This window comes from Lemur catta, chromosome 8, assembly GCF_020740605.2.
Source record: "Lemur catta isolate mLemCat1 chromosome 8, mLemCat1.pri, whole genome shotgun sequence".
NCBI classification, from domain to species: Eukaryota; Metazoa; Chordata; class Mammalia; order Primates; family Lemuridae; genus Lemur; species Lemur catta.
Window position 1 is genome coordinate 74803926 of NC_059135.1, and position 72089 is coordinate 74876014.

The following is a 72089-nucleotide window of genomic DNA, read 5'->3' on the forward strand; positions in this document are numbered from 1 at the left end:
TGCTTAGAATTTTAACCTCCCATTTCCAAGAAGCCTGACACTCCACATAGTTAAAAGTGAAGGATTCCAAAAAGTCTATTTTCCTGTCAGAACTCTAGAATAGTCTTGGTATCAGGGGCAGCAGGTACAGAAGTGGAAGTGAGCAGTGGGAAAGACAGAGGGTGAATTGAAAGGGGACAGGAGAGCTATGCCAGTTTCCCATCTCTGTGACAGCTATGACCAATACCAGGAGTTCAGCTCACTTAATAAGGGGAATGAGCTTCTGTGGAAATTGCCATCAATGCATTGAAGCTGGAGAAAAGGAGCAGACACTGCTACAAGAAATATCTGCTGCTCCTCAGAACTAAGAGCTCTTCACCCACCCACTCAAACTTTTACAATCAAATTTGTTTCTAAGGTCTGGACAACAAGGATTTCAATTTGGATTAAAAAAAATCCAGGCCAGCTGTCAGTACTAGTCAGCCTAGACCAGTGGTTCTCGGCTCTCTATGCATATTTGAATCACTTGGAAAGAATTTAAAAATACGGATGCCTGGACCTCACTTGTAGATATTCTGATTTAATTGGTTTGGAGTGAGGCCCAAGCATTGGTATTTTTAAAAAGCTTTCCAAATAACAGAGAGAAGACTGGTTGTTGTCATGGCAGAGTAACAGACTAAACCTCCTGCCAATGACAGTTATTAAAGCTGGACAAACTATAAAAGAGAAGTATGTGAAGGCAACTAAAGTAGGGAGGCATAAATTAAATAGGATATGATCCTTAAAAGAAGGGAAACATACTAGGCGAGTTCAATACATATCCAGCTTTTACCCTGAGGTCAGCCCTTAGATCCTCTGAGTACAGGTAAATTTTTCAATAAGCAGCAGTCTTTCTGGACTGAGAAAACACAGGTCAGAGTGGGAGTTTGCAAGCTGAAAATTGAGGAGAAAAATGTCCGAGGAAGCCACCGAGAGTGTAGTCCCAACGTCTGCATAAAATTTCTTGTCAATAGTTAATTGGGTCCCAAACTGCACATACGCAGGGTTTATACTCTACAGAACTCAGCAGAAAGCAATAGCTTGGAGGATGAAAGAGCTGTGCAAAGACTAGTAGCTGCCAGGGGCAGAGAGACTGAGTTTGGAGTTTATGTCATGACAAATCAGAGGGGCTGGGTAAAAGTGTTGCTCTTTCCTTTGAAACTTCAGAAGTCCTATGTCTTGAGACAACGGGAAAAAATAAAGCGGACCAACCCCAATATAGCTGAAGCCCCAAACACTACCGTGTGAAAGTAATATGCTGCTGCTCTCTCTTCCTGCTAAAGGAGAGTTCATATCTGGGGAATATAACTTCATCTAGAGGCTCTTCATGGTTTCATCTACAATATCCAGGATGCAATCAAAAAGGAAAGAGGAATTTGGGTTCTGGTCAAGTTGAAGTAAATGGGATGGGATGGGATTTACCTTATCAACGAGAACAACAGAAACATTCAAAACATTGTACATCAGTCAGAGGAGGACATTACCTGAGAAAGAGGAAACCAAGGAGATAGACCCTCTGACTGAGTCAGTTCACCGCCTGGTGCAAGTTTCCAAGCCAAGGCACAGAGAAGACAGACCTAAGCAAAGTGAAGTGGCCTTCTGAAGCTGAGAAAACTCTGCTGTGATTCCAGGGCAGCGAAGGCGGCAAGACTTCCCTGAGAAAAATACCAGATGGACGAGAGCTGCAGCGAGAACTCCGGAGATTTTCAGATGGTCTCTCAGCATATGTAGTCGAGTACTGATCAGTGCATGTGTCTAGGAATACTACTTGTGGTCAGGAAAAGAAATACCCTAAAGGATTGGAAGGGACAGTGGATAAAAACAGTGGGGCAGGAAGAGTGATTGTTCCCAGCAGACACAGTGGGAAGCTTCATAATGCACGAAGAATTGGTGACAATACTATAAATGATATTACCTCAGTGCTGGGGAAAATTAATCCACCACTAAATGCTACCCTGGTCTTGCCTAAGTAAGCTTAAAACCAAGACAAATATATCAAACTGTTTCCAAGTAACTTCATTCCTTCCCAGAATAAACTCCAGGAATATTTACAGGATTAAAAAAAAAAAAAACACCTAAAATGTGAAACAATTTCTAGCATTGAATCAAAATCATCGGCATACAAAGGAATAGAAAAATATAACCCATAATGAGCATAAAAATAATCCACTGAAACTGACCCAGGAATGATACAGATGACTGAATTAATAGATAAGGACATTAAAAGAGTTACTATAACTGTTCCACGTGTCCAAGAAGATAGAGGAAAGATTTAATTTGGAGACTGCAGAATAGTTAAGAAAAGACTCAGTATGAACTTCTACAGATGAAAATGGCAATGTCTGAAATGAGAATTATAATTGATGGGATTTAGAGCAGACTTCACATTATAGAAGAAAAGATTAGTGAATCTGGACACATAGTTATGGAAATTATACAAAATAAAAAAGAGAGAAAGAGACTGAAATAAACAAACAGCATTAGGGAACTTTGTGGAAACTTTGGTAGCTAAATACATGTCATCAGAGTTTCCAAAGGAGAATGAGAGAATAAATATATTAGAGGAAATAATGGTTGAAATTTTTCCAAATTTGATTAAAAACATAAACTTATGCTATTAGTTCTCTAAGGTTGCCATAAAAAATTACCACAAATGTAATAACTCCATACAATAGAAACGTATTTTCTCACATTTCTGGAAGCCAGAAGTCCTCAATCAAAGCATTAGCAAAGCTGTACTTCCTCTGAAAGCTGTAAGGGTGGATCTTTCTGTGCTTCTTCCCGGTTCTGGTGGCTCCAGGAATTCTGTGGCTGCAGAATCCAATCTCCACCATGGTCTTCTTATGTCCTTCTCCTCTGTGTCTCAAACCTCCCTCTGCCTTTCTCTCATAAGGACACTTGTCATTGGATTTAGGGTCCAGTGAAATAATCCAGCATAATAGCCATTTTGAGATCCTTATCTTAATTGAATATGCAAAGATCCTTTATCCAGATAAAGTCTCCTTCACGATTTCGGGCCGTGGATCTAAGGTTTGAGGAGCCACCATTCAACTCACTACACCCACAGATTCAAAAAGCTCAACCAGTCCCCAGCACAAAACACAGGAAGAAAACTACACCAAGGCACATCATAGTCAGATTGCTTAAAATCAGTGCTAAAGAGAAAATATTTTAAGTATTCAAATAAAAATACATGACGTACACAGAAACAAAGATAAAGTTGACAGCAGAATTCTTGTCAAAAAAAAAAAAAATACAAGCCAGGAAATAGTGGAGCAACGTTTTTAAAATATGGAGGGGAAAAAAATGTGTACCTATAATTATTAACCCAGCAAAAACATTTTTCAAAAATGAAGATAAAAAAATAAAAGAATTAATCACCAGCAAGCTTGAACTATAAGAATTGGTAAAGAAAATCTTTCAAGAGAAGGAGTATGATACCCAGTGGAAACCTACACAAAGGAATAAGGAATACTGGGTATGGTAACTGCATGGGTAAATATAAAGACATGTATGCATATTATATATATGTATATATAAATATAATTTTATATAACATTTTTATTTTAGAATAGTTTTAGATTTACGGAAATGTTGCAAAGGTAATAGAGTTCCTATATACCTTTCCTCTGTTGTTAACATCTTACATTACTATGGTATATTTGTCACAATTAAGGAACCAGCATTAGCGTATTCCTATTAACTAAATTCAACACTGTGGGTATATTTTGCTGGCTTTTCCCTAATGTCTTTTTTCTGTTCCAGGATCCCATGTAGGAATTGGATATTCAGTTGTCATGTCTCATTAGGTTCCCCTAAACCGTGGCAATTTCTCTAAATTCCCTGTTTTTGAGGAGTATGTGAGTTTTGAGGAGTATTGGTCAGGCATTTTTTAGAATTCCCCTCAAATGAAATTTGTCATATGTTTTTCTCACAATTAGACTGGAGTTATGGCTTTTTGGTAGGAAAACCACAGAGGTAAAGTGATTCTCTCATCACATTACATTGAGGGTACGTGGTATCAACGTAATTTCTTACTGATGCCATGAAACTTGATCACGTGGCTGACTAAGTGTTTGCTAGATTTCTCCACTGTGAAGTTTCATTCCCCACCCCCACCCACACTCCCCTTTCCATACTCTACTCTTTGGAAGCAAATCACCAAGTGCAGCCCACATTCAAGAGGGCAAGGGGTGGGGGTGATTTAAGTTCTCCTCCTGGAAGAGGAAGTATCTACATAAATTATTTAGAATTCTTCTATAACATTATATATTTTTAATAAAAAAAAGTTGCATAACAACTTGTTGTGTGAGTCATCCCAGTGTGAACTCCAGGAGTGCAGGGGTACTCTTTCTCTGTTCACCACTGAATAGCCAGTCTCTAAAACAGTGTCCAACATAAAATATTCTCTCAATAACTATATATTAATGGCATCTTTGTAAAAAAAGAAAAAAAAACCACAAAAAATATTCTATATCCTCCTAATGTTTTCTACCCTCTCTTATATTTGAAAAAGTGTAGAGTTCATTGGCTATAATTTCTAAACTAGATTCTTTAGTAAGATGTCCCAACAGTTCAGCTAAAGACTGGCATCATGGATGCAAATGTGGAAAAATGCCTTCAGAAAACATACTTGTGCTTTTCTCTACTCAACATACACAGGCTTTACAGAAAATCCTGTTTCTCATCTTTAGGAAAAGGCCAAACACTTCTGTGACAGGACCTACCGTTACTCATGGATTATGCAAGAATCACAACTCCGCAATCTCGCTGGTTGCTGTGTTTGCTGGTTGAGTATTTTAAAAAAAATACTTGAAGCTGGACTGTGTGATGTAGTTAGTTAGCATTTGAAATAAACTGATTAAGAATCCACGTTCTAGAAGTAGCTAAAGCAAAAGCTGCAAATATCAGAGTCTGCACTGGAGATATCCATAGTTAACAACAGGAATGTTAGAAATAATTTTTCAATTGTAAAATGAGTGTTGCTCAAAATAAAGAGTTAGCTAGACATGGTGTACCAGGGTTGAAGATGTCTTTGTAAATAGGTTCTACAAATCTGATCGAGTTGGGACCTTCTGAGAAAGGCCCAAGGTCAAAACTCTGTCCCATCCTGTTCTGCCCACTTAATAGAAGATTCTGTCTCCTAATCCAATTCAAAGGTTAGCTTATCCTGTCTCTAGTATATTTTTACATCTGCTTTTGAGCAATTTTTTATAGGCATTGCTTATCAGAAACCCTAAAGATCTAGGAGGTGAGACCTACATTAAACTTATATGTAAGTTGCATATTTTTTAAGCCAGTAGAGTAGTTATGTTTACATGTGTGCAAAAATTGGACCTGAGACTTGCTTTTATTCTAACACTCTAGCTGATAGTAAGATTGTGGGAAGGTGCACCCTTGCTTTCAATTACCTACAACCAGTGGGGGCTACCTGCTCCCTCTACAGAGAGCCTAACCATCTGAAAAAAGCTAAACTGGCACAGGTTAAGTTCCTAACAGCAGATCTGTGAGCTCCAAACCCTGGAGAGAAGCTGTGACACATTGGTTTGGCCTTAACAGTTAAGGAAATAGAGGAAAAAACTCTAACTACCTCTAAGCTTAGAAAAACATGTAAAAACAATAGCCCAAACTTTGGTTTTTCATGGGGGATGAGGGAAAAAAGAAGCAGGTTAGGTTTCACTTTAGACACTCATACATTTTTTATACAGCAGATATACTTTTTTCAGAATATGTGTGTGGGGGGGGCAAGTGACAGAGAAAGAGATAGAGTTGGGTGCAAGTATGTGTTTTTATATGCATGCAAATCTATGGATAATTTCATAGCATATTAATTTTATTAATAGTTTAGTGTGATTTTTTTCCTTTTAGCTGGGATTAGAGTGAGTAACTTATTTACTTGATTTATTACTTGTCTTCAGGTGTGAATTATTGTTAAAAAAGAAAGAAATCAGCTTTCCTTTGTCAACTACTGTGCCAATGAATTCTTTTTCAAGTTTAAATCTAAATCAAGCAATTCTTTTACAGAAAAGGTGTCACAAAGCCATGCTTTGCATTGTACAATATCTGCCTCCTTATTTGACACTGAATACCTAGGCAATATTTTAATTTCTATTTTTCCTCTTATTAAGACTTGAGTAAAGACAATTTGCATTAACAATTCAAAAGTTCTCTGTAGTTAATAGAGAAAGTAACATTAAAATTCTGTTTCATAAATCAGGAAATACTTTCTGAGTGTCTACTGTATGCCACATATTGCATATTAAGAAACAACTTGATGTTTTGCAGTAAAAGCTTAAGAGCCCTTCCCCATGACATCTGAGGATAGGGGCAAAATTGATTTTTCCCTCCCAAATCAAAGGCTTTATCTTGGTCTTGATCTTCCCATGAGTACTTTCCTTTTGAGTAGGAGGCCTCAGAGTTTTCTCTTCTGGTGCTTCAGGTTATCTTGTATTTATCTTACATCCATGACCGGGGATTGTCCCATTGCAATAAAGGTTATGCCACTTCCCTAATTAGTGACCTTGGGCAAATTACCTAAGTTCTCTAAGACCCGGTGGTCTCCTCTGTTGGAAATAGAGAATATGTACTTCTTACTTTTATTGAAAATATTTAAGGAAAATATGCATACAAACCTCTTAGTATAAGAATATGCTAGCTCAATAAATGTGAGATGCTTTTCCGGTGGAGATATGTATATTCATTATCACTACCAACATCATCATCATTATCATACTTCTTAACTATAAGGAGAGATTTAATTTTAAAGTAATTTTTGTTACTTGGATATCACATTGAAATAATACTAAATAATACAAAATGATGTTTGTTTACCTATAATTGCTTTAGTTTTAAAATAGGGCTGCTACGTACGCACAATAAAGAACTTTTTCAAATCAATAAGAAAATGACAAATATTCCAGAGAAAAAATAGTTAGGATTTGAACAAGCACTTCACAAGACAGATTATCCAAATGGTTGATAAAACTTATATGAAAATGGACCCAAACTCATTAATAATTAGGAAAATACAAAATGAAATCACAATTAGATTTCAAGTTACATCTTCTATAGGACTGATATTAAATTTACTGACAATTCTGAGTGTTGTTAAGAATGTGGGAAAACTGAAATGTTCATACACAGCCTTGGGAGTGTAAATTGATAATCCCACACTAGAAAACTTTCAGGGATTTTCTATTCAACCTGAACGTTTACCCATCTTAGGACTCTTAGTTATATACTCAAAAGAAATACATACTCATGTGCACTAAAAATGTATATGTAAGAATGTTCATAGGAGCACTATTTATAATAGTCAAAACCTGGAAACTACCCAAATGCTTATCAACAGGTAGAATGGATAAATAATTTATGATGTATTCATACAATTGAATACTATACAGCAATGAAAATGAGCAAAGTTTGGTACAAATAACATTGTGGATTAATCTCACAATGATAATCAAAATAACATAATGAGTAAAAGAAGCCAGATATAAAAAGAGTATATAGAATGTGAATTTATCATACAAATTCCAAATCCAACAAAACTAACCTATGGTGATGGGAATCAGAATAGTACTTCTTTTTGGGAAGAGGACAAGGAAATAACAGGGAGCTGAATGGGCACTTACAGGTTAATAATATTCTATATTTTGTTTTGAGTAGAAATTATACGCATATATTCACATTCAGAAAATTTGTAGAGCTGTCCACTTATTTTTGTTGCAAATTAAATATAATTCTTTATTATTTAGATACTTTTCTGTATTTGTTATATTTCAGTTTAAAAAGTACAAAAACAATAAAATAAATGGAGCTACTTCATAGGCAGTGATGCAATTCATTTAAGCTGTAGAAAGAAAGATGTCTGCTTATCATTTTGGGGGGCTTTTTTGTATTTTTTATTTATTTTTTTTTGGAGAGCTGGGGTCTCATTCTGTCACCCAGTCTGAAGTGATAGCAATGATATGCAATATTTTTCCAGTTTCTATACTCAATTTGCATATGTTTTCTGGTATTAATAATAATTTTTCAGATGAAGCCTTATGCTTGTTGGTATAATCTGAGAATGAGCTGCAGAATTTTAGAAGATCAGAAGAGATCAACTCTGCTCTAACCCTTATTTTTACATGCTAGCTTTTGATTTCTGAGGAGGCAAGCTCCTATAGGCTGAGCTGTCTTTTGAGTGCTGTGTGAATAAGGAGCTATTACCTGGGATAGATTCCTAACCAGGGATCTCTGGCCTACAACACTCAGGGGCTCTTCAACTCCAGTATCGTCTGGATCAGACATTCCTGTGTAAAGGAGGTTGGAAGGAAGCTAGCTGTTAGCTTCTCCAAATAAAATATGTGATTAATAATTATTCCTAATATTTATTCTGCTCTTACCACGTCAGGTATTAAAAAGATCCTGTTTCTCTTATTTCATTTACTGTATTCTTCTACTGTTTCAGGTCTTTAGCAATTGTGTGGAGTCTATCTCCAAAACATGGCCTGAGCCATTGACCTCATCACGGCTGCTACCACCCTGGCCCAAAGCATCTTTGTCTCTTATCTGACCTACTACACTAACTTTGTCGCTGGTTTCTCTGTCTCTACTCAGTTCCTTATAGAGTTCAGAATCCCACGGCTCACCTGGTGGTACACATGGCCCAGGGTGGGAAGCTCCTGACTCCTGCATGGAGTTCCCCTTGTGGACTACAGAGTTCAAGTGTGACCCATTGCTGAGTCTTCGGGTGCCCTCTTTATTTCTAGCATTTTCAGATTTCTTTTAATTAGCTTATCTCTCTGTGTGTGTGTATTTAAGTCATATTTTTTTCCTCATTTCTAAATTTAAAACAGTAAAGGAAATACTTCCATTCCTCAGTGTGACATCGTGACTAAAAGTCTCTACATGTGTTATATAGACAAAGGCATAAGACTACCAGTTCATGGATAACATTCTAGTCACACTGCATTTTCTAATACATTCTCATGTCTCATATATTTGCATTTAGTACTCATTATATACCATGTTTTAGGAGAAGAGCATAATTCATTTTTTTCTGTAGAAAAAAACATTTTAAATAAAAGATAAAAAGATGAGTGTGAACAGTTTGACTCACTTAAGATTAAAGGGGTTTTTTTAAATAGTGATTTTATTTATGTTTACATGCCCTTCATAAGAAAACCACAGCAATGTATGAAGTAAAATGAGATAGTAAAGAAAATCACCCGAAATTCCAACTCTTAGAAATAAATATTACCAATTTTAGGTGGACATTATTTCAGGCTTCATTCATAGATTCATAGACTTTCACTCACGTACTTCACACTTAAATAAGAGAAGGAGTCTGAGATTTTGACATTTTACTCTGCATGTTATTTTAATAAAATAGTAGTAAACTTAATTTAACTTATAAAAAGAATTAGATGTGAAAATGTAAGAATTCCTGAACTTAATGTAAAATATCTAAATTTTCTGTAGATTAAAAATATTATCAGGGCCAGGCGCAGTGGCTCACGCCTGTAATCCTAGCACTCTGGGAGGCCGAGGCAGGCGGATCATTTGAGCTCAGGAGTTTGAGACCAGCCTGAGCAAGAGCGAGACCCTGTCTCTACTAAAAATAGAAAGAAATTATATGGGCAGCTAAAAATATATATCAAAAAATTAGTCGGGCATGGTGGCGCATGCCTGTAGTCCAGCTACTTGGGAGGCTGAGGCAGAAGGATTGCTTGAGCCCAGGAGTTTGAGGTTGCTGTGAGCTAGGCTGACGCCACGGCACTCACTCTAGCCCGGGCAACAGAGTGACACACTGTCTCAAAAAAAAAAAAAAAAATGCAGTTCACTTTGTGGTATAGTTTAACTTCCACTGTTGATAAAATGTAGAAATTTTGTTATACATATTTCTGTTTCTACTCTGCTATTTATTAATTTTTAGTTATTTTTAACTTGTCAAGAGTTATATTAATATTATAAATTACTATATCTATATTTAAAGCCCTTATTTTTTTACAACACCTTCTCCAATTTTTAATTTATTTTGATTTTTCTTTAAGTTCTTTGGTTTCATTTTAAAGAGGTTTTGATTTAAAATATTCAGTGATGAATAAACATTATGACAAGGTTTTTGTTGAATTTGTGACAATGTCTGTTATTTTATATTTAAAGGAATAGTTTTACTGGTGTATTAATTCTTATAGGTTAGGCTTTACCACAGTAACACAATGTTTTCTATTTGTTTCATCTGCTCTTTGTCCCTTTTCCTTATTTTTCTTCATTGAGTATTTTTTATAATTCCATTTTATTGTCACTGTTGGCTTTGTAGTTAATTCTTTATTGTGTTATTTTGGAGTTTATAGTACAGTAGTCCCCCTGCCTTGTCCCCAGGGGATATGTTCTAACACCTTCAGCAAATGCCTGAAACTGCAGATAGTACTAAACCGTGTGTTTGTGTGTGTGTGTGTGTGTGTGTGTGTGTGTGTGTGTGTGTGTGTATAAATACTATGTTTTATCAAACTGATTACTGAGACAGCTACTATGTGACTAATGGGCAGGTGGCATATACAGCATGGATATCCTAGACAAGGGGATGATTCACATTTAGAGAGGGTAGCAATGGAGCATAATGGAACGAGATTTTATCACACTACTCAGAATAGCATGCATTATAAAACTTATGACTTGCTTATTTCTGGAATTTTCCATTTAATATTTTTGGTTGACCATTGGTAACTGAAGCCACTGAAAGCAAAAACTTGAATAAGGGAGGACAACTGTATACATATTTATATGATCGCAGTCTACTCCAAGTGACAATATAGTATTAGATTTCTGGTATAATATTAGATATTAATAGCAGCATATTTTGATTTCTTCCTCCTAGCTTCTTTAGTGCCATTTTTTACACATTTTAGTTTGAAATGTGTAAAAACACATCTGAAATAAGTCTCATTAAGCAAAAATCATGGCATCAGCAGGATTGTGTTTCCTCTGGAGGCACTAGGAATGAATCTGATTCCTTGCCTTGTCCAGCTTCTAGAGGTGACTGATCCGCATTCCTTGGTTTATGGTGGCCGTCCATCCTCTAAGCTAACAATGGCTGATTAACACTTTTTTTATACTGTCTCACTCTGACATCCCTTTTTTCTGCTTTTTTCTTTCACTTATAAAAACCCTAATAATCCATAGTGTCTAACTGAATAATCAATGATAATCACCCCATCTCAAGGTCAATTGATTAACAACCTTAATTCCATTGGCAACCTTAGTTCTCCTTCCCAGTATAACCTAACATATCCACAGTTTCTGGGGATTAGAATGCAATACCTCTGATAAAAGGCTGATAATTAGAATCTATGAAGAACTCAAGCAAATCAGCAAGAAAAAAATCAAACAACCCCATTAAAAAGTGGGCAAAGGATATGCAAGAAACTTTTCAAAAGAAGATGGACTGGTGGAGGATAAAAAGATAAAAAAATGCTCAGGATCTCTAATCATCAGGAAATGCAAATCAAAACCACAGTGAGATATCACTGAAGTCCAGTGAAAATGGCTTTTATCAAAAACTCCCAAAACAACAAATGTTGGCATTGATGCAGAGAGATAGGAACACTCATACACTGCTGGTGCGACTGCAAATTAGTACAACCTCTATGGAAAATATTAATAGTATGGAGATACCTGAAGGATCTCAAAGTAGAACTACTGTTTGATCCAGCAATCCCACTAGAAGGTGCACATCTTTGTGATGAGGGTACTTTATTCTCCCTACAACATGATTTTTGTGTTAGATAGTCAATTATCATTTAAAGATATTTAAATGATAAGAAAAAATGTATTCTATAATATAATTACTCACATAATTTTTTCTTCATTCCTTTGTTTAGATCCAGATTTGCATCTGGTATCATTTTCCTTCTGCCTGATTGATTTCCTTTACTTTTTCTTGTACTGCAGTCTGCTGGTAATGAATTCTTTCAGCTTTTGCATTTCTAATAGTACATATATTCCACTTTTGTTTTTGAAAGATAATAATTCTAAGTTGACAGTTACTTACTTCAGTACATTAAAAGTGGTTCTCCACCATCTTCTGGATTAGATGGGTTTTGATAAGAAGTCAGCTGTCATTCTTATTTTTATTTCTCTCTACATATGTGTTTTTGTTTTGTCCTCTCCTTAATTGTCTCCTATTAGTGTATAGTAGACACTTAATGTTGTCAAACAGAAATTATGTTCTTTTCAGCCTTTTCTGTGTTTTTTCTGTGTTTTGTTTTGTGTATATTCTATTAATAAATGTTTTCAAGTTCACTAGTCTTTCTTCTGCAATGTCTAATTGTCTCTCAATCTTATCTAGTCTCTTTTTTCCATCTCAGAAATCATAGTTTTCTGTTCGAAAATTTTGATGTGGTTCATTTTCTATTTTTCATGTTTGTATTTAACATGATAAATCCTTCCTCTAGCTTCCTGAACATATCAAATATCATAATAATGACTTTTAATCTCTTTGTGTACTAATTATATACTCTGTCTCATTTCATTATTTTAATGGATAGTTTTTTCTCATGATAAATCATAGGTAAATTTTTGTCTATTAAATAATTTTATTAGATGATAGACAACATCAATTTATATTACTGAGTTCTATTTTTGCACTCCTAGAAATATTCTCAAGCTTTGTTTTGGGACACAGTTAAACTACTTGGAATCAGCTTGAGTCTTCAGGCATTGTTTTTCAGCCTTGTTAGGTGGTAGCAGAATAGCACTTAAGGATAAGGCAAAAGTCTTCTGTGCATTCTAGAAATGCCCTGTGAATTTTGAAGTTTTCTGTTGAGACTGGTTAGCATCTGAAAGTTTGACCGAACCTGGAGGATTTACTTCCAGACCCACTTATGTGACTGTTGGTAGGAGACTTCAATTTCCTACTAACTGCTGGCCAGGGCCTCAGTTTCTCACTACCTGGGCACCTCCACAGGGTTGACAGAGTACCTCACTTCATGACAGGTAACTTTTCTCCAAGTGAGAATCTGAGAGAGAGCAATATGAAAGCCACAAACCTTCTTTGTTCTACACTGGGAGGGAAGACATATTCTATCATTTCTGTCAAAGTTTGTTTATTAAAAGCGAGTCATTAAGTATAGTCCATACTCAAGGGGCAGGGAATTAGGCTTTAACAGAGAGAGACAATTTATATACATGTTTAGAACTACCATAGTCAGCCTGCTGGCCATCAATTATATATATTTTTATCACATAAATTTTAAATGGACTTACCTCCTCTAAGACACTCAAGTTTTCATCCCTTTACACCCTTACCTCAAACTCTAGTATGCTGACATGTAAATTAGGTCTCAGTATGGAAGAGATCCCTTAGCTGTAATTGCTTAAGTAGGCTTCTCAAGTGTACCTCCTTTTGATCTGAAGTTCTATGAATTAACAGGAACAATTATGTACCCCCCAAACACATAACAGTTACTGATGGGATAGACATAGGATAACTATTCAAGGAGAAAGGAATTAAGCTCCACCAAAGAAAGAAATAACCAAGAATTTATGGAAATACCTTAAAACTACCATACCCTTGAAAATAATTACCTTTGACATTTATGATCATTTTTTATTCACTGTTTTATTTTTCTTGCAATTCATAAAGATAAAAATGGCAAGCCCTTTGGATATTCCCTCATCTAATGAAATGTTGTGTTCATAAGGTAGATACTCTTGAGACTGTTCCTCAGGCTCCAGAGGTTATTTCCCGAGATTCCTTTCTTCCTTCTGTTGTGTCTCAAAATCAGAGTCAATAAGAATAGTCAGGATTTTAGTAATTCATCTCCTTTTCCCCACTACGATTACTGTAAGGGTGAACCTAGTTAACTCTGCCTAACTAAACTAGTGTCTGTTTTTTTCCTTTTGGCCATCATCAAAGAATATGCCAAAGAATATGTCATGGGGTTGTGCTTTCTTCTTTCAACAGTGCTGTCAGCGAGTTTTCTTTGGATCTAACTTGATTTTTCTATTTTGTTTCATTTTGGGATATGAAATGATAAGTTTTATCTTTACTAAGGAAGGATCTCATAGATTTTAAGTGAGAGGACTTGGACCTGGATCAGAACTTGTACTTCTTTTGCGACCCTATTTTAGTACTCTCTCCTACTGACAGCATGTTCCCTGAAGAATGAAATACTTTTATTCAAGAAAGTATTTATACAATAGAAAATTTATGGTTTCAAAAGCTGTAAAGGGCGATATAAAAAGTATGTTGTAACTCTGTCTGAAAACTTCACTAATTTATATACTGATTTCAGTATACAGTATCCCAAACTTTCTGATTTAATGTTTATTTTAGTTATAGTTGAATGCAAATGAATTGCAGTTGTTACACATACCATTTACTTCAAAATACTTCTAACTTTATCTTGCTTAGGAAGCATAGATATGTTTGGGCATGAGTCAAAGACACACCTGAATTTTTCTCATATTTTTATCACTCAAAGCCATTAATGAGGTGCTGCCTTCAGGTTCTATTTTGTAAAGCTTGACAGCATTCAAGCTCTATTTTTCTGAAATGTAATGTATTTTAACTTCTTTGTTTCTAGTTATTATATAATATTTATTTTATTCTCAGATTCATGATATGAATAGGATATAGTGGATAAAAATTAGAACCATAATTTAAATTTCAAATTATATTTAACAATATTAAGAGTCTATGCTGACCTTATGTTTTTTCTTTAAAATGTCTATAGTGGTCTTTTAAAATCCAATCTCTTATTTGATCACAAAACAGACTTTTTTTATATAGATAGAGTCACTAAGGTTTCTTAAGATTTTAATGTATGCAGTGTCAAACAGTCTAAGTAGTATTAGGTCAGGAACTTATCTGACTCTACATATAGCTTCTTCTCCCCCAAACTCACCATATCCTTGATTCACGCATTTTAGTCTATATAGCTATAGCTGTAGCTATAGATGTAGATTAAAATTAGTCATGTCAATATTTACATTTTTTTCTAAGAGACCAAGATGAACTTATAAATTTTCTTAATTATGCTGACCTTTAGCTTTGAGAACTGGTGACCTCAACTGAGAACAGGGAGGTTTGTACTTATTGCTAGTTGTTGACTTTAAAAACCTTTTGATGAGGGTCTGCTTTCACTGATATAAAATAGAAACAGAATTAAAGACTGAAGAGGAAATATTTTTCATTCAGGGCCATATTCATGACATGAATGATGGAATAATAACTTTTCCCTGATTTAAGTCAATTACTCAGAAACAATGGAAAAGCTTGTATTTTTAGATAGCTTTTACCTACACTGATGCCTGAAATGCAGAGAGGGTAAGATGACATGGAACCTGAATATGAATACTAGATTTAAGTGCATACAAAATACAAATGGAAATTACGTACTATCTTTTTGCATCAGGCCACCACCTGATAATATCATGAAGTCATTTGTATACTAAAGAATGAAAGAATTATATAATGACAGATAGAACGATGACACTTTCTATGAAGGTTTGAAAACAAATTGTTTTTAAAGGATTTTCTTAAACCAATTTAAAATTGTGGATGTGGAAGATAGATAAAACAGAGGAAATCTTCTTTTTAATAGGAGACAGTATATGAAGAGAGTATATGATACTTCTGGTTTATCTTAAGATGGGATAACAAAGATTGGAATTATAATGAGTTTCAGATATTGAACGTTACACAGCACAGAACTGTGAATCCCAAGGGAAGGCGCGTAAGATTGCCTAAGTTAAGACTAGAAGTGGTTTCCCTGTCTCACTGAAGGAGGGCAGGGTTCAAACAGAAACCAGCAGTCTCAAGGAATTGAGGATAAAGTTATGGTCACTGTGGAAACAAAAGTCCCTAGAGAACTTTAACAACAAAATTTAATTCAGAATTTAAAACCAAGAAAACGTTATTCCCAGATGCAAAAAAAAAAATTAAAACTGTCTTTATTTGTAGATTACACCATCTTCTAAAATTCTAAGGATAATCTGATTAAATAATAAATGAGTTTAAAGTCAATATATAAGAATCAGTTGTACTTCTATAAACTATCAATAAATAAATGAAAATTGAAATTTAAAAAGCAATACTATTACATACACTATATAAAAATATCAAACATTTAAGAATTAAAATACACAATATTTGTAAGACCTGTACACTGAACCCTATAATATTTATTGGGATAAATTATAGAAGATCAAAATAAATGAGGTGAGATACCACATTCATAGACTAAAGCAGTCAATATTGTTAATACAGCAGTTCTCCACCAATTGATCTATAGATTCTGTTCAATCTCAATTGAAATCTTAGCTAGTCTTTTTATAATTGATCTAAAATGCATATGGAAATAAAAAGGAACAAGCATAACTTAAAAAAAATTCAAAATAAAATCAAAGTTGGAAGACTTACTTACCTGATTCTGAGACTTTCTCTTGAGCTACAATAATCAAGCTAATACAGTACTTGCTAAAAACTAGATATACAGATTAATGAAACACAGTGAGAAGTCCAGAAATGGTCAAACATGTAAAAACAACTGATTTCCAAAAAATGTGCAAAGGTGAAAGAATAGTCTTTTCAACAAATGTGCTGAGAAAATTGAATTAGGCAAATATACATTACATGTTTCACCAAAAGCACAATCCATAAAAGAAGAAATTGATAAATGGACATTATCAAAAAACTGATGATATAATGAAAAAGCCACGTGACAGACTGGGAGAAAATATTTAAAAAACACAGTTTCAAATTACTTATATTTATAATGTATATAGAACTCTCAAAATTTAATAATAAGACAACAAACAACTCAATAAAAAAATGGTAGAAACTCAAACAAAAGTGTCCCCTAAAAAGCTATACATTTGACAAACACACACATGAAAATTTGTCAAACATTATTAATCATTAGGGAAATACAAATGAACACTACAATGAACTACCATGATCCACTTATTACAACGGCAAAAATTTAAAAGACTGACCACATCAAACTTTGGCAAAGATGAGGAGAAATTAGACATATCATACACCACTGGTAGTAATTTAAAGTGTGACAATCACTTTGGAAAATAGCTTGGAAATTTCTTAAATGTTTTAAATGTCAAACATACACCTACTATATGATCCAGACATTATGCACTTAGGTATTTACCGAAGAGAAAAGAAACATATTACAAAGACTTGCATGTAAATATTCATACACTTTAATTTCTAATAGCCCAAACTAGAAGAAACCCACATGTCTATCAGCAGGTGGTAGATAAACAGACTGGTATGGTATACAATGGAACACTACTCAGCGGAAAGGAATAGGCTGTTGGTGCATGCTATAACATTAATGAATCTCAAAATAATTATGCTAAGGGAAAATAGCAAGACACCACCCAAAAAGATTTTTTTATATTAATACAATATTATTCCATTAATATAAATTTCTAGGAAATGCAAGCTAACATATTGTCATAGAAAGCCTATCAGTAGTTGCCTAGGAATAGGGGCATGAAAAAGACAAGAAGGGGAAATAGTAAGGAATTATGAAAAGGCACAAAAAATGTTTGGTGGTGATAGTTAAGTTTATTATCTTTATAGTAATACAGATTTCACAGATGATAACATCAAATTATACACTTTTAATATGTGCAGTTTGTTGTATACCACTTTTTCCTAAATAAAACTGTTTAAAAACATTTGATTAAACTCAAAGAAGGCTAGAATGGAAGGACAAAGTAATATAAATGGGTCAAATAGAAAAGTAATAGTGAGATGGCAGATAAAATTCCATGTCAGAAACCATAGTAAAGATAGACTAAATAGACAGATTTTAACATTAGGTGAAAAAAATAACAATATATTATTTATGAGATTCAAACATTTATATAAGGACACAAAAAAAAGGTAAAGTAAGGGTAAGAAAAAGGTTAAGCCATTCATATACTAACACAGAAAAGGCAAGTTTAGCTACATTAGCAGACCAACAAAGTAGAGATTAAAGAAAGAATTATTAGTAGAGAAAAAGGGGCACTTCATAATGATTAAGACATCATTCATAAAGTATATATATCCAATAACACAGATTTACAATATATAGGGCAAACTTAATAAAATTAAAAGGAAAAACACACAGATGCACAATCACAATGGGAAACTCAACTTTTTCAAAAGCTGATATAACAAGCAGACAAAACCCAATCAGGATGTAGAATATTTGAAGACCACATAAGGAAAACATATTATATGCCATTGACAATGATAGAACATTGCCCCTAACAATAGAAGAATTTACATTCTCTTCAAATATCCATTTAGCAAAACCGACCAATACTGCACCAAAGAGGAAGCTTCAGCACATTTCCATAGATATATATTAATATTATTTAATGAATAGTCTCTGATCTGATGGAATGAAACCAGAAATCAATACCAAACCGATAAACAAAGAAAATCTAAGTAACTGGAAATCAAATAATATACTTCAAAAAAATTCAAAAAAGTCAAAATAGAACTTATAAATATTTAAAACTCAATAACTTGTGGAATGCATCAAAAGCAGTGCTTAATCAAAATATATAGACTAAAATGCATATATGAAAGAAGAAGAAAAGCTGAAAAATCAATGATATAAGCTTCTGTCTTAGAAACCAAAAAGAAACAAATGAATAAGAACAACAAACAATAAAGCAAACGTAGGGAAAGTAGAAGAAAATAAATAATACAAAGATAAGTGTGCAATTCAATGAAGTGGAAAACAAATATTCAAGAGTTTGTTATATAAAAAATTGATAAAAAAGAAAAAGTAGGTTTCAACAAGAATGATCAAGAGAAAACAGGGAAATCTCAAATTACCATTATCAAGGAGTACCGAGGGAGGAAGAGCACAGAGATATGAAACTGAATAAACATCGGCAAGGATGATGTAACTCACAAAGGGGACCAATCTGCCCCAGTGACAATGAAGGCCCAGTGGGTGTCCAGTGGGTTGAGTAAATATTCACCACTGAGATTTTATAAAATTGGTAACTTATTGCATAGTTTCTTTAAACTCTTAGAGTATGTCCTGATAAACATCCCTAAATTAGCTTATCTTTGAAGCTTTTTGAGCCACATAAAAATTATGATTCCAAAGAGTGCTTATAAATAAGAATCTGCACATCATCAACCAACACAATTCTAAAATCCTCATGTGTAGCTTCATACATTGTCTCTTCTGAATGAAATGGAGCAATCTGTCACTTGACTTTTCTATGACATTCAAGATAGTGAAGTTTATAAGAAAAGATTGATTTAGAAACAAGTTTAATGGAATTAAAAATGTGTGATTAATGACATCTGTTTTTTAGACATGATACTGAAGTAAAATTAATTAATACCATATATAAAGTATACATTACACTGTACTTTGACTAGAAAGAAAGACATTTTTAAATCTTTCTCACCATTTCTTGATTTTAGTAGCTCGTGGATGCTAGATCATATAATTGCATTGACTTTTATTTTTATTTCAGTATTCCCTCCTGAATTTCAGCAGAATTTAAATACTGTGATTCCATTTTTCAGCACTGTGAATTATCTCAGAAGCCAGATAATACCCAATTTCATTGGTTAGCTTATGAAAAAAGAAGCCTAATATGAGCTTTAGATGTTTTAGCCTCTAAGGCATCATGCTGTGCAATGAACTAGGGTAAATGTTTTTCCTTTTTATCTTCTTGATGTGTAGGAAAAGATAAAAAAAGAGAAAGGGAGGGATGTATTTCCCTGGTAAATATCGTTATACCATGTACACATAGGTATACATATCCACATACAAATCCCCCAAAGCATTCATAATCTTTTTAAACAAGTTTTATTTCAAATCTACATGAAAACTAAACCTAAGTACATAGGTATATAATCTGAATCAATAGAAACCTACAGCCTCATTTTATGACTACAGTAATAACTTTCCAATTCGGATGTATAATATATACACAGTTTTTTATTGTTAAGTACATTAAAATTCAGACGTATTGAGAACACCTAGAAGGTTATAGAATTACAGCTGTCTTGAATTCAGATTGAATAGTTTGAATGTTAATATTCATAGTCCTTTATATTGAGGACTGTTATTTTGGTTTTATCCCTGTAGCAACCCGTAAGAAATGTCAACAAATCCTATTGGTGCTGTTTACTGCTCAAAATACTATGTTTAGTGAGCCTGGGGCTATCCACGGTAGTTTATACATATAATCTGGCATGACCATTCAGAAAGGATATCTCAATCATGGGCACATACTTTCAGTAAGATTAAAAACAGTATCAGGTCTTTTTTTATCTCAAGGCACTACAATTACATGTAGTATGCCTAGGCAGGACTTCTGTTTTTGTTTTTGTTTGTAATAGCAGCCACTGAACTATACACACTTTGGAATTTCTCCATGGTAGCAAATTTAATTGAACAAATTGCTTTTGTGTGAAATGAGTTAGAAATTAAAGAGAGTGAGTCAAACTGTTGATTAACAATGTGCTGTGGATATTACTTCAGGCAGGAATTCTTCATCTTTATGCCATATTCTTGCTCTTTATGCTATGGTTTATTATTTATGAATCACATGGAACAAAGTTATCACCTATGAGTTTTCTAATAACTTAAGCAGATAGTTTGAATTCAATGTATCCTGAGAATTGTGGTCCACAGTGAAAAATGAAGTGAAGGGAAATATTACTTATTTGTTTGTTTCTAGATACAGAATCAAAGAAATAGAGAGTAAGGACATGGCAAAGAATATATGAAAATCTCACAACAGGAAAATCTTGAAAGGTATTTCTCCTTTTATTTCTCCTTTTCCTCAATGCTGGACCCAAGCTCCTGTGGTCTGTGATGAATGAAGGCTTCACAGATAAATGAAAAGGTTTTGTTTTGATTAAATTTAAAGACAGTCTTTTAATGGCTTTCCATGACTGTGAAGCTCGTGTAATCATCATTCAGGATATTATGTCAATTAAAAAGGCTTTCCTATATGCTATGATTTAATGCCATTCCCTTCTTAGTGAAACCAGACATCACTAATTCATCCCTCCCACCCTCACCTGTGGAAATATAAAGGCAATACCACCATGCTAGAACTATGTATGACCTTTTTCTTTTCCAGAATGTCAATTATTTGTGAGGGAGGGAGACTTCTCTGCTCAAAAATATCTGCAGACTTCTCACTATTAAAAGATAAATTTGAAGTCTTTAAATTGGCATTTGCCAACTTCTATCCTTTCATCTCCATCTGATTTTCCTGTCTTTTCTCCCACTACTCCTCCATGCAATCTCCAAACGCCACTCAAATTTGCCTCTCTTTCAGGATCCTGTTGAGGAGTATTATAATAAGGGCTTCAGTGAATCACACTTCCCTGTACCCCAATACCACTTTGCAGTGTGACCTTGCCTCTCCTTCCTCCAAAAGACGGAGTCTATTTTTCATCTCTGAAACTAAGGCTGGCCCATGAATTGCCAAAACCAGCCAAACGTGGCAGAAGTGATCTTTTGTGAATTCTGAAGCCTGTGCCTAAAGAAACCTTGTAGTTTCCACCCTTGCCCTCTTGGGATCCTATGAACAGCATGCTGAGATGTCAGGTTATCCTATTAGAATATGAGAGTCATGTGGAGGGGAACCAGCGTGTCCTAGGAAACAACCAACACCAATTTCTTGGTCCTTCCTGGTCAAGCGGTCCTGCGTTAGAAATCAGCCTCATCTGTGAGCACAGGTAAAACCAGCAAAGGAACTGCCAGTCAAACCACAGAATAATAAGAACGAATAAATAATTGTTCTAAGCCCTAGATTTTGGGTGGTTTATTACTCAACAATAAATAACAATAATATAAAACAATAGATGGTTGATACATGACCCACTCTGTAATAATTTCCTTGAGCATTACGTCCATCGGCATTATATTTCCTCCTTAGAACAGTGATAGCACTTGTATGTCAGCTAATGCTATCTTGTACTTTTTATATTTTAAGAAACTCCTCCTCTGTTCTAACTATACTGTAAGCTTTTTTATTATACAATGTCATATTTTAAAGGGAGAGGTCCCCTTATTCTTTAAATGGTATTTGGTATCTTTGAAGACCTTTAGTCATCTGTTCAGATTAAATTAACCTGGTTGGTTTTACATTTTATTATGTAACTTATTCTTAAGCTCTTAGATGCTAAAATATAGGGGAAAGGAAAGTGGGAACTGCATAAGAATATTCAAATGTAAGTTTTATTCAAGATACATTTATTGATCCTAGGCAGTATGAAGACAAATGCTAGAATTTCTGCAAGGTATATATAAAAGGCAAAAAACTAACTTCTGCATTTAAGAAGTTTATAATTCAAACAGAGTTTGTAACCTTTGTTGAGCTAGCCAGCTCCCTGGTTTTGTAAATAAGGTTTTGCTGACACCTTTCATTTGTGTATTGTCTATGGCTGCTTTTTCATTACAACAGCAGAATTGAGTGTTGTCTACAGTACTGTATGGCTTGCAAAGCCTAAAATATTTACTATCTCTCCCTTTACAAAAATATGCTGACCCAGGGTTTAGAATAGGTAATAAATGTAACTATAATCAGAGAAGAAATATAAACTGCAAATAGTGGCAGAGAAACAAAAAAATGAAATATTTTATAGATCCAAAGAGAGTATGATCATATTTGTCTAGAATATGGCTGAATAAGAAATAATTTGATATGATAGTGTGAAATAAGGGTAATATTCTAGAAAGCAATGAAATTAAGGGTGAGAAGTTTGAGAACAGGCAAAATAAAGAGAGAGAACATCTCGGGAGGGAAGAGGAGAAGAATAGAAAGCATAGCTGAGAATTAGGGAGAGAACTGGGTTGTACTGTAACTTTGGAAACCAAGGGAGAAGAAAGTTATAAAGCAGGATGATCCCCAGTGTAGACTGCTGCAGAGGGTATTGTTTTAACGTCCTAGGGCTACTGTAACAAAGTACCAAATACTGAGGGGCTTAAACAGCAGAAATTTACTGTTTCACAGATCTAGAACCTTGAAGTCCAAAGTCAAGTTTTCCATGGGCTTATACTCTCTCTGACAACTCCAGGGAAGAACTCTTCCTTGCCTCTTCTAGCTTCTGGTGTTTGCCAGCAATCTTTGGCATTTCTTGGATTGTAGATGCATCACTCCAGTCACGTTGTAGTCTTCTCCCATGTTTTCCTTTCATCTTCTGTATGTGAAAGTCTGACTCTGTGCCCAAATGTCTGTGTTTTATAAGAACACCAGTCATATTAGATGAGGATCCACCCTAATAACCTCATTTCAACTTGATTACCTCTATAAAAATTTATTCCCAAATAAGGTCACATTCTGGGGTACTGGAGGTTACGAGTTCAACATGTTTTTCTTAAGGGGGACATAATTCAACACAAAACAGGCATAGATTAGAAAAGCTGGAGGAGCCAGCTTTGCAGGGCATTCAAAGATTAGGTTTTCATGGGTGAATTTTGAAGAACTAGCTTAAGTTAAGTTAGTGAGTTTGGGAACCAGGTTGGTAGAAGCTGTTAGGGTAGAACAATTCATGAAGAAATTCAAAATGATGAAAAGAAAGTTAAAGAACAGAGTAGTTTGAGAAGATGGTAGAAGTAACTGTTGGTTGGAGGAGAGTAAAAATCTTAACAGAGAAGAAGAAACTGAAGAAATACAAGAGAAAAAACAACTCATAGGGAAAGTTTTAGATTTAAATTAAAAAAGAGAAGAAATCAATATGACAAGTGGAGGAGAAAACTTGGTTAAATAGAAAGGTATATTTTCCCTCAAAGACTGGAAAAAAGAAAGAGGAGTAGGTTGTCTATTTGCTCTGTTAATTATTTCCTTAGCTGTGGCAAAGGTTTTTAGTTTAATCAAGTCCCATTTATTTATTTTTGTTGTTGCTGTAATTGCCTTTGAAGTTTTAGCCATAAATTCTTTGCCCATGGTGACATCTAGAAGTGTTTTTCCTATATTTTCTTCTAGAATTTTTATGGTTTCATGCCTTACATTTAAGTTTTTTATCCATCTTGAATTAATTTTTGTGAAGTTTAAGAGGCAGGGGTCCTGTTTCATTCTTTTGTATGAGGCTATCCAATTTTCCACCACCACTTATTAAATAGGGCTTCTTTTCTCCAGTGTATGTTGTTGTCTGCTTTGTCAAAGATCAGTTGGCTATGGGTAGATGGTTTATATGTGGATTCTCTACTCTGTTCCATAGGTCTATGTCTCTATTATTGTACCAATACCATAGTGTTTTGGTTACTATATTTCTTCTAGATCTGTGAGTATGATGTTGGTATTTTGATGGGGATTGCACTGAATGTGTTAATCACTTTGGGTATTATGAACATTTTAACAATGTTTATTCTACTGATTCATGAGCATGATATGTTTTTTTTCATTTGTTTATGTCCTTTGTGATTTCTTTCCTCAGTGTTTCATAGTTCTCTTTGTAGAGATCTTTCACCCCCTTGGTTAAATATATATCCTAAATATTTTACAACCTAAAGAATGAAGAAAATATTTGCAAATTATACATCTGATAAAGGGCTAATATCCAGAATTTACAAAAAACTCAAGCAAATCAACAAGAAAAAAACAAACAACCCCAATAAAAAGTAGGCAAAAGACATGAAAGAAGTTTCTCAAAAGAAGATAAATGGCCAATAAACATATGGAAAAATTCTCAATGTCACTAATCATCAGGGAAATGCAAATTTAAAAAACCACAAAGAGGTATCACCTTGCCACAGATAGAATGGCTTTTATTAAAAAGTCCAAAAACAAGAGATGGTGATATGGATGCAGAGAGAAAGGAACACTTACACACTGTTGGTGGGATTGCAAATTAGTACAATCTCTATAAGAAACAGAATGGAGATCCCTCAGAGAACTAAAAGTAGACTTACAATTTGATCCAGGAATCCCATTGCTGGGTATTCACCCAAAGGAAAAGAAGTCTTTTTAGCACTCAAATATTTATTGCAGCACAATTCACAATTGCAAAGATGTGGAATCAACTCAAGTGCCCATCAGTTCATGAGTGGATTAACAAAATGTGGTATATGTATACCATGGAGTGCTACTCAGACATAAGAAAGGATGACTTGATGCCTTCTGCAGCAATTTGGATGGAACTGGAGACCATCATCCTAAGTGAAGTATCTAAAGAATGGAAAAACAAAACCACATGTACTTGCTATTGAACAGGAACTAACCAATGAGCACACATGTGCACATAGGGAAGTAAAACTCAGTGGAAATCAAGCGGGGGTGGGGTGGGGAGGAAGGGAGGGGAAAACATACTTAATTGGTACAATGAACACAATTTGGGTGATGGGCACACTTATAGTCATGACTCAAACATTACAAAAGTGATCCATGTAACCAAAAACATTTGTACCTCCTTACTATTTTGAAATAAAAAAAAGAAATAAAAGTCTGATAAAGTTGTAGAGATATTTTGCATTAGATTCAGAATTTCTTGGGAAAGTAGGATATGAGATGTGTGCTTAGAATAAGACAATAAAGGGTATGTATTGGGCTTGAGGTTAGTGAAAAAGTGCAGGAAATAGGCCAGCCTTACAAATTTGTTTTGGAACCATCAGCAGATAAATAAAACATATATATGCTATTTAGCAAAGAGCAGCATGCAGAAGTTAGGGAGCATGGATGTGTATCAAATATTATCAGCATAGTTATGTAATTTTTCTAATAACACTGGGCAGCCCCAGAGATAGAACAGAGAATGCAGACTGTAGAGGTTATTGAGACCTGGGGATTGGCAGGGCATATTTGAGACGGTAAAAATTCTTCAATAGAAGTGAATCCACAATATTTTTGACATTAATGCCAGAGTTTGTTAAAATGGCAAGGAAGATGATAAAATACATACTGAACCTGGGGACAAGGAAAAGGGAAACATCTTGAGTTTGTGATGAGAACCAAGACCAAATTTAGTAGCAGTGACTGAGTGAGGTGAGAAGGAGATTTTAAAGTTTGGAGTCTTTAAAGATAGAGAAATGTTGGATACTGCTGAGGAGAAATGTGTGACTAGGCTGGTGGGTTGTTGCAGTCAAGAGATTTTTAGGAAAAACAGGATAAAAAAAGCCCACCTTAATATAAGTGAAGGATCCACCTTCAGAAAACAGACAAAATGGACAAATGGACAAAATGGAAAAAAACCTAAAAGCCAAACTCCTTTGATGTATTTGTTAATGTGAAACTCTGAATAAAGTGAATACATTATTTTTATCAGAAAGATCATTTTTCCAATGACTGTGATAACTAATAACAGAAGATTTTAAATCAATAAAAATGCATGTGCATATTAATATAAGACTAATTTTTTGCTTTGTAAAATGGAGCGGAAGGTGGGTGGAGGAATTATTATAGAATATTTAATTGTTAATGGGAAATTGTGTGGGTAGCTTGTTTTATTGCTAGGCAAATTTTAATGAATAAATGCCTGAGATTAATGGATTTTTATAAAGGGTATAAGTTGAAATCATCTTTTATCTCACTTGTCATGCCATAAACTGTGAAGAACTGTCTAGGCAGCATGGTTATCCTTGGCCTTGGAGATATGCGTTACATAAGCTTATCTACTTGGAAAGTTGGTCAGACTGAACTCAAGCGAGTACAAGCAAGAAAACTCCTTTAGTTTTCTCATCACCATGCTTTTAACCAGGGTCTGTCAAATCTCCCTTGCCTGTCTTTAGGCACCATGTCCAACAGATCTTATACCTTTCCTATCTTATTTGGCTATAAAAATGGTTTCATTTCCAGTTGTTAAAATGTTCAGTCTAGTTTGAATTAAAATTTTGCTCTCACATACAATTAAAAACTTTCCCTCTCTTATTAGCTTAGGCATGCTCTGTGTTTAATTTTAAAACCACCTGTAAGCCAGATGGTGGGGACGGGGTGGTCCAATTGCTCTACCTATTCTACCTACTCTTCCCCTCCCACCTCCATCCTCTCTCCTTTAGGGTTAGGGAGGAAACATTAGAAAAAGAGGCATAAATGGTTCTTACTTCACTGGTGTTGTCTGTCGTTTTCTGTTGACGTTATTTATTTTTAATCATCATGATGATGGGAAGTATTTGAAACCTGAAATAAATTTCTAGGATTTGGAGAGACTCTTCGTGAGGTCTTGTTTCACCCCTGGTGGTGTACTGCCATGTTCTCCTCCCCTTGGAAGGTCTCTCTCTTTAACAACGGAGTCTCTTAAAATGCCTCATATCTGCTACCTGTTGCATGTATTTAATTTGCCCCCTGAAAACTCATACATTCTTGTTCCATCGAACTGCACAGTTTTCTTAACTTCTGACTCTTCTTTTCTCATCCCACCATACAGGCAGTCCCATCCAGCCTCCTATTTTTAGACCTTTCCGTATGAAAGCAGACACTCTTTTCAATATTCGTGTTTTCTCCTAAAGTCAGGTTTTCTCTGGAGCTCTCTCACCTTACCCATCTAAATCACAGAAGCAAAATGGGCTCAAATAAGCCTCCTGTTGGGGAATTAGATGATTTTCCCTTTCTTATATTAAGAGCAACCGAATCCTAATAAGTAGTTCTGTGGGGGTATCCACCACTTGACTTACTTGGGGACACAAGACCATGCATTCCTTTTTCCCAGGAAGAGGAGAAGAGTTAAAGCACTCTGTATTTCTAGGAATTCCCTTCAAACACTTTATTTTACAATGTCTAGTCTTTCCTTATATAGAGTCAGGAATGTTACCCTGACTGTCTTTGCTACATTTTGGTTAATGTTGCACGGATGGTTTTATTACCATTTTTTAGAACTTCAGGGGTACATCACAACTATTGTTCTCAGTTTTGAAGTTTTATTTGGAAATCACCAGACCTCAGATACAGTCTCAAACTTTCTCTGCAGACTCATTTTGAATGCTATTTATGTTAAGCCTGAGACTGAGCTTATTTATGCATGGAAAGCTATAACCTACTTAGCAAATAGCACAATAAAGAGGAGGATATCTAAGTTTGTCATCAGGATCAGTATCTCCTGCATAGAGATATTTAATATTCATTGAAAACTTCTTGGATGTCCTTAGGAGGGGACTTTCAGAGTAAAAGAGTGCTTACATAGTTGGCCCTCAATTCATGATGAAATATGATGTGTCGTCTTTAAAACTTCACAATAAGGATTTAAGTCTCTCCTTTATTTTTTATAGAATATGTAAAGTTTAATAAACACTTATATAGCATTTATTATGTGTCAGAACAGTTCAAAATACTTTATAATTCATTTAATTCCATAACAGCTCTATGAGGTAGTTACTCTTATCACTGTCATTTTATCAGAGTAAACCGAGGCACAGAAATCTTAAGCATCCCCAAGGTCATACAACGTGCTAAAGCTGGAGTTTGGGCAGAGGCAGTCTGACTCCAAAACGTGTGTTCTTAGCACTATGCAATTCAACTGTTTACTTCGAAAGATAAACTAGATTAGAATAAGAAACATACAAAAAGACCATTAAAATAAAAATTGGAAAATTCAAAGTCATGAAGTGAATGAAGAGAGAAATTGTGAAGAGCTAAGCGCTAAATTTAGCTCTGAGCTTTCTAACAGGCAAATCATAAAGGAAAATAAGATGAATTACATAGCTCTTATAGTCTCATTCTCATATCCAAGGGAACTTAGAATTTATTTGGATGAAGAAACTATCTTTAGCATTCAATATAAAGAGGTTTATATCAGGAAAATTTTTTATAAAAGCTATGTCCCATAAATTTTTTGCAGATTATGCAGAAATTCTATTACTTTTTATAATAAGCAATAAGCTGAAGATAATAATGAAAGCACTAAAAATTTGTGAAGGAAATTCTAAAGGAAACTAAAGTTTATTAACATACCTGACAAACCTTTACTTCCCCCTAATGCAATGATATGCTGTTGACAGTATAGAGGGCTATTTTCACAAACTTTGCTCGTCTACTTTCTAAAAGAATCTTCAAAAATAATTTATCCCCTTGTACATTTTAAATTGGTCTTCTTTGTCTTATCACAGGTTTAAATAATTGCAATGAATGCAATTTCTGGACTATTATAACTATTAATATTTAAAATAAAACTGTCATATCATTCTTTAAATGTATCCAAATGAATATTACTATTCTAGTAATTGAATATATGCCAAAAGCAATTTTAAAATATATGAAAAAACCAGTCCAAAATTTTACTTTTTGCTTCAGAAGTTTATTCTATAATATATACAGAATATTTACATTTTTATTCTTGAAAGTCTTTTATTAATCCCTTTTTGTTGTGTTTCTGAAATATCTACTTATCTAAATATTTATGTACATTTTAGCTTTTTAATTTCCTGTACCATTGGAATTCAAGTTTTAAGAAATTTTCTTGGACCAATTATAATTGTGAGTATTATTTATGCATGCTATCAGAACAAATACATAACAAATTTTGATAGGTAATTACTAAACACAAAAAATAAAATTATATTGGCAACTAAGCTTTTAATGACACTTTTTTCAATTAAATCATGTGGTTTTGGATTAATGTTACTTACTGTTAGAATGATGCAAGATTCAGTAGAAATTACTTGCAAGAAGAAAAAAGGTTTTGGGGCCACTAAATGAAAAACATAAAAATATATAAATGATTATTTTGACTCTGTTTATAAAGTAGATCTTACAAAATATTCCAATAAGGATATGCTCTTATAAGTACATGGTAGGAATGAACAGATTTTCAGAATTCCATCTAAGTAAAGGTAAATATGGGTTTTCAGAATTTAATAAAAATTCTTTAAAATTCATAAAAATTTTTCACATGAGCTTGAATAAATGTTTGAGAAAATATACAGCACTATCTTGCCTCTAGTATATGGTCCTTTTATTCAAAGATGTAATGTTGATCTGTTGGAAGTACGTGCAGAATTTATATTACTACATCCTCCTTGAAATCATGGCAAAAATATGTCACTGACACACAGACACTAATGAATGAGATCCCCTCCCCAAATTCATTCTCGTTATTGAGAATGGAAAATTGTAGAGTTGGCACACTGAGAAGTAGGTCAATATTTTCAGAATGATTTTTCAAATTTGAAACTTCAAAATTTTTAGGTAGATTGGTAAATAGATAAATCTTTACATAGGTGTGTCACTTGGATGAAATAAATTTCAACTCATGTCACTGTTTCTTACTAATACTTTCTTTGTTTTGTTCTCATGTTATAGTCCCTCAAAGCAATAGATTCCATAATGATAGTCAAGGGATATAATGGATGAAATTATTTTTAAAAATTATCACAATTTCTATCATCTCACTGAAAAATATGTCTTTATTCAGAACGGCCAAATTACATCTGTGGAATTCATCCACACTCATTTTTTTTGTATTGTATTCCATTCTAATGTCATTTTTCATCCTTAACAAAAATATGTAAAATCCATGGTTTTATGGGAACTTAATTAAAGGAATATTCTCTGATACCAATCTTTGACTTGCTACTCCTCCTTTCACTCTTTTGTTGCCTTATAGATTTTTACATTCTAAGGCATTGTGCAATACTGAAGTTAGGGAAGGTTAGAAAGTGTGATTCTCTTTGGTAAAGTATGAGAAGGGTATGAACTAAGAGGTGAAAAGGAAAGCTTGCACGATGTATCTATTGCAGTTACTTTCTCAGCAGGTTGGTTTTAAGGAGGAGTATATACTGTTATTAAAGATTTAGAAATTAACTATATGCAACTTTGAGCCAATTTGAATGTTTTCATATTCCCTCAGGGGTATATACAAACCCCTAGATACATATTGTGTACTAGACTGCAGGTCAAATTTTTAATATAATTTACCAATTTGACTTTGGAAACCTCTGTACATTGAGGCTGAATTTCTCTGATGAGTGTTTAAATGTAGAACATTTGTTCATTTGTTGACTACCCTTATCTTAACCACTACCTTGAATTTAATATCACAAATTAGTTTTGTGTATTTTTTAAAAATTTATATATAGAATACAGCATTTTTGTGTAAGAGTATGATTTCTTTTTTTGTCAAATTAATTAATTCTTGGGATATTCATTAATGGTGTATGCCACTGTAGTTTATTTTCATTTTTCTTTTGCATCCCATTCTATGAATGTACCACAATTTACTTGTCCATTTTACAGCTGATCAAAATTTCAGGGTGTCTTGTCCTTGGGACTTTTGTGAATGAAGCTGCTATGAACTTTCAGAAGTTACTTGGTCCAGTGATGATAATTATCATACGAGTCTCTGTAGAGTATTTGGGTTCTTCCTCTTATCCCTCCTAAAGGTAGGGCTGGGGGAATTCCTTGTTATGGAAATGAATGCTCATAAAGAATGCCAAGCAGACCAGAAAACATGAAGCTATTGCACGCAGTTGGTACTGAAAAAAAAAAAGTTATTTTACCGAAGCATGCTCACCACTTAAAGCTGTTTCTTTACAAAATTCACATTTTAAAAATATGCTCAAAATTTGCAGCCATTTATTTATCTCATTTTAGCTACTGGAATCTAGATGGTTTATCAAAAAGGCAAATCATTAGGAAAAATTGCTAGAAATAGAATTATTGGATGAAAGAGCAGATATATTTTAAGGCTCCTGATAAAGAAACAGTGACAATTTACACCCCATCACCAGAGTATTAAAATACCAGTCTCTCTCCCTTGCTAATGCCACATGTTATTGATCATTGCCAGTTTTATTGGATGAGAATGGGATCTCTGTGTTGTGTTTATTTTCATTGATTTGATTGCTAGTGATGTTGAATAGCATATCTAATAGTGAGATAGAGCTTGAGTAAGAGAAGGGCAAGAAAGAGATAAGTAAGCTTTAGTGTTGTTATTTTTTAATATTCACATTTTCATTTTTGTTATTAAAGTGTAAAAACCATTTTGGATAAAGCACCTCCATTATCATCTACTTATATCTTCTTGAACCCTTTTTCTATTTATTATCTCCATTTTTTCCAAATTTCAGATTTTTTTCTTTTTTATTTCAAAGTATTACAGGGGTTACATGGATCACTTTTATTTTATTTTATTTTAGATAGATTGGTAAATAGATAAAGCCTTACATTAGTGTGTCACTTGGATGAAATAAATTTCCACTCACGTCACTCTTTCTTACTAATACTTTCTTTGTTTTGTTCTCATGTTATAATCCCTCAAACCAATAGATTTATTAATGATAGTCAAGGGATAGAATGGATGGAATTATTTTTTAAAATTATCATAATTTCTACCATAACCATAATTTCTACCATGAAGTCAACCTTCTTCATGGCTGAGTAATATTCCATAGTGTATACATATATTACATTTTGTTAATCCACTCATGAATTGATGGACATTTGGTTTGATTACACATATTTGTAATTGTTAATTGTGCTGCAATAAACACTTGAGTGAAGGTGTCTTTTTGATAAAAAAATACTTTTTATCAAAATATTTTAGGTTACATGGATCATTTTTATAGTGCTTGAGTCATGGTTATAAGAGTACCTATCGCCTCGATAGTGTTCATTGTACCCATTACTTAAGTTTTCGCCCATCCGCTCCATCTCCCTCTCCTCTGCTTGATTCCTGTTGAGTTTTACTTCCCTCTATGCACATGTGTGCTCATTGGTTAGTTCCAATGTAAAAGTAAGTACATATGGTATTTGTTTTACAATTCTTTGGATACTTCACTTAGTACAATGATCTCCAGTTGTGGGGGCTAGGCCTAGAAGAAAGGATGGATGAATGGAAAAAATGTGAGCAGAGTGAATGAAGGGACAGGCGAAAACACTTACCTGAAGCTGCTTGTTTGCTGTGTGCAAAGGTCAGCTGAAAACAGCTGACCATGTACGGATGTTGTTAAAGAAGTTAGCAAAGACCCAAACCTTTGTCCCCCAGCTGTCTTTGTTCTAGGAATTATTAGGTGATATCTACACATCTTGTTCCTTATCTGCAAAGAGCTATGCTTGCTTGAATTTCCACATTCTTGTGTACTCTGTGACCTTCTGCATGTATCCTTGGTAATAAATATGGGAAAGAACTTAGCTGAGGAGGCCATTTTCTCCTTCAGACTTTGGTCTCTCTAAACACTATGTGTTTCGAGTAATTATTCCTTCGCTACCGAGCTCAGGAGCAAAAAGCACCTGCTACATCCAGTTCCATCCAAATTGTTGCAAAAGGCATTAAGTCAACCTTTTTCATGGCTGAGTAATATTCCACAGTATACATATGCAATGTTTTGTTAATCCACTCATGAATGGATGGGCATTTGGGTTGATGTTACTTCTTTGCAATTGTGAATTGTGCTGTGATAAATATTTGAGTACATGTGTCTTTTTGATAAAAAACAAAAAACAAAAAAATCCTTTCTTTTCCTTTGGGTAAATACCCAGTAATATGATTGCTGGATCAAATGATAGACCAACTTTTAGTTCTTTGAGGAATCTCCATACTCTATTCCATAGAGGTTGTACTAATTTGCAGTCCCACGAACAGTGTATAAGAGTTCCTTTCTCTCTGCATCCACACCAGCAACTATTGTTTTTAGACTTTTAATAAAGGCCATTCTGACTGGGGTAAGGTGATACCTCATTCTGGTTGTAATTTACATTTCCCTGATGATTAGTGACATTGAGCATTTTTTCATATGTTTATTGACTATTTGTGTATCTTCTTTTGTGAAGCTTCTGTTCATGTGTTCTAGCACCTTTCATACAGTAGAGATTTTTAAAACATTGAAAGAATAAATTAATGAGAAAGTGAATGAATGAATTAAGGTTCTGCATGAATATTTACTTCAGAGATGTATATAAATACCAGCAGAAAAAGAAATTCATAATTGTGTAGAGAAATCTAAATTTTTTAAAATGTTTTCTATGTCCACTGTTTACTGAACATGTTAGAAATTTGATTTGTTAGATAATCAATGATTAAAAATTAATCTAGAAAAGAAAGTCACTTTCAAATTGTCCATTATATATATATATATATATCAGTTGGTACATATATATATTTATGTACCAATATAGTTTGTCAGAAGTAAATCTAAGAGTTTGATGAGAGATTGGTGTTGATATGCAATTATTATGACTTGGTAATTAGATTAAAATATATTCAAAATATTACCAATGAAAAATCCACTTTAATGAATATGCATGACTTCAGAGATTTACCAGTGTTGTCACAACTAAATAATCATCCCCCAAATTTGTAATGATAAACCTATAGATGAAATGTTAGACTTAGAAGGACAACCATAATAGCAATAATTGAGTGTAGAGTCACTTAACAAAAATAACAAGCATTTTGTTTCCATAGGGGACTGGGGAGTGTGGAATTTTAAGGAAAATTCAAAAAAGGCAGATGGGGGCAAAGAATAGAGACCCACTCAGATTAGCTTAAGTGATGGTAAATATTTATAAGTTGGATACAGAATTAAAAAATGAAAGTAAACTCAGCTGATCCATGAAGTATTAGTACACAATTTTAAACAAATTTTATAATCATAATTTTTGAGAAACCAAATGTTTAGATATAAAGAAGCTCAGGAAACTACCTCAGCAGAGGGCATTCTTGACTATTCTTAACACTCCACCATTATGAAGAGTCAAATTATTTCCAGTTTCAACTTCAATAGCTCGTGTTCTTGTATTAATTCCTCCCTTCTTTTTTCTTTCCCAAATTATAAAATGTCTTTATTTAAGACTTCTGCTTACTTATGAGTTATATAGGCTTTTATTTCCTCATAGTTTCTGCTTATTGGTTTCTCGTTTAGTATATATACAAACTGCTCACCATATTACTTGATTCTTATTTTGTATGTTCTGTACTCCAAATTCAGTGAGAGAGCATCTAATTAGATGAAAGAGTCACAAAATATGATGCATTTCTGATGAAACTCATGTCAGGAAAATCTCAGGAGCCATTTTAGAAGAATCATCACTAGTACTTACTATTATTAAATGTTCTAGAATTTATCTTGAAAGTAAAAATTTAGGTAAAAAAAATACTATCTTGAGGTCAAAATTCTTCAGTAGTCCAATCATTTGGGTGGCATTCTGAGATTACATACATGTAAGGACACCCTTATAAAAACATTATAGTTAAGACAGGTGAACTGAAATTTTCCAGGAGTTTGTAGAGCTGGTAGACACATTCCACAGTGTGCTCTTCAACATGTTAAGGGTGATGCTAGATAAAAATCCTGAAGACCTAGCAAAAATTAAGAATCTAAGACTGCAGAAGAGTTATCATTTTAACATAAAAATAATTTAATATATTGTAATGCTATTTATTGTCAATTATTTTGCCAAGAAGATGTGGTTATAATGAATAATACCTGAATTATTAGTAATTGAAGATGGTAGTAATATGTTGGTATTTTAATAGTTTTTACATTGGCCAGTCTATCTGATTAAAGTGCAGTGCTAAGAAAAATGTTGACTCTCCTTTAAATTCCTTAGTAATTTAATATTTAAGTTACATTAAAATAATAAATTAAGCAAAAGGCCATGGGGATCAAAAAGGGCCAGTGAAAGGTATGAAAGTAGAAATGACTTATTCAGAGGAGTTTCTTGCTTTTTATGGCCATTATAGTAAATGTAAACTTTTAATTTAGGAGATAAAAGAACTGGTGATTTGAGAGAGATTTGACAATTGTAGTTATTTTTGAAAGTAAACATAATGGAGTTTATCTTCAAAGTAAAGTCAGGCACCAAAGCCATAGCATTATTCTTTTTCTAGAGCTTGAGGCTCTCCCACCCTCAGTAAAAAAGAAAAGAAGGTTTCAGAGAAGGAGAAATGTGAGTTTTTCTGTGAGCTCTGTTGTATGTTGGTCTTATGCCATGGTGAAATGTTTTCCTATTTAAGGCTAAGTATCAAGTAGAGTGACATGTGGCTGCACCATTATTACACCCCCTTGTTCAGTGACATACACTTCCATACACTGTTTGAAATAATAAACGAGCAATTTGAATGAAGTGTAGGTGTTAGTAGCATTTGCAGAATTTTCTACATTTTGCTCTTGGTTCCTGCTATTAGACTTTATACCACTGAGAAGCTAATGCTATAGACTTTTCAAGTGATGCCCTGCCCGATTTGTTCATAATGCCAGAATAGAGACACTTTTCCATAAAACAAATACACAATTCTGTTTGGAGAAGAATTTCAGGATAGCAGTGCTAAATCTTGAATAGGGCATTATGCCCATTATTGCAAGAAAATCCCATCAACTTTATTAAATAAGAAACAAATGAAATACAAACCCCTTAGCTTATGTGCAGTCTGTGTGCTACATCATTTTGTTCTTGTTGATATGCTTCTTGATGCTTTCATGTGGGATTCTCTCTCAACACCTTAAGCTTCTAGAGGTTAGGGACCCATTTTATACTTCTCAGCACTCTTCTTTAGGGCTGAGTGCAGGGCTGTGAACATGGTTTTTTTTAAATAAATGATTGTTTGCTGAGTAATTATGGGATTATGCTAGAGAGCTCATGCATGAGGTGGGTTATTAAGCAAATAGTAATTAAACAGGTGAAGTCATACATGCCTTTAGTTTAGTTTTAACTCTTTCCCTCTCCATTTAATTTTGTATTCCCTAAAAATACCTGAAACTAGTCCTCAGCTCTTTCTGACTTGTGTATTGTAAGAAGAAAACTACTATATGCTTTCTCTGGGAGGAAGCTGAAATTGAATTCTGATGTGATCCTAGAACTTGGAGATAAAGGAATTGTAAGCTTCAAACCATCATGGCTACTGGCACTCGCAATCTCAGTAGGTGTCAGAGAAATTTATCAGAATTCAGGGCTTTTATAAATGTTTCCATTTTATTGAAAATTTTAAATAGTTCTTATATAATACTAATCAGAAACTACTGTTAAATGATAAAGTGGAAGGCTTCTGAAATGAAGGTGTCATGCTATAGAGAATTTTAGATTAGCTGATCCTATTATTAGTGGTGTCAAGAGAACCTGAAAAAGGGCACAAGATCAGGATGGGCACACTCATGTGAACTGTGCCTCTTAGGGCAGTGTAAAGATGGCTTAAACAATTTATCACAAACAGGCAACTTCCAGATGTGTCTTATTTGACATGTGCAATATTTTAAACATTTGAAATGGTTAACAACACTTAAAAGTTGGAAAATCTTACTTGAAAATTTGGATTTGTGCTTCTTGGAAAAACTAGAAGGTCTGGCAATTTTGGTTTGCATCTTAGCATGGCCACAATTGGCTGGATTAGCTGGTCCCTTTTGATGAGGTTGGTACCGTGATTTTATAGAATTATTATGTGTATTTTTTTTTTAGTTTCCCACAGTCCCCACTGGGATTCTTTACTCATTTATGGGATCTCTTTAGCACCTTTTGTTTTTGGCTTTGTAGGTCCTTTCTCAAACTCACAAAGATCTGTGTCCTTGGAAATTACTAGAACTAACCTAAGGGACACATTGGACTACGTGCAAAAGTAGAGCAAGATAGTTGAGATCTGCGCTGTTCGGTATGGTAGGCACTAGACATGTGACTATTTAAATTCATTGAAATAAAATAGAAATAAAAATTTAATTCCAGAGTTTGCATTAGCTACATTTCTAGCTGTATTTCACGTGTAGATGGAGAACATTTTCATCACTGCAAAAAGTTGTATTGGTATAGTTAGTAAAATCTGCACAAATGACAATTACAAAAGCGAAGCCTTAAAATGATAGAATTCAAACTGAAAATTCCAGTGCACAAACCGGTAAACAGCTATCACTCATTGATTAAAGCACAGGAAGGGTGAAGTGTTTAAATCGTCTAAATCTCCTTAAATAGATTTAAGAAAACTGGCCAAAATGGACTATATTTCAAGGAAATGGAAATATTTATACATGGAATGGGAAAAACCACTCACTACCTTGAGATGAATTTTCAAAAGGAAAAACCGAAAAAAAGGAGAAATTCTGAAAACAACAGATGACACTTACTAATCTTTGAGGGGGCATAATTATATGATAGATCCAAAGTCTCATGACTTTACACCTCAGTAAAAAAATTGCATAATGGGCCAGCTTATGAGAGGAACAAATAATGGCAAAACACCTGTTAATTAGGTCACTATATCAAAAGTAATAAAGACCTTTAAAGTGTTTTATTATCTTACCTGGTAGTGATTTGCCTAGGTGCTCTTCAAGGTCTCATAAAGTTCAAATATATTAGATTTTACTACTGAGAAAAGAATAGCCTTGAATATAATATTTAGAACAGTGAGGTGAATTTGTAGCTGAGTAAATAACTTTACTTAAAACATAATCGCTAAATGGATAGTAAACTGTAGCATTCTATAAAATCAGATTTTATGTTAAGCTGTGTCATGTTTTATATTTTTATCAATGACTGGAATAAATGAATCCATAGAAGGCAAGCTTATCAAATTATCAAGTGACACAAAGCTGGGGAAAAAGTTAATATATGTACTGTCGGACTTAAAATTTGCACAGATTTGATAACTCAAAATTAACAAGATATGAGTTAATAGATTCTTTTTTTAATTTTAAGGATGATGTTTAATGGATTTTTTTTTTTTTTAAAGAACATGAACTTGTATTTCCTGAGAAGTTGAGAATTGAAGACTTAAGATTCAAACTAACTTGACATCCTAGAACTCTGGGTTGAGTTGAATAAGATGATTAACAGCCATGCCCTTGTAATCAGCCTGAAGTAAAACCAGCTGTGATGGTCCACCTCCTCCTTGAAATGTATTCTTCATTTGGCTTCAGGATATAGCACACTCCAGGATTTCCTCCTACTCTACAGACCGTTCTTCAGTCTTTACTAGTTCACCCTCTTCTCCTCTACCTCTTAAAACTGGAGAGCCTCAGTTTCTGTACTTCCTGGTCTACCTCCATTCTTTCCTTTAGTCAGTGATTACTGATTCACATCATTGATTCCTTTATGTTTGGAGACTTCTCCAGTTTTAAATCTCACACTTACACCTGTCTGTGAACTCCATACTAATATATTCAGCAACCTACTTGAATAGGAATTCTCCACTTGAAGTTCTATTAGATATCTCATATTTAACCTGACTGAATTCCTAATTTCCTCCTCTAATTTTGCATTGCCTTTAGTTTTCCCACATCAATTAATGGTACTTCCGTTCTTCCTGCAGTTCAGGACAAAAAACTGGGAGACATCCTTGACTCCTCATTTTTTCTTACAACTCAAATACAATTAGTCAGAAAATTGTGTCCATAATTCCTAGGTTTTTAACATCCCCAATACTGCCATTCTGATCCACTGTACCATCATCTCTCACCTGGATATTGCAATAGCCTAACTGTCTTCTTATTTCCACCCTTGGAGCATTTAGTGACTTTGAACATTACATAATAGTTTGATAATACATTTTATATTTAAGTGGATATTACTTCCAGCTCAAAACCCTGTAATAATGCCCTTTCTCGCTCAAAATATATTCCTAAAGTCTCTTTCCAGTGCCCTACAAATTTCTCCTACCCCATTGCATTTCTGACCTAATGTGATCTCTACCACTGCAGTGGCCCCCTTTCTGTTCCAGTCCTGATTTTGCCTTGGGGCATTTGCATTCTGCCTATAATACTTTTCTCTGAGATTATCTGTGTGGTTTACTCCTTCAGATGCTTTAAAGTTTTATTCAGATATTACTTTCTCAAGGAGACCATCTCAATTCCTTTATTCAAAATTTATACCCCCCAATCCTAAAGTTGTTTCCATACTTATTTTTTCTCCATGACACATATATTACCTTTTAAATTACAATGTAACATATTTTATTATCTATGTTTCATTTAACATATAAATTTCATAATGACAAGGGCGTCTGCCTATTTTGTTCACTGTTCTATCCCTCACTCTTAGAATAGTGTTGGCATATAGTCACATGTGCAATAATAATTTCTGAGTAAATACATCCATATGGGAACAAATTAAACACTGAATAAATAAAGCTATTGTGTAAAAGATGTAGGATATTATATATTCAGGTTAAATGTTCATCATTGCTGGGGCATCTAAGAAAGAAAAATATCTCAATTTATAAGAATGAGGTCCAGATTAAGAAATATAAAAACCGTCTCTTTCCTATACCAACATGAACATTTTCTTATTCATGCCTTTGAAGAGAGCACTTGCAAAACATCAGTGTACCAAGAATATTCTGAAGGGAATGTTAAAAAGTTTTAAAAAATTATTTAGAGATCATAGATATAATAGAGTAGGAAATTGGGTAAGTTAAATTAACATACTTCACATTTTTTAGGTGTTATATGAAAACATTGATTAAACTTATTATAAGTAGATTCAGAAAGGAAAACTAGTAAAAGGAAAACTAGTAATAGTTATAATAATAATAGTGAAAATTACTGATCCAGGTTCAATGTTTGAAACACTATCTTCATTGTTCTATATAGCTAATGTTTATATAGTTACTATTTAACTATTATTCTATTTGGTTAATATTTAAAATTGTATAGTCTATAATAGTCCATAGGAACTATGGAGTTCCATTTCCAGAGAGATCTCAAACAGAGGCCAAATGGTTAACTGTCTAGAAAATTATAGAATGAGATTCCACTAAATGAGAGGTGAGACTTATAGATCACATTTGAATTCTAGTATTCTTTGTTTGTTTTCTATTAATAGGCATACATTTATGCACAAATAAGTTTATACGCATAGCTGTGTATATAGGTGTATATATGAATAGATGTGTGTATATATAGGCATATATATGAAATGTGTACATCTAAACACATATGTACATTTCAGTTTTTTTATGGATATTCATTTTATACTAGAGACCACTTCATTGCATACAAAACTCATCTCATAGCACCATCCTCTACATAGGCTCAGGGTTGAGATATTACAACCTATTCTCTTATATTATTTTCTCCTCTATAGGGACATAAAATTGCTATAGGCCTTTGAATGAGAAGCATAAGTTTGGGCCTTTAAGATTAAGATCTAGGCATGCTAGTAAGCATTTCTACCTACCATTACTTGCTCATTGCTTTCAGTTTTCTCCAGTACAAATTCATTTTCCACAGAAAATACAATTATAATTACAGTTTCATTTTACAAGACATATTTCCATTTTATAAGTTAGTTTTTAACATTTCCATATTCATGCAATTTTCTGGAAATGACAAACATCAATTAATCTTACGGGTATTGAAACATGGGGTTACCTTTTATTTACTGAACTAGGTCAAAAGGAAAGAGGGAGAACAAAATCAATGAGCTAGGAAAATGAGTAAAGTTCATATTTTCTATTGTCTCAGAGAGCAGGTATTACATTTATTATCTCTGCGAGGGATGTAGGAATGTTGAGTGAGAAGTTTCAGTTGCATTCCAGAAAGGATTCCCTTATGATTAAACTGCTTCCCCAAATTGATGCCATGATTGTCAATGAATCCCATAGTTCATTGGATTTGAACAATCATATGTGTGTCAATGTTTACAAAAATCACAATTTTAAAATGACTCCATACCAGTGCCTCTTAAACTTTAAGATACATGAGAATTACTTATGGAGCAACTTATAAATGCAGATTCCTGGGCCTGACCTCCAGATATTCTGATTCTGTGTGTCAAAGTAAGGCAGAGAGATAGGCTTATTTAATGAGCACACACCTTTACCTCTCTCTACCACCATAGTATAGGTGGTCCATGCACAGTTTACCTAACACTGTAAACCTATATGTAGATTCATATTTTTCAATCAAAGATATTTTTATGCCTAATTTATACTGTATAGTTATATAGAGAGACCATTAGTCCATTTGTGTTTAGTTCAATACCTTCATTTTTTCCTATTCATATGTTTATCCTAACAGATCCTTTCCTGTCTTCAGAAATGGACATGGAAAGAAATTGCAGAGGCATGCTTTCCTGGACGCGGCCTGCTTGTTACAGACACATTTTTGGGGAGAGAGCACCCTCATGTGGTAACATCATGCTACAAATATTCTGAGATTATATTTTATGTCTTAGGCAAACACAAGAAACACTTGGGGGTAACTTGTACTACCAACCCATTAAATCATTTTGTTTCCAAAGCTTTTTTACAGCACATTTTTTGAGCCCTAAGGAGGAAGGTGCTAGTGTGCAAAAATTAGTACATTCCCAGTGTGGATGTTCAAATTCCAACAACTGTGGCTTTTTCTTATTGATTCAGGAAACCTCTCTCCGTGCTTCTCTTAAGTCATAATGAATGACTGCACCAAATTAAGCTGCTGGGGACACAGGGCTCATTGGCGTATAAACACAACATTCTGTTTTCAGTCTAGTGGTTTTCTTGTTTCATGGAAATAACAACTCTGCTCCAAAGTCATAAATAAAATGTCAAAAATATTCTGAGGTTTAGGGAAATCTTTCAATAAATACAAAGTGGTTCAAAACAACAACAAAAATAACTTTTCACATAAGGGGGACCTCCCTGAACTTGAGCACAAATCCTCTGGAGGAGCAACATTTCTGTAGAAGATAGATATTCCTCTCCCTTTACTGTAGTGTTTGGGAAATGCCAGACATTCCAATAAACAAAAGCAACAGCTCCAGCTGAAAGAATAACAGTAACCTCACTAAACAAAAGGACAATGGAGTCAAGTATGCAGTCTTGATTCAAATGTATTATAAAATGAAGGAATAATTTTGAACGTTTGAAATGAAATTGATAATCATTTAAAATAAAAAGCTTGACATTTCAATATCACAATTGGCTGTGATTGTTATATAAGGAAGGCAGTTCGCTTAAGAGATACTTTTCTTCTCCCAGTGTGCACTGAGGTTAATCTGATTTAACCCCTACTTCTCAAAAATTACTTCCTTCTTGGAAAAGTATTATTTTCCAAGGGTTTTAGGAGCATTCAAATTTGATTTTTCTATCGGATATTTTTTTTTTTGACAAATGCGACTAAACTCATAGTTTTAAGTTTTTCTTTACTAAGTATAGATTTGCTTTATATTAATACTATTTTAATGTAAGCGAGGAGCATATGCTCATTATAAATAATATAGTAAAAATTTAAACAAACGAGAAAAAGCATGTCACCCGTTACAATCTCCCCTTCCCACACTTCCCGGAGATAATCATTTTTACCATCTTGATGTGTATCTAGTATTTTATGTGTATAAAGTGTCTCTTTACAAATAATTACACTGTATATAGAGAAATATACATGAATACATATACCGATGTTTATGTTTCTGATCATATTGTATATATAGCTTTATATCTTTTGACTTTGGACAATGAAACTTTTCTGTTAATCGAATGTTTAATATTCTGGTATATTTATTTATTTAGGCTTTTTTTAAATTTGAGGATGTTTCCAATATTTTAATACTATTTATAACATCGATAACAATCATATCATGATTAGCATCATCAGATTATGATGATAATCATCATCAGTGCTATAAATATCAAATTAAGAAAATTAAAAGAAATCCTAAGAAAACTATAATAATGAAGGTAGTTGTAGAGAAGACACAGTAAGACTTTGAATTAGATAAAAGTTCATTAAGGATTTGAATCCGCAATGCAAATGAATGATATTACTATTTATGAGAATAAAAAATTGATAATGACCAAGAACAAGAAAATCTACACAGTTGATAGAAAGAGAGATTGTAAAATGAGAATTTTTTAGCTATATAGCATGTAATTGACATAAAGCAAGGAAATAACATTTTCAAATATAAGGCTCAGGAATTACACAATCCAGGTATCCTTCTAGAAAGTTTTACGTACCAGCCTGAGCAAGAGCGAGACCCCATCTCTACTAAAAATACAAAGAAATTATCTGGCCAACTAAAAATATATATCAAAAAAATTAGCCAGGCATGGTGGCGCATGCCTGTACTCCCAGCTACTCGGGAGGCTGAGGCAGTAGGATTGCTTAAGCCCAGGAGTTTGAGGTTGCTGTGAGCTAGGCTGATGCCACGGCATTCACTCTAGCCCGGGCAACAGAGTGAGACTCTGTCTCAAAAAAAAAAAAAAAAGAAAGAAAGTTTTACTTGGCATAAGTCAGCCAAAAACAGAAAAGTTAAAACAAGATAAATAAAATTAAGCATATCTATTATAGTACAAAGGTAAAAATGATGATCTTACACATTAAAAGAAAAATACCTTCAATGTGATCTAAAATGTAATAAATTTATGCTATCTATGAATATTCAAATTCATACTCAATCATAATCACGTATGAAAACTGAAACTTGTTAAAGCACTTTAAATATAATACTTTGTTTAGCCATCAGAAGTACCTAGTAAAGTAGGTACTATTGTCTATATTTTGTGTATAAAGATGCTGACATTTAGAAATGTTTATAGATTTGAATAAATTCAGTTTCTTTTAAACTAATGCTAAAACTTTCTGATTGCTAAAATGTGGCATTCTTTCTGATGCATTATGTCACAGACTTTCATTTTTAAGTTTCTAATATATGTTCTGATATTTACCAAAAAAACTTTTTAAAATTAATTTAAAATTAATTGATTAACTTAATTTTATAATTCTCTGAATGCTGATTAGGAAAATGCAGGCTAAATGGAAAGGCAATGAAGAAAACAAACCCACATGGTAAACTGATTAATTCAATAGAACATGAACTGGTTTTGAAGATAACCTATATTCCCCTGATTTTGCTGCTCTTTAAAATAGTTACTTGATTACTTATCCATAAAATGAGTTTATGTTACTAATCACACATATCATTATTGGATACTTCAAAGGAGAATTAAGTGATGCTTTTTAATCTAGGCATTAGCATCTACGTAGCCTAAAATCTTTCTAATGGGAATGAAAACCAGTACATTACAAATACTACAATGTTCAGTGTAGTCCAAGACTATCTGTAGATCTGCAGGAAGCAAGGACCCAGCTCTCTCACTCACCTTTGCATTGCCAACACCCCAGCCAACTGCCTGCTCCACACGTGCTATTTAGTAAGCTGTTGTTGAATTAATTAATTGATTAGCCAGTTAGTTATTCCATAAAAGGAGACCTTAAAAAACTTTTAAATAGTGGAAAGGTCTTTTCTTACGATTTCCTAAAGGAAAGAGGATTTATTGAGAAAAACTAAATCTACTCTTTAAAATTAATTGTTGATTTTACGTCAATATTATGAAACATTTACTTAGATATAAACATGTTTGAGAAATTAAAAATAATAAACATAGCTACAATGTGGGTTTCTTGTTAACTACACATCTTTTTTTCACAAAAGGTGACAGAATCTCTATACCTGTTTACCAATTTTCCTTCCCTCCCAGATAAACAGTCTAATATTCTGTACCATACAGCAGAATAGTTCATATTACACTGGCTATGTCTTTGCATCTGAATATATTTATAAATTTCAGAGTTCTGAGTCATTGTGCATGCAACTACTCAAGGAATAGCATTTAAACTATGATCTTAATCAATGGTATTTCTTGGCTCTTGCTTTTTGCTTTCCATTTGCGATTTATATACACTGTCAGGAAGTACAGGACTGCCACAGAGCATTTGCAAAACATTTTCTCCAGCAGTTTATGGACACACACATTGTGTTTTTGCTCAATTTCTTTTTCCCCAGCTTTAAGCACTAGATCTAAGGTCAGACTGTTTACTATTAATATATGCATGGAAATGTAGGGGAAACTAATGGTTTTTGTAAGTTTTGGCAATTCTATGACATATGATTTTTAAAATTTGGATCTAGTTCTTCCTTTATACTACCAATAACTGAAGAAAATGAACCATTAATTGGGTTTATGCACAATATTTGCCTTCTACTTTGCCTGATTCACTAGCTTTATGACTCGAACAAGTTATCTTTTTTTTATTGGCCCACAGTTTCATGATCTCTGAAAGAAGAATTAGACAAATATCCTCAAAAGTATGTTTCATCTCTAAAATACAAGTCTGAGAAAATTATTCAGTTGAAACATATGAAAATCCTACTTTCTAGGTCAAATTTTGGAGTATTGACATTTCCTATGATTTGACCTGGTAATTGGATATCTTATAGATGTCATATTTGTCCTTGTTTCAAGAGGTGGCATTGCTAGTAGACACCTTTGAGATTATGCCATTCTTTTGTTTCTTCAGCAACCTGAGATTCTGAGCTATTAGAGCAGGGATTCTGTTTATTTATGTTTCATGTCTCAGTGCCTAGAACAGTGCCTGACAAATATCAGACACAGAGTAAATGTTGGCTGAATGAACAGTGTTGTGACTTAAAATTATCAAATTTTACAAAATTGTAATTATTAATAATGATGATAATCAGACATGTTAAAATACTAGAGTAGATAATACCAAAGGTGAAATTTCTGACAGCTCTGTTAATGGGAAGGTGACAAGTTAATCTTAGCTAAAATAATCAAAGGTGTGGCACATCAGACAAAAATGTAAAAGCTGTGTCAGGTTAGTATAGGGCTTACACATGGTTTTATGAATATCTCTTTTAACATTATAGGTATTTTTATGATTAAAAATATTTATTTACATTAGGAAATATAAAAATGAAAACATGGTTAAATAAAAAATGTATTTATAGTGTTGACACCCAGAGAAAACAGTGAAATTAGGCTCATATATGCAGCTGCTTATGCCATGATAATTTTCCTACATAAATATTCTTCAAAAACATTTCTCATATTTTATCATGGACATTTCCATACATAAATAAAAGTAGAGTGAATAGTACAATTAACCCACATGTAATCATCCAGATTCGACATTTATCACAGTTTTACCTCATTTGCTTCATCTACCTTTTTTCTCCCTTTGTTGTCATATTTTAAAACTAAGGCGGGAGACTGGAAGAGGGATAAAGGATGAAAAATTACCTACTGGATACACTGTACACTATTTGGGTGATGGGTACACTAAAAGCTCAGAGTTCACCACTATAAAATATGTCCATGCAACAGAAAAGCCACTTGTACTCCCTAAATCTATTGAAAAAATAATAATAAAAAAAGAGGCCCTAAGGAGCCCATTCACCTCTTTAAGGACCTCTTTAAGGTCCCATGCAAGGACACAGAGAGAAGAGGGCCCTCTTTAGACACTAGAATCTGCCAACACCTTGATCTTGGACTTTCCAGCCTCTAGAACTGTGAAACATAAATTTCTGTTGTTTATAATCCAAAAAAAAAAAAAAACAAAAACAAAACTAAACCCCAAATTGAGTCTTTTAATCTCCATACACTTTAGTATATGTTTCTAAAATATGGGCATTTTACATAGCCACAATGCCAACAAATTTTTTAAATAAATCTTTAAGATCAACCAATACTTACTACATACATAATTGTATTGCTCCAATTATCTCAAAAATGCCATTTTACAGCTAATTTCTTTTAGTCACAATCCAAGCAAGATCTACACATTACATCTGATATTAGTAGATTGGTATTATCACCCCCTTTTTTAATCCTGTTATTGACTGTCACAGAGAAGGAATTAGTACTTATGTAAAATATTTTATATTCTGGATTTATCTGTTTATTTTCTTCGTGTCATATAACTGGTTTGTTTTGTTTTGTTTTGTTTTTTCCAGTAGACTCTCGAAATGAAAGTTAGCTCTAGAGGCTTGATTAGCTTCAGTTCAACTACTTAAGGTTGATTTTCCTGTTGTAAAGTTCCCCATCAACTTTCTATCTCCTGTTTCATCTGTTGATAATCATTGCCTGAATGATTTTATTAGGGTTGCAAATTATTGATTTTATAATTCTGTAATTTGTCCCATATATATTGGCTAGAATTCTTTGGTTAACAACTTTCCCTTTCAACAAGGAATTAGTTACCTTGAAATAGAGCTTGTAAAAGGAAAAGTGAAGAAAATGTTTAATAATTTCATCTTATTTGCCACTTTTCAGAGTCAGGAGTTGTTGCCTTGGATACCTCCAATTATTTCTACTATTTTATGATATTATAAATTAGTTTCAAAATAATATTCATAATACTAGTTACAGTTAGACTAGAGGGTAAACTTTCAGATTTTTCATAGCTCCATTTTTATTTAAGGTCCATGTTCCTCTAAGCATGTATTGTTCAAAATATTGTGCTATAAAATCACCTGAAATACTTCATTTTTCTGATATGTGATTAAGTTTATTTATTTCCATTTGGTCTTAATTTTTAGGTATCTTTTTCTTTCACCACATATGTTTAATATAATTCTTAATTGGGTTGGGAATAACTTTGCCATCTTGGTATTTGTTTTCTCTTTTTTCCATTTGTTGTTTTTTTTTTTTCTTTTCTCTATTCTCTAAATGAATGTACTGCTTTTAATTCAATTTTTCTCCTATATTAATTTTTCATTTATGCCATTTTTTATTATTCTCTTAGTGATTACATTGGAGATTTATTTAAAAAAGGTATTCTTACCTTTTACTTTATATCAGAATATTTACCACTTCCCAGTGGAAAGCCTCATAACTGTTTAACTCATTTACCTACCTCTGATACATTGCACTATTGATATATATTCAGTTTTATATATTTTATAAATTCCACAAGACTTTATTTTTACTTTTGTTTTAAACAGTATTTATTTCGATTTAACAACAGTATTTCTTATTCTTTATTTCTTATTACATAGCCATGCTCCCATATGGCATAAGTTTCTATAGCCTGAAGAACTTTCATTAGTATTTCTTATAGTTGATATCTACTGGTGAAATATTTTTTGTGTACATGTGTGTGCGTACATATGTGTGTGCATGTATGTGTGTGTATGTACGTGCGTGTGTCTGAAAACATCTTTTTTGACTTTCCTTTATAAAGACTATTTGTATTATATATCAACTTCTAGGTTGGCAGAATGTACTTTAATTATTAAGAAGATTCCATTTTTTTCTGTTCTGTAGTTACTGTTGAAAAGTCATCCAACTTCTTATTAATGCTTATATTTAGGTAATAATTGTTTCTATTCTCTGGCTGCTTTAACATATTCCCTTTATATTTAATATTTAACAGATTAGCTCTTATGTGTCTGAGTCATTTGTTTGTATTTATCCTGGTTGGGATTTTCTGAATATATTAAATCTTCAGGTTGATAACTCATCAGATTTGGAAAAGCATTGACCAGTAATTCTTTAAATATTGCTGTGTCTTTCTTTCTCTGCTTTTCTTTTCAGACTTACATGTATGTTAGAGCTTTTGACTATGTCACACATCTCTCCCAATGATCTGTCCTCGAGTCCCCAAATCCTATTCCCAGCTATTTACAGTCTCTTTTCTCTTCAGTCTTTCCAATGAGCCCTTACATTTCAGATATTTTTAAGTTCCAAAATGGCCTTTGTTTTTTTTCTTTAGATTCTATGTCTATGTTAAATTATTCCATGTATTGTTTCATTCTTCTATCTTTTCTTTATTTTCCTTGTATATCAACTGCAGCAATATTTGCCTATTTTGCCAAAGATAATATGTGAATCTTCTCTGTGTCTGCTTTTATCAATGCCTTATCATTTAAGGATGAGTTGCATTTTTCTGCTTCTTTATGTGTCTAATTTTATTTCATCATAAGTAGGATATGGTATTACTACTATTTAGGTTCTTGGTCTTGAAATATTCCTCAAAAGATAGTTAAGGGTTATTCTACAGTGCAGTGAAATTAACCCAAATCATCTTCATTTTTTTAATTAATAGAGTTAATTTTTAGAGCAGTTTTAGGTTTCCAAAAAAAATTGAGTAGATAATAAAGAGAGTTACCATATTACTCCCTAACCCCTAGCTCAGAGAGTCACAGTTTCCCATATTATAATATTAACATCTTTAATTAGTGTGGCACATTTATTACAATTAATGAACCAATATTAATAAATTATTAACTAAAGTGCATATTTATATTAGGTTTCAGTCTTTGCGCTGTTATAATTCTATGAGTTTTGGAAAATGCATAGTGACATGTATTCATCATTACACTATCACACAGAGTAATTTCACTGCCCTAAAAAATCCCTGTTCTCCACCGGTTGGCTATTCGTGCCTCACTCACTCCTCCCACTTAACCCATGGGAACTACTGATGTTTTTACTATCTTTTTGGGTTTTTTGGCCTTTTCCAGAATGCCACACAGCTAATATTATACAGTACTTAACTCTTTCCGATTGGCCTCTTTCACTTAGTAATATGCATTTAAGTTTTCTCCATGCAGTTTTGTGGCTTGAGTGTTCGTTTCTTTTTATCACTGTATATTGTTCCATTGTATGATATATTACCATTTGCTTACCATTCACCTTCTGAAGGAGATATTGGCTATTTTCAGTTTTTGGCAATTATGAATAAAGCTTCTATAAACATTGTGTGCAAGTTCTTCTGTGGGAATAAATTTTTATCTCCTTTGGGTGAATATTTAAGAGCATGATTACCAGGTTGTTTGGTAAAACTGTTAAGCTTTGTAAGAAACTGTCAAACTATCTTCCAAAGTGGCCATGTATTTTCGTACTCTCACCTGAAATTAATGAGAATTCCTACTACACTACATTTTCCCTAGCATTTGATAATGTCAGTGTTTTGAATTAGGTGTATGATATCTCTTTGTTGTCTTAATTAGCAATTCCCTAATGACAGGTTGATGGTGGCTCTAATATAGCTTCCCTGCCAGCTAGTAGCCCTTAGGCATTCCAAAGTTCATTTTCAATGATTGAGACTAATTTTTTTTTCTTTTTTGGTGGTGGTGGAGTGTTGATAAGATATCTAATTTGTACTATTTGTCTGGAAATGTTCTGAAAAGCTGAATGTGTAACCAAATTTAGTTTCAAGTTTAGGCAGAGTCAACTGACTGAATCATAACCTGAAAAAAACGTCAACAGTGGTGAGTTAAAAGTGTGATGTAGTCAATCTACCAGAAGCAGGTGAGGGTGAAACCCCACACAGGGTAGATATGCAATATGCCTCCCCTAATTACAATGAAAAATGTCAACTTTTAGTAGGAGTCACAAATTTGGCATGTACTCATAGCCTTTGCATCAGAAATATAGAATCCTTAGCTCTGTGCCCTATGATTGTGGATGTGGTACCATGTCTGGAACAATAATGGATTCTGGCAGCAGTGGTAGTAATCTAGATGAAGCAGAATCAGTCAACAGCTCAATTCTCATAGGTCTTATTAGAGAACAGGCATCTATACAAATGACCCAGAGATGCTGATCATCAACTGTGATTTGCTCACACAGTTGGTGGCCCAAAAAGGGGTTTCTTTAATCTGCCAGTCTGTAGTTTCCCAAGTGACTGACCAAAAAGCTAGGGCATTGGCAACAACCCAAGAGTCAGTAAAAATGTGAAAAAGTTTTCATCAAGTGAAAAACAGAGATATGAGCACAGCTTTGCTTTCTGACCACTGGGAGCAAGCACATCTGCTTTCCATTCTGTATAGCTGGCGATGAGGTTGAATAGCTGCAGCAGCCCAGCATAGCATTTCAGCTTGACTAAAACATCACTGTAAATTAAACATGAGCATTTAGGGGAACCTCTGTGAAGCAAGGGTCTATTGAATCAGCAGCTTTGCTTCAGATAGAGTAGAGCATAATGCTCCTTCCAAAGGGATAATTGCTACTTCTTCATGTAAAGCCAAGATAATGTTGGGGGCCAGGCTGCCTGTGTTCTGGAATATACCATTTCCACTTGACAAGGAGGACTAGCTGGGTCCTTCCTGCCTTAGTTAGTTGTTGAGTCCAAGTTGAACAACCCAAAAGGGGAAATCAGGCAAGAGAATCACTTCACAGCTAAAATTGTGCTATTTTCTAATATTTTCTATTTACCCAAATCTCTATATGCTTATTGCTTACAGTGTTTTCTTCTGCTCTGGGAGTTTCTTGACTCAGGACATAGGGCTAGAACTAAAATGAAGCAATGTAGCACTTACGTTAGGCACAAAATTTAAGGACATGCCAAAAAACTGAATAACCATGATGAGTAATGTTTTAAAGCAATATTTTAAAAGGTAAAAAATTCATGCAAAAACTCTAGGATGAACAAAACACCAGAATTTTAAATACACTATCTGACACTGTATTTGCATGACTCCCCTAATTTGCTCCACCCTGATCCTGACCTACCAGATTTGGGTTCATGGTTACTGGCAGAAGACGTGAGAGTCCTGGGTGAGAGGAAAAGGTCTTATTTTTAACTTATGGCACAGCAAGCAGCATGAGCTTTATGTTTATGGCCGTTCACCTCCACTTTCCAGTCCTAAGACGGTGATATGGAGGGGCCCAGATAGGTGCTGCAGAGGGTTTTTGTCAGGCCTGAGGAACTGTGAGCTCAGGGAACCTGAATATTTTATAGTGGATGGGAAACTTGTCTGACTGTTGCTCCTAAAAGAGACACGATCTTTGTAATAGAGGATGGGAAACAAGCCTTCCTCTTATTCCAGAGGGAGGCGCTCTATCTTCAGAGTCTGATTGCTGTACACACATCCTTTAAAAGATAGTCTGGAACAAAGGCAGCCAACGTCTTTATTTGTAAGACATGCAGAATTGCAAATGACTCATGGAGAGTTGTCTGCTAAAATATTCACTACAAACCTAAAAGTATAATGGATAACCTCTAAATCAATAGGCTAAAAAAGGGCATACAGAAATTGTATTTAATTCAATAGAAGATAAAGAATGGGGAAAAGTGTTACAGAAAAAAATCTGACCAATAGGAAATAAAAGTAAAATTATAGAAAGAAATTCAAATATATAATCACAAAATGTGTGGCCAGGTAAAATTTATGTGTGAAAATGAGATATTCTCAAATGGGAGAAATAAAATCTAACTGTATTCACTTTGCAAAAGACAAACCTAAAGTAGTCTTGTTCCTTCCTTATGATTTCTCTCCTCCATTTTTATGTATTTATTTAACGCACACATAGTACATATTATTTCCCTGCTACTGTTCAGGGTGCTTTACAAATAAACTACTTTAATTCCTATAACAATGAAAAGAGGTTGTTATACTAGTATTAATACTGCTACTACCCTTTTGCCAGTTGAGGAAAATGAGACACGAAGAGGGTAAATGAATTTCCAAAAGCCACCTGTTAGGAAGTGGTCAAGATAGGTTTGAGTCCAGGTGTTATGACTCAAGGATCTGTCCTCTCCCCGTACTCTGCTGCCTCTTCAATTCCTTTAAACATACTGTTTTCCTCTACCTGGCTCCGCCCTGCTCCAGCCGTCCCCAGTTTCTCTGAAATCATACTATTATCTCAAAGACTATTAATGCCACCAGAAAAACTAAAAACTGTGGAATTGCTAGAGTTATAACTGGGAGTATTAATCAAAGAGGACCTAGAGTTGTTATGTTCATACCCAATAAAATAGACTTGCATGCATATCAAAGCAAAATAAAATAATCTTTCAGGGATAAAATAAGTAAAATTAAAACTTTATTAATAGAATATAAATTTTCTGAAGCTGCATGCAGAGTAATAACATGTTTTCCAAATAAATAAGGCAAAACTTAACCACCTTGTTTAGATAAATAGGCAAATCTAAAATCATCATGGGAGATGTAAGAAACTTAAGTTCAGAAATTGATGAATATGACATCAGCATGTATTTCCCTGTAATGTAGTAAATGGTTAAAGACTAACCCTCCTACCATAAAAAGAAAATGAAACAAAGCTATAAAACTGCCCAAAATATATAAAAAATTATTTAACTGTTTTCCAGCAGGAGCTGACAGGCAGAGGAGCCTCCTATTCCTGAGAAACGGGAAACTTACAAGAGACATAAACCTTGTGATCACCCAGCTCTCTGCCTAGGGAAACTTTCCCAGTCTCTGGGGAAGCTGTTGTCTCAGCAGAGCATGGAAATTCTGCCTAGGGAATGAGACAGAGGTCAGAGTTCAGGGAAAAGAAGGTGAGAGTAGGAGAGAAAAAACATTTGAAAAAAAATAGCCAAAATCTCCATAAAATTGATGAAAGACCATCTCACATATACAGGCAGCACAGCAAATCTCAAAGAGGGTAAATAAACAGATAAATCAATAAACAAACCATATTAAGACACATAATAGTCAAACTGCTAAAAAACAAACGTAGAAAAAAAAAAACTTTTAAGCATTCCAAAAATAAAGGATGCATTACATACATGGAAACAGGGATAAGAATGATCAGACTTCTCATCAGAAAGAATGGTGGCCAGAAGATATCTTTAACTAAAGGAAGAAGAAATGCACACACACACTTGTTAATTCTTGTCTTTTTAAATCAGGTTATAATATTCCTTAAACATTAGAATAGAATGAAGATATTTTCAAATAAATAAAAGTTGACAGAACATATCACTGAAAATGTCTTGTAGGCTCAAGGGAAATGACACAAGAGAATTCAGTAAGGAAGAGCACCAAAAATGTGACCTAAGTATGTGAATAGACAAGCAATTTAAAATGACAAATGCTCAATAGCATACAGACCATGCTGCCTTAAAATTTAATTAATAAATTGATTACCAAGCCGTCAGTTTGGAAGTCTAAGAATACATTTTCAAATAATTGATGGTTTAGCAAAGAAATCATAATTGTAATTAAAACATATTTAAAGCTAAACAATGAAAACAGTATATACCAAAACGTTAGAGAAAAAACTAAAGAGATAGTTAGAAATTTGTAGCCTTAAATTTATATATTAAAAAATGCAAATTAGAAAGATAGTAATTCATCCCAAATTTTATCTATAAATCAAAATAACACCAATCAAAATTCCAAATGTTTGCTTTACTAAATATTAAGGTTAAAGGGCTTATAATGCTTAATGGTATGATTATAGAAATAGAAAAAAATTATTTTGTGATTAAAGAGTTCTACTTACATAAGGAAACAGGACATATGATGGGGTAGCAATACAAAATTAACTTTTACATAAACAGCACAGGAAAAATTGGTTGCACATATGGAACATGATAAAAATTTGACCCCATCTATTACACAGGCAGTATTTAATTAGTTTGCAATAATTTCATGGATGCTGGCAAAATACATGAGACGCCTGGGGCAGAGACATGAGGCTGTAACTAGAGAAGTTATTAATAAGTTACTGTTACACTGTAACGTTGACTTTTTAAATAGGAGAATGTACCAGTATAGATCCATCTAAACTGTAACTTCCTCTTCTTGTTCCTATCTTCTTATAATCTCTAAATATAATGTGTCTACACTGTAGATGCAAGAGTTCATTAAGTCAGGAAGTAGGAAAATGCTTAATAGCTCTAACAGAACCTGAGACTACTTACATTCTAATCTGTTACTCTCAGACCTGTGAAGTGCACACTCAACGTGCGTGTGCGAAACAATCTCATCGGATGTGAAAAGAAATAAAGCTTTATCAATATGTAGCATACAACATGGCAGAGGTGTTGTTAAAATAAGTAACAGGGAGGCCATTAGACTGAGGTGACTCTAGCACCCTGAGCCCAACTAACTGCTGAAAACCTCCCTTTTAAAAAAACCCTGCAATTCTGCTTAAAGGCAGGATGGCAATCTTTGAGACTCTAGCCCATTGCCCTTTTCATTTTCTGGAAAATTAATAAACTTCTCTTTTCTTTTTCTCAAACCACTTTTCTCTGTTCTTCATTCTCACTGATTTGGCCTTGGGGACAAGTACTGAACTTTCTCGATAACAATATAAATTGAATATTCCCATAATTCTCAGAAATATAGAAACTAACCCAAATGTTTTTTAAGTTCACATTATGTGGGATAATGTTTGGTAAATAAAAGCTAGTTTAGGTTTAACTAAAACACACGTTTTCAGAGTTGCTAACATTAAATATAATGTAGACACACAACTTTTATTCTACCTGGGTTTACTATTCAAGTAAGTTTATGTTATCTCAAGTACATGCTTAAGATTGTAAAACTATGAGTTCAACCTAAGAAGAAATGTGAAAATGCTGAATCCATTACTTCATGTATATCAAGCATTACAGTAAAATGACAACAAAAAGCCCCTATGTATTTAACTTTTTTTTTTAGGATTCTCGCTTTCTTAATGACTATCATGCATGTGTTATAAAAATAGTTAATAGGAAAATAAGGAGAGATAATGGCTTGCTTTGACTAATATCTCATAAAATTTTCACGAGTAATCCAAAAATAATTAAGAACAAGTGATTTAAATATATGAAAGGAGAAAAATTTATAAATGAACTTTTTAAACATAATTATATTGTATGTCTACTTAAAAGTAGCTTCCCAAATCTCTTTGGTAACTTACACACTTGGAGTTTTGTTAAGTTAAATTATGGATATTCATTGAATATGTGATCATTTTCAAATAAGATAAAATACTTAAATATTAATTATTGAACATAAGTTTAAGCTTATCTGATTTTGGTTTCTTATTAAAGAAGAACTAAAGATATTTGAATCTGTTAGGATACATGTGCTGTGCCTCATTGAAAAATTATACTATGAGGAAGCATATGCTTTTAAAAATTAAGAAATTATACATTTATAAATATGCCAGTTTATAGAATTCTAATATGACAGACAGATATTTGCTGGTTTTCACTAGAAATTAAAATTACTAAGGTTCAATAATTTTAATTAATATATGTTAATTAAAACTAAAAGTGATAAGGGGACTACATCTGTGTGCAAAGAAAGTAAGAAACGTTTTGGTAAGAAAAGCTATAAGGTATGAGGATGTCTTTTTGTTTGTTTTGTCTTGTTACAGAAAAAAGAGTAATTTTAATCTTAAAGTAGAATGACTAGTTGTTTCACAATGAGAAAGAGAAAAAGTATAAGACAAAATTCCAATGAATACAAGAAATTTGTAGAAGGTTTGTGGAAAGGAAGTCTTGGAAAAGAAATTTTATGTGTAGTCAAGTTGGCTAAGATTGGGATGGATTTATTTTTTAAGTTTTTTTAAATTGAGCATTAATATCAAAAGTACATGGAAACTAGAATTTAGCCTTTTCTGTTAAAATGACGAAGTTTTCTTAACATATTAGTTTGTCCTTGATAATAAATTGTGAAAGAGATTTCTTTACCTTTTAAGTAATCTACTTAGGAAACCAAGATTCCATATCTTAATGTCACCCTTTTCTGGTCTTTGATTACTTAAGAAAAATGAGTCTTCTCACTATTGAAAGAGCTAAGTATTTTTTCCCAATTATGTAACTTTCTTTGCTTTTAAAATATTTTAATTGTTATCTTGGTATTATTTCACAGTGACCTGTGATCATAATTAAGTCTTTAAATAATTTCATATTGTGGAAAAACAACATTCATAAAACTGCTAACCTAAAATCAAATAGACTAAGAATTAATTACATGAGAGTGAAAAATCTTACAAAGATGATTATAATTTTTGTGACTTTTTTTGAAACATTGCTGAACTCAATGTTTTGTTTTTCAGATGTGAGGAAATATTTTCTTTCTCTTAAGATATCTATAAATTATAGCAATTTGGTAAAGTATACCTTTGTAAACCAAAATTAAAATAATTACTTTTTCTCCATATCTGATTACTACAGAATTTGGAAGCTATGGGTGAGTATTCTTATTTTTATGGCTATATAGTTATTTGTGCAAGTTCCGTAAGAATTTGTTCTTCTTGAAACAGGATACAATTAAAAACTTTGGCTATCTTATCAAATATTTGATTGGAATATCATATTTGAGAATGTGCATAGAATTAGATATAACCATACAGTTTTAAGGAACTAAAGTTGATTTTATGGACCCAATAAAGCTCTTTGAAAATGACTGGCCTAATACTTTGCCCATAGGATTCCTAGCTTTATAGGTTAAGAGGAAGGTCATTTTCTGGAAGGCTCAGGAACTGTAAGAATATTTGGGGGATCTTGAGAAGAAAGAAATGCACCCAAATCTACAATATTGCAGTTGAAGTCTAATGGCAAGTCCTTGGCTTGGTTTCTTAGCCTTCAGTGGCTTTAAGAAGTCTAACTTGGGATTTCTTTTCAAAAGTTCAACAGAGCAGACTTAAAAAGAGGCTAAGTGATCAATCACTATTCTTGCTGGACTTTTACAAATAATCAGGCCAAGTTTAATGAGACTAGACCTATTTTCAAAATAAATTAGTCATATTTTAATTACCTTTGGTAGAAATGGGGTGAATGTAGAAAGTAAAAGCTACTTTTCAGTGGAAAATTATAATGCACCCATTATTAGAGTCTTGCTCTGTTCATTGTCCCTGGTGTTTTATTGTTTCCTTGTGGATGGGACTGGATCCTGATTTTTTTAGTTTCCTCCTCTATCTGGCTACAACGATCCAAGCTGACATTAACAATCTTCTCCCATCCTTGTGACTTGGAATCACCAATAAAAAAAGCTGCCCTTTTTCTGAAGACCCCCAAGCTGAAACTGGATGACGTGGTAAAAACTTCAGAGGACAACCTTCATGCGTGGTGCTGTGTGAACCACTCAGGGAGTTCACTGAGATGCATGTGGCCATCAACATAGTCATTCACATTGCAAACCAGAAAAATCGTTAGAATTCAACTACCATCCTCAATTCACCATTTAAATTGCTTTGAGCTGAAATCTAGGAATCTTCTTGATTGACTGCCGTATCAACTCAAAGACCAAGTTAATGGTTTGTTCTCGCCATTAGCACATGTTTTAATTTTTTCTGTAGAAATTTCCCTCTCTTTCATGCTTTGATTTATTTGACTTTAGTTGGTTTGGTGTGTGGGGACATTGGCTAAGGAGCATACTCTAGTCTCTTGGTATTATCCTCTTGGTAATCATCATTGTAATCTTCCTGGTGTGCTATGTTCCCTCAAGAGTCTTAAATGCACGTTTGCAACAGTGTGCCAGATGGTCTCACTACTATTAGAATGACAAATCAAAAGCCTGACGTCCTGACTTATGAGTTACACAATGAGACAAAGACAAACCAGGCATGATGGTGACAGAGAGTAATGGGTATGCTAGAATTTTGGTCAATACCTCATGAATGAGAGGCTGACCAAGAGTGGCAACATTGTTAAAATAATTAATTGGGAAGCCATTAGACTGAGATGGTTCTAGTGCCCTAAGTTTCTATAAACTGAAATCCAATAATCGTATCCTAGAAAAACAAAACTTAAGTTTAACTAATCAGAAACTGCCAACTAATCTCTAAATGGAGACTTAGAAACTACTGTTCCACTGTAATCAAATATTTTCTTTGCCTTGATTATTAGTGCTGTAAGTTTTCTCCTCAAACCTCTTCAGTGGATCCCTAACCCTCTTGCAGTCTGAATAAACTCTTTAAAATTTTAATGTGCCTAAGTTTATCTTTTAACAGAATGTTATATAATTTATGCAAATGTAAGTATAATATATTTGGGTACATGCACAAATACAAGAGATGTCTTGGTAAAGGAAATGAGTATTTAGATTGTTTAGAGTTTGTAAATAACTGCACTGACCAAGTAAAGGGGGAAATTACCACATCATTTTCATTTTTAGTTTGATTTATTAAGAAGAGTCTTGTTGGAGCCATGCAGAATGGAGTATTATTTATAATATATATAATGATAATAGAACTTAATACACTATGGTAGGGAGAATCTAAATGTGGACAATAAATAAAAACTTAACACAAATATTGTTACAAAGGTGGAACATTCTAAAATTTGTGCCCATCTCTAATATCTGCAAAGAATGCTTTTTCAATTAGAAATGGCATTTTGAATTACTTCTATTTAGTAGGCTACCCCATTTTATTCCACTTAAAGACCAGATTTCTTCTGGTTTAAAGGGTACATTGATTTAGATATGGGAGCTACATTGAGCAATATAAGGACTGTCATTGCTATTTGAGGGTTTCTTCAACAACCTTGCTTTAAATATTCTCTTTCCTTTGTCCAGGAAATGAAAAGCTAATCTGAAAAACAAAAGCTCAGGAGTTTCTTTACATGAGGATAATATGAAGTGATTTCTTTCTAAAGCACTATATTGATAATACCTACATCAAAACTCCAAAAGTATATGCCATGCTATATCTGTTGCTCTCGTCTACACTTTCTACATTTTCAGAAAAGACAATTATTGTTTTTGTTTGTTGGTATTTTTTCTTAAGAATCTGTTTATATACATTTAGTTGGAATATAGAAAGCATTCTTTATAGAATGGAATTTGGAGGACACAGCTGTTCATCCTAGATGCTTTAGATGTTACTTTTCCCTAATGTGTTTAGATTACATGATAAACATTGGGTTATAAATAAAAATACAAAATAAATTTATTTGTTCCTAGGCTCTAAATCTACTTGTCTTAACAATGTATCACATGCCAATAGATGCAATATAAGACGATTATAAACTGATGGTTAGATGTTAATAACGGTAACACAAAACATTAAGGCAAATGACATTTACATAAGTATCTTGATCTTAATACATGTAATTTACATATGAAAATTTAATCACCATAGAGATAAACAGCTGCAATGTTTAATTAAACTCTCCACACAAAATCAGCCTGCAAGAAGTAGTTTGTCACTGCTAATTCATCACAATTTTCTTAAGTATTCTTTAAAATAAAAATGCAAAATAAATGCCTCTTATTGATAATTTAACTTCTGGTTACTTTGTATTTTAATTGTATCATCAAAGCCTGTTGAGAATACAATAAAGATTCTAGGTTCATTTTCACTCTGTTTAGAAGGCAAAGCATAAACATATAGAAAACAAATGTATTTGTTTACAAACTTATAAGGGTCACCAGTAGAATAGCACTAAAGAATAATTTAAGACATCTTAATGCCTAAATAAGTTGTGGGTAATGAAGCAATATAAGATTCTTTGTCGATGGAGCTTTTAAAGAAAGAATGCATTATACACAGAAATTCATGCCAACATTAGTAAGAAAAAGAGAAAAAAACCTGCTAGCTTAGAACTGGTAAAATTAAAAAATCCTAATTGAATTTTAAGATCACAAAAACTCTAACAAACAGAAAAGAGAATGGTTAATACATAAATGCTGTAGGAAGTCACCTTTGGGAAACAGGACATAAAAAATGACATTTTGTTTCTGTACACATTGTTTATATAAGCAAGTGCATTTATTAGCTCATTCATTTAAAAAGAAAGTACCTTTTTGCAGCACTATTCTCAATAGCCAAGATATGAAATTAACCTAAGTGTCCATAACAGATAAATGGATAAAGAAATTGTGATACATATACACAATGCAATATTATATAGCCACAAAAAAGAATGAAATCCTGCCATTTGCAATAACATGGATGGAACTGGAGAACATTATGTTAAGTGAAATAAGCCAAGCACAGAAAGACAAATCTCACATGTTCTCACTCATAAGTGAGAACCAAATATTAAGATCTCATGGAGACAGAGTAGAATGATGGTTACCAGAAGGTGGGAAGGGTAGTGAGGGGGAGGGGATAAAGTGAAGATGGCTAATGGATGCAAAAACGTAGTTAGATAATTAGATAGAATTAACAATACCTGATGGCACAAAAAAGTGAATATAATCATCAATAAGTTAGGGTATACTTTAAAATAACTAAAAGACTGGAATCTGAATGTTCCTAACACAAAAAATTTTTAAATGCCTGAGGTGATGGATACCTCGACTACTCTGATTTGATTAATTTACACTGTATGTCTGTATCAAAACATCACATATACCCTATAAAGATATACAACTGTTATGTACTCATAATAATTAAAAACAATAAAAAAAATAAGTACCTACTATAAAATATTCCAGGTATAATGGCAGCATAAAAGAATGACCTAGTCAGACAAGTTGGCTTTCATTATGACATTTATATTGGTTGCAGTCTTTGCTTTATAAACATAGATTCAAAATGTAGTAATAGGAGAAAATTAGATATATTCAAATTGTCAAAGCAAAGCAAATGGCTTCTGGTTTTCAGGACTATGCTTCCAATCTCTAATTTTGCAGGTAAGTTCAGCTGGTTGGACAATAATTTAGATAAAATGCACATCACCCATTCAAGTGAAGATAAAACCAAATTGCACTTTGGAAAGTGGCATTATTTATGAGTTGGTCCCTAGGATATGCTTCTAATGTTGAGAGCATCCGAGTTCTCTCTCAAAACATTTTTCAAAATTAGTAAGTCTAAAACAGTTGTATAAAGAAATAAAAGCTATCATTTCCAAGTATACTGTTAATATACTATTAATTATGTGATAAATTTTAATAATTTTGGTTTCTGTTAAATTGACTCTTTGTATCTGTAAATTAAAAGCACATCAGATATTCTATAGTTTCATATAAATGAAGAAATTAAGCCAAAACTAAAAAGAAAATTTGAAGAATAAACCATGTCATGGAGTGTACCAGAGGCCAGAACATCTGAACAATCCATGGTAAGAGAAAGTCATTCTATGCACCTGTTTTTACTTCTATGTTTTAGGTACAGCAATTCATTTGGGGGCTAAGGGTTGCTCAGTTTCTCCTTTGGAAAATGAATGACTTGGCTTAGACAATCTAATATCTTTATACACTAAGTCTCCAGAATTCTGTGATTTTGTTTCACACATTTAAATATTCAGAGCCAATTTGGGAAAAACAATAGACTGAGACAAATATATGGTATGTTTTCCCTCTAAATTGTCTTGGCAAATGAATACATTTTATCACAAAAGCTTAAAAAAATAATACTGAATTTAACACTTTACAGTTTTTTTTGTGTGTGTGTGCATGTGTAGAGAGAAAAAAATATATCTATCTAGTCTACTATCTATTTATTCATCTATCTATTTTGAATCCCTGTTGATTGGGATTTGAAATGAACTTTTTCATAGAAACAAATACTATATTAAATATTCTATGCTTTCAAGTCTGCTTTTCCTTAAAGGGGGGGGGGACAGAAATTGAAGTGTATTTGTACTTCAATGAGTTTTCAAGTGAAACACTCTCTTGTTATAACTTTTGTACTTGTCTCTTTTATACTGACTTAAATATTTTTATACCTATATTTTATCAGTTTACTTCATGTCTAATTATATTATGGATGATAAAGCAGGAACATCTGGTAGAAGCTTATTTGTGGATGAACACAACCGAAGGTAAACATATGATTGAAATGTGGCAGCAGAAGTGTACATGTGTTCTAGAGCCTCATCAGTGACAGATCAATTCAATGGAAGTTGTTATTGCTTCTTTTATTAAATATTCAATCTCTGAGAGATTAAGTGATTCACATGAGATTATGAAATTGTTTTGATGTTCATAAAAATATCAAGGATATTAAGTGATTCCCATGAGGTTATAAAAAGAGGCAAAATCTGAACTCAAGCTCCAGAACACTACTCTATGTATTATTTTATGATATTTCCATAATAAAAATTAATACCTTGGATTTTCATAAGAAGTGAAAATGAGTATAGAGTGATGGTTTTTTGTTGTTCTACAACTCTATAGAAGGAATCACTGCCTACTTATGCATGTTGTAAAATGTGGCACCAATTTTGAAAAGATATTCCATCAATAATTTGGTGATACTTTACCAGCCTACTCTTTCCTGGATTATTATAAAGCAGTTGACAGAGACTAACGGTATTGATTATTCTATTAGTACTAATGTGTTAGTGGTCTGTGACTAAACTGGAATTATCTCACAACAGAAGATATAGCTTTAGGTTTAGATATTTTTATGCTGCAATTTAAGAGCTTTTTAACCTTAAAAATTAGGTGCTAATGTCTCCATATAAAGTCCATTTTTTAGAATTTTTCTTCTTATTGTCTCAATTTCTTTTTTTGTGTGTATTCTTCTTAGTCTTTCTTACTCTCATATACTGATATTTTATCCCAAAGGGTACATGATCCATTTCAGTTTCCTACTTCTTAGTTCCTATCACCTAACTGTTCTTAAGTACAAGGTTAAGTCTTTAGGGAATAGTTTTTAAATAAAATGAGTTGGATTGAATGAAATGTAAAGGTACCTATTTCATACCAGGCAGCAGGGGTTTATTGTCTCACCCTTCTCTTCCTTTCCTCCATAATGAATGAGCGCAAGATTACTGAATTTAATGAAAAGCACAGGAGCCTCAAATCAGAAAGAGTACTTATTTGATGAAGTTTTTGGAAATGCAAAATAATTTGTAGAGATCAGGAGTTGCACGTTATGTATGTTAAAAACATGGAGTGTTATTGTACATTTATGTGCTTATTTGGCTAGGACTATTCAGTAATGGTCAAGCAATGTTTTGACAAAAAAAAAAAACCATTTTAAATGTAAAGCTTTATATAAGCTATAACATTAATAAAATTCACATTGTAAATTCTTCCCTGTCTTAGGCAAACTTTCACTCTTGGGTTCGGTTAAATTCATTTAAATATTCTGCTGCATGCCTGAGATGGGTGCTTCTGGGGAATGCACAAATTAATGGACATTTTATTATATCAGAAACTGTAGCAATTGAAGAAATTATGAATACTTTATTCTATTTTTTTCCCATTGAGATAAATAAGAGTCATGGAGAGAAATTCTTCATAAGAAAAGAAATATGGTTTAGCTTACCTTTTCTTTTCTAGATTAGTGAGCCAAATATTCCAGCTGCCCATGTTGTCAAAATGCCATGGGAGAATTTAGTAGAAGAGAAGCCAATAATATAGTCAGTTTCTCACATTTAAATAAATGGTTTCGCTGTTCTGTCAAAATTAATCATTAACTTCAGCATTAGAAGCATGTATTTCAATAGTAGAGGGAAACTTTCCCACCATCACTTCAGAGCAAAAGTAACCCTGTGGTGTTATAAATATATATTTCAGACTTCGAGAAAAGATGGATCCCACAGGATATCTCTTCTCTCCATCCATTGATGATGTCAGTGAGTCTCTGATTAGCTGCTGACATTTGAAATTATGGTGGGTCAGCAAGGTTAATGAAAGCCTTCTCTACATAGCCATGTCCGCATTGCCTCTGTGCCTTCCCGGGAGTTTGGCTTGTTTGCTGACCTCAAAAAGCAAGGCAAAAATAAGAATACACATCAAGAGAAGTATAGTTTGAGCACTCATCTATTGATGATTTCTAATGCTGCTCTTTAATAAGAAAGAAAAGGTTAATGAGTAGCGATAATTCATTTAGGAATGGTTGAACACAAAGGGTCCAGTTAATGACCTCAGTGAACTTGTTGAGGATAAACTCCGTTTAGATGAAAACATTTCAGTAGAATTCACTGGACAATTTTTCTGCCTTTAAGTGACAGAGTTACATAAATTTCCCGTTTTATAATATTAAGTCATCCTCTGTTGAGGCAAGCAAAAGGTACAAAACTGAATTAGGTTTCCCGACTCATCCATCACAGTCTCTTAGAGCTAGAGAGGGCCCTTGAGACTTAGTTTAGTGTTTTTCAAATCCTGTTCTGCAGCACTTCCAGGTTCCCTGGAGTGACCTTTCATCCACTGTAGAGGAGGGAAGGAGCATCTTGGGCTCTCCTTCCTATTCACTTTTTCATTGCCACCTAGGACATTGTGGAACAAAAGGCTTTGCTGAAAACCACTGATCTACACTAACACTTTCATTTTACAGTTGAGTAAATCGAGGTCTAGAAGATCAAATTAAGTATCTCTTGACTTCTAATCTACAGTTCTTTTTACCAAAGTATGATTGTTTTCAGCATTTTCTCTCTTTTTTTTTTCCTTTCAGAGAAAAGCATGCCATAGCAAAAATAATGTTTCGGATTAATTTTCTTTCCAAACAGCCTAAATCCTAACATAAGCTGAGATGGGGAGTATGGTGCTGAGCTCTGCCCAGCCATTTCCGGACTCATTTTGTCTTTGCAAGTGGAGGGCTGATTTGCAGTGTAAGTCTCTGTAAGATGTTTAATTTCCTTTACATGTCAGCTGAGGGAATGGAAATTGATTTTGGAACTAGAGAAACCTTGAGTGTCTCCAGCAAAGACCATCTGGTTCTAGATGTCTTCACATCATCAACAGCAGACATGAGTAACATGTCTACTTCCAATGGAAGCACAGGTGCAGGCAGAATTAAACTCCAACATGGGTGCTCAAAACCCTGGGAGAAATGAAGGATGAACATTAACACAGCTATACTTATTTTCTTCTAAATAAGAAAGAAATTATGCATTTCTGTATGGCCTGCCTGACCCGGGATCAGTGTGTCAGAAATCTGTGTTTAGAGTTAGGGTGGAGGAGCATGAAGAAATCTGGATGGTGGCTCTTTCCCTCTGGGGTTTTCTCTCACCTGTTGCAGCCAGTTGCAGTATTCCTGCCAGGTGTTGTGGATTTGGGACTACATTGTTAATAAAATTTTTAAATTGCTATGTGAAAATATCGAGAGTGACCATACAGGTGCTGTTTATTATTTTGTGACCAAGTGTGTAAAAGTGTTCTGTAAGCTAATATAGAATTTTTACTCAGAAAACGTGTTTTGAATTTGCTGCAATTTTCTGGGGTGATAATGACTTTTAGTACTATGGTATACGGCAGATGTTGTTTAAGTACATAAGCATACACACACACACACACACACACACACACACGTGTGTGTGTGCACAGACCTACAGCCACTCTGTTACACTCCACTGTTCTCTTAAGATACATAACTAAGAAAGTGATAACTTTTCAAAAAAAAAACCGATAACATGAAGAGTTATTAGAAGATGTTGGGAAAAATGCTGCGTCACTTATACAACCTGTTACATGTTTGTTCATGTGTAAATAGAGATAAGAAATAATAGCTATTTCATAGAGTTGCTATGAGAAACAAATGAGGTTATAATGGAAAAATTTAAGACACTGTTTGTCACATAGGAAGTTTTCAATTACCATTTGTTATGATGACAATTATTATTAAAAACCTGAAAATTTGTAACATTTTAAAACTTGCCAGGTGAAGAATTTTAATGAGTATTGAATTCATTTGTTATAAAATTGAAATGCTACAATTTCTAATTAGCTTGTAAAGAAAAAAATGAGTGACATCAGGGAGAGTAGAAAGTTCCTAGATAAATTTAAACAAATAAGCTTTGTTGAAATGGTGGAAATATTGAAAAGTATGTATAATTAACTAGACAGTGAAATATTGTTACACTTCTTTTTTATTTACACACTCTTGCAAAGTATGTTTTAAAGCTATGACATCCATTAAGTCCAATGGTTGAAATAAACTGAATCCGGAATTACTTTGTCATTAAAATGTCAAAAATATTTTCAAAAATGATATAGTGAATTTTGTCACATTACTATCACTAAAATAAGGTTAATAATATTTTAAGCGAGGACACAAAGATGTTAACAGAAACTTAGAAACTATTAACAGAAACTTAGAAATCTTTTAAAGTATTGTTTATTTTGTCATCATCTTAAAATGTCTGTTTTGTACATATTTTATAATGCACAAGTTATTATTAGAGTCATAATTTATAAGTAGGTAATGATTAATTTATAAATAAGCAAATACACACAAGTAGAGGATGTTTGCTCCAAAAAGTTTACAGAGCATATGTGAACTTTTTAAGGTGTTATAAAAACAGAACTGAGAAATGAGAGGAAAGGTAAAGCCGGCTCTAAGAAATGAGGCAGCTAAAAAACAGAGGGTTTTCAGTCTGAATTTCTGAAAGGTTGGTGAATAGGCTGGGAGAACACAAAATATTCTCACTGGGCTTTGTTAGGCTCTGAATTAGAGATGTCCATGGTAAAGCCAAGCCCACTGCATTGAAGGATGGGCTGGCAAAGCCTTCTGATACGCACTGGACTTCTATTCATTGAGGAGAACTAAGCAGTTCCCCCATAGATTTTTTCAAATCCTAAACTCTCCTTTGTCTCTATTGACTATGTACTCACATTCCTCAGGTCTACTCTACTATAAAGATTGATCAATATTGTTAAATTCAGATTAAAAGGGCATTTTGTCTTGATAGTCAATAGCTCTGTTAATGTAGTCATGGTTTAAAACTGTGTGGTACCTTTAGAATAAGAACATGTTTTCATGGCTATATTTTATCTTTCTGTCACCAGAATATGGAATGCCATATTTCACAAGGACTCCATTTGATGAGGGAGTGATTACATGAATGTCTGGAAGAACTTTGATAAAAGTCAAAAAAAAAAAAAAAGCAAAACAATAAATAAAGCATCACTCAACAAACCCACTAGAAATAAAAGATATAAAATATTTCCGAGACAATATGAGGTAGTAAGTAAAATTATACCAGAGAAGGAATCTGGAGTCAATCTACTTAATTGCATGATACTGTTAAAAGCCCTGAACTTCTTTATTTCTCAGTTTCTTAAGTTGACTTTACAACTTAAGAAGCTCAGTGAAATATCCTATAAATCTCTTCACATTTCAAAAATTCTTTGAATAAGAAAATCATTGATAGAATTGAGATTCCTGCCCAATTATTCAAAATGTTTAGGTGGTATAATACAAGAATAAAAAAAAAATGCTGTCCACTCTGAGTCCCTCTCGAGTCAATATGATGAAAGTTTGAGGCAGAAGTGGGAGAAAAGGAGAAGGCTGATAGTCTAAAAATTGAGGCTCACCATCAGTCAGTGTCACCACCATTCCCTCAATCAGTTAATCGTTCTGTGACATCCACACCTGATTCCCCAATTTTCATCAGCATTATTTTCAGTTAGGGTAGGGAAATGAGTTTACCCCCTTATGGAGAAGAAAAAAAAATCAAAGCTCTTACTATAGACAATGTACGTTCCATTCTTGCCAGAGTTATCTACCTTAAATAAACAACTTCTTAGAATAATGCTCACCTTTATATATTAATAATTACCTTGTGTAAAACTAACCAACACCATATGAAAAAAAATATGATTCTTGGAAAGATCAGAGTGAGTCTGATGACACTGGGACAGAGTTTGTATAAGATAAGGGCAATTGTCAACTTATTTTTTCATTTCCAATATGTAGAAATTTCAACAAATATAAAATGAACTTTGAGATGTTTTTCTTTTGATTCTTTTGGGGTATAATTTTATTTTTTTTTCAGGTTCCCATATTTCCCTCTTTTACAAAATAATGACTTTGCAAATACTTAAAATTTTGTATCCCCCATGGAATCTTCTGAGTATGAGCTTCAGTTTCTTAAATTTGCTTCTGCTTCCTTTTAATGTGCTTCTCCAGAAGGGACCTCGTTCCTTGAAAAATAAAGCCAGCAGTTTGATTCAATAGAAATTAACATTTTTCTCCTATACAGGGAAAATGAGGTAAAGAAAACCTAAAAAAAACTCCAAAAAGGTTGGTTGACAGCTCAACATGGTAGCAAACTTGAAAGAAACCACTTACACAAATGAGAAGCTGAGTTCTGTGAGGGCTATTGCTGGGCCCTCTGCCTAGCACAAAATGCTAGTTAACTGTGACAGACAATTTTGGAAAAAGTGTCGCAAGGTAATAAAATACACGTATCGTATTTTCTCCTGTATTGGGGGCTGGTATAATAATGATGCCTTTGCCACTAACAGCTAATTTGGTTTAGTATTTTAACTTTCTCAGGAAATTTAAATATCATTTAATTAAACCAAAATCAAAAATGTATTTTGTCTTATAGTCTAACTCCAGATGTTACTGAATGAAGAGTTTATTAAAAAATATTCTAATACACTATACCAGCTTGTTGGAAAAGACCAATAAAATCAATTAGCAGTATTTGCCATGGACATTTTTCAGTGATGACATTCACATCCCACTACGAGATTCTGTAGTAATTAGAACACTTATAATTTATTTAATTTTTTTAACTCATTTTACAATGTCCATATATAATTGTATGTGTATGTATGTGTGAGTTTTGGTGGAGGTGTTGGTGAATTTTGTTTTGTTTTGGTTTTGTGTGAAGAAGGTTAAGGTAGTTTGTGAAGGACTAGGACATAGGGAATTAGCCATTCCTTATATATGGAACTTATCATATTTTTGTGGCAGATCCTTTCTGACTTATCCCACCCAAATTTTGTTGTTGCTTTACAGGAATTGTTATCTCCAGTTATGAAATAACATTTTGAAATAATGACTCTTGAGGAGCTATCCTATATTTTCGTCATTTATCAAATACACATCTGTGATGATTTGAGGGAAGCCAAATGGTACCAAGGTGGAATTTCTTGATGTAAAAATATTGAAGAAGAGGTTATACTGAACTGAAATAAGTTTGATGTTAGCCTGAGTGTTCAGAAGGAAGTATGAAGATAAGGCAGAAATGATGATGAAGAATCTCCCTATAGAGGGTATAATATGATAATCCAAAATAAAAGAGTGTCCTCTGGGTAAAACTATGCTTCCCTTGAACCTAATTTTGAATCAAATGGGATTTAATAACAATTTATGTAGCATTGGGCATACTGTGGACTTGATGTTATATCACTTAAACGATTAGGGAGGGAGGAAGAACATGACTACCTATCCCTATAAATAAGTTCCATCAATTACTAAATCTGTGAAATGACCTCAGTTTTATCAGTAGTAAAATGCAGATAATCATAGGCTGGTTTTGATGATTGAATTGACTAAGACAAGTAAGGCATATACAATAATCCATTACCTGTCACAGAGGACTCAAAAAGAAAATATGTTTTTATTATTATTGTATATATTGTTAGCATTTGTTCCAGTAAAAAAGAATCTCATTCCTGAAGATTGCTGATTCAGTAAAAATGAAAAGGCCATAAAGTAATTATGAAATATCATGGGAAACTCAAAGAAGTCAATGGTAACCATGACAGTATGGGATGATGCTGATTCAATTAGAGAAATTACAATGGAAATTTGGTTAATATTTTTTTTAGTTTTATATAAGTGATAAATGCTTTCTTAAATTTCAGAATATTATGGGGGTACAAATGTTCTAGTTACATGGACTTGCTTTTGTACTGGCTGAGTCAAAATTATAGGTGTGCCCATCACCCAGATAGTGTACATTGTACCCATAAGGTATGATTTCACCCATCCCCACCGCCCCCCTCCCATCTGCATGATTTCTGTTGAGTTTTACTTCCTTCTGTGTACATGAGTGCTGATTGGTTAATTCCAGTTTAATAGTGAGTACATGTGATGTTTGTTTTTCCATTCTTTAGCTACTTCACTTAGGAGGATGGTCTCCAGTTCCATACAGATTGTTGCAAAAGGTATTAATTCAATTTTTATGGCTGAATAGTACTCCATGGTATACATATACCACACTTTATTAATCCATTCATGAATTGATTGGCACTTGAGTTGATCCCATATCTTTGTGATCATGAATTGTGCTGCAATAAAAATTCTAGTACAGGTGTCTTTTTGGTAAAATGACTTCTTTTCCTTTGGGTAGATATCCAGTAGTGGGATTGCTGGATGAAATGGGAGGTCTACTTTCAGTTTTTTGAGGAATTTCCATACTATTTTCTATAGAGGTTGCACTAATTGCAGTCCCACCAATAGTGTATAAGTGTTCCGATCTCTCTGTATCCATGACAGCATCTATTGTTTTGGGATTTTTTAATAAAACCCATTCTCACTGGGGTTAGGTGATATCTCATTGTGGTTTTGACTTGCATTTCTTTGATGACTAGTGATATTGAGCATTTTTTCATATGTTTTATAGGCCATTAGTCTATCTTCTTTTGAAAAGCTTTTGTTCATGTTTTTTCTCACTTTTTAATGGGGTTGTTTGATTTTTTTTTTTTTCCGATTTGCTTGAGTTGTTTTTAGATTCCGGTCATTAGCCCTTTATCAGATGTATAACATGTGAATATTTTCTCCCATTCTATAGGTTGTCTGTTTGCTCTGTTGATTATTTTCTTAGCTGTGCAGAAACTTTTTAATTTAATCAAGTCTTATTTATTTATTTTTGTTGTTGTGATTGCCCTTGGGGTCCTCTTCATAAATTCTTTGCCTAGGTTATCAATACTTTAATCTGCTTATGGTGTCCTCCATGACTTTTGAGACGTAAAAGAAAGAAATAACTGGGTAGACTGGAAAGTAGAGAGTAAAGAAAGGCTAACTGACTACATGGATCTGCCCATCAAACCCCTGTATAATATCCAATCCTCAAAAGCTCTTATGCAATAACATTTGGAGATGGAATGCAAGCTCAAATATAACTCACAACTTTGGTTTAATTAAATTCTGTCCTATACAAATTTCCTGAGAAAGG